This window comes from Pituophis catenifer, unplaced genomic scaffold (genome assembly GCF_029215685.1).
Source record: "Pituophis catenifer annectens isolate HBS135680 unplaced genomic scaffold, rPitCat1.0.hap2 SCAF_1, whole genome shotgun sequence".
NCBI classification, from domain to species: Eukaryota; Metazoa; Chordata; class Lepidosauria; order Squamata; family Colubridae; genus Pituophis; species Pituophis catenifer.
Window position 1 is genome coordinate 342,061,937 of NW_027256881.1, and position 55,497 is coordinate 342,117,433.

General features: G+C 44.1%; 1 protein-coding gene across 1 annotated transcript; it reads left to right on the top strand.

The window, feature by feature from the left end:
* The first annotated feature begins 1,524 nt into the window (after positions 1-1,524).
* Positions 1,525-27,047, top strand: GNA11 (G protein subunit alpha 11). The gene is made up of 7 exons (XM_070944487.1): positions 1,525-2,022; positions 11,957-12,141; positions 13,632-13,786; positions 15,141-15,269; positions 19,369-19,498; positions 24,291-24,444; positions 26,707-27,047. Exons 1-7 carry the CDS (start codon positions 1,887-1,889, stop codon positions 26,895-26,897), a joined length of 1,080 nt encoding a protein of 359 aa, XP_070800588.1. The 5' UTR covers positions 1,525-1,886; the 3' UTR covers positions 26,898-27,047.
* Positions 27,048-55,497: the final 28,450 nt, after the last annotated feature.

Consider the following 55,497-nt stretch of genomic DNA (forward strand, 5'->3'; position numbering starts at 1 on the left):
CCTCCTCTTCTTATTTCTTCCTTAATAAATCCCATTTCTCTATTTCAATACTTCCCCCAAAATACATATATTTAATGTAACTTTCTCCTGCTTGCTTATCAAATTCTTTATCTATATCTCTTTTCTATCCAATCATAAAATTTCTCCCATATCTTAAAATATTCTGTCTCCTCTTTCTGTTTAATCGTTAATCTATTCATCTCTGTGCAGTCCATAATTTTTCTAATTACTTCCCCTTCTAAAGGGATTTTCTCTGCTTTCCATCTTTGTGCAAATATTATTCTTGCTGCAGTTAATTATATGTATAATCAAAATGTATACATTTTGTTTACTAATTTTCTCTGGTAGGATACCCAGGAGGAACAACTCAGGTTTTAAATCGATATGTTGTTGAGTCATTTCTTCTATCCATAATCTTAATTCTGCTCCAATAATCTTTAGCTTTAGTGGTGGTGTAACTTTGAACGGTCACTAAACGAATGGTTGTAAGTGGAGGTCCATGTTTTTTAGCCTGTCGTTTCCAATGTTTTATGAAAACCCAGAAATTGGTTTAAATCAAGGACCCAGCCAGGGACGTGCCCTTGAATGGTACACCCATCAAGTAAATTGGATTCACACAACACCCTCAGGCAGGGCTGGGCAACTGTGGCCCTTTTACAACCTGTGGACTTCAACTCCCAGAATTCCTGAGGCAGGCAAGCTGGCTCAGGAATTCTGGGAGTTGAAGTCCACAGGTCATGAAGGGGCCGTATTTGCCCACCCCTGCCCTCAGGCACAAGTTAGGCCTTGTGAAAAGGTGTCTGGTCAAAGCCTTGTTGGGGGTTCTATTTAAATCTTGAATTATTTCCCCGTTTGCAGTTGCATACGTAATATAAATTTTGGCAAATCGGACCGGGAAAAGTCAAGGAAAAGAGGGAACGTCACTCTGCACGCGCACAGAGGCACCGTTTAAAAATAAAACTAAAACAAAACGTTTGGGCTCCTCTAGCCCTTTCCACTCGATGCCCCCAAGTCCTCCACCGACCCATAATGCCGCGCGCCCCCATATACTCGCCCCGCGCATGCGTACCCCTTACTCTAGCCAAACGCTCAGACCGTATATTTCCCCCGCCATCTCTTATCTAACAACCAACCTTGCTTTAAATAAATAAATAAATAAATAAAAAACCTAAGGGAAAAAAAGGGGCGGGTCTCACATAATAATTAAAAAACCCTCTCTGTCTCCTCACACGCCAGCAAAACCTCCCGGATTTCTTCCCACCCCTCCTCCCCTCTCGGATTGGTCGTCGTGCGGCCATCGGGACCAATCCTTTCCTTGCTCAGCGGCGGCGCCCCGCCGTCCCCGCCTCCCGCCTGAGGGGGCTCGCTCGCCCATTGGCCGAGCCACGTCGCGTCTCTCCGTCCCGCGCGGCCAATCAGACCCGCCCGGTGTTTTCTGTCAGTCACTGTGTGGTGGTTGGAAGGGAGAGGCGGGGTGGGGGTGGGGGGGGGAGAAGGCCGTTACGCACCCACCCACCCGCGCGCGCGCGCCCGCCTTCCTATTGGGCGCGGCCGCCGTCCGTCCCCGCTGGGTGCTCGCAGGAAGGTTCGGTTGACCGCGTGTTGTGAGGCGAGCTGGGAAGTTGGGTTGGCGTGACGGGGCTGGGTCGCCGTCGCTGAGGGGGCGGCGGAGCAACAGCAACAGCCGGAGCCGCCGCCGCTGCGGCCGGGCGGCCGGGAGCGCGAAGCCGCCGCCGCCGCCTGAGCAGGCCCTTCCTTTCCTCATCCGTCGCCTTTCTCTTCTTCTTCCTCCTCCTCCTCCTCCTCGTCCGCCGCCGCCTCTTGTGGCGGCGGCTGCGGCGGCTCCGCCCGTGCCGGTGGCAACAGCAGCGGCGGCAGCAGCAGCCATGACGCTGGAGTCCATGATGGCCTGTTGCCTCAGCGACGAGGTGAAAGAGTCGAAGCGCATCAACGCCGAGATCGAGAAGCAGCTGCGGAGGGACAAGCGCGACGCCCGCCGGGAACTCAAACTGCTCCTGCTCGGTCAGTCCGGCGGGGAAGGGGAGAGGCCGAGCAAGCGGGGAGGAAAGGCGGAGGCGACGCTGCCTCTTCTGGGGTGGGAAGGCCCCATCCCCCTTGCTTGCCCCCCCCCTCCGTCCTCCCCAGGCTCTCCGGAAAGGCCGGCTCCCCCCTCGGCTCTTCGGCCGGGCTTATTTCTGCTGCGCATTTCCCCGCCTCGAGCGACGCCCGGCTGGAGGGTCCTCCTTCCCCGCTTCCCTCCCGAGGGCCTGCGGTGCCCGCTGCTCCTCCGCGGTGGCATCGGGCGGCTCTTTTTGCTTCCCTCGGGGGGAGGGAGGGCGCCCCTCGGGATGGGTCCCTGGAAGGGTCACGTCTGAACATCCCCTGTGCGTGGACACGTGTGTCGGTATAGGCGGCTGGGTGACTTAAATGCGTCTGTAAGGGAGATCGGTGGATGTAATCGTATCTATGGACAGGGTGTGTGTGATATATATATACAGTTATATGTATACATGTATGTGATATGTTCACACAATAATATGTATACATGTATGTGTGATATGTGCACACAATTATATGTATACATGTATGTGTGATATGTGCACACAATAATATGTATACATGTATGTGTGATATGTGCACACAATTATATGTATACATGTATGTGTGATATGTGCACACAATTATATGTATACATGTATGTGTGATATGTGCACACAATTATATGTATACATGTATGTGTGATATGTGCACACAATTATATGTATACATATGTGCATGATATATAGGTGTCTGTGATATATATACACACAATTGTAAGTATTCCTGTGTGTGTGTACATATATACATATATATATATACAAACACAAGTATACATGTTTGCAATCATGTATATACAGGTGTGTCGTGTGTGTATGTATGTATGTGTGTATGTGTGTAAAATGTGTGTGTGTATACATGTGTGCATGTGATATATACATGCCTGATAAGCGCACACAATTATTTGTATACATGTGTTATATTTATGTGCTTGATATGTACACACAACTATTTGTATACATGTGTATGTGACATATACACACAATTATATGTACACTTGTGTATATGATATACAAACAAGTATATATGTTTGGAATCATGTATTTACAGCTCTGTGTGTGTGATTATACAATTATATGTAAATGTGCATGTGATATATGTATGCATGTCTGATAGGTGCACACAATTATTTTTATATGTGTATGAGAATTATGTACACATGTGCATATGATATATACAATTGTATATGTGTGCAATCATGTATAGATGTGCAATCATGCATATGTGTGTGCAAATAAGTATGAGTGGTATACACAATTTTATATATGTAATTATATGTATATTAAATATGCAATTATTTATATATACACAGTTATAGATTAGTGTGAAATATGCAGTATTGTGTATATACACAGACATGCATCTGCCATCGTTTGCATGTATCTCTGAGCACCTTCTTCATTACTCTACTTACTATTTCCTTTCTGGTAGGTGTTTGTCTTCCTCACTTTCTGTGGGTCCTGCTGGTTTCAGGTGGCTTTTCTGCTTTTCTTAATGGTATTTATGAGAGAGATGCTTCTTTTTCTCTAGCCCTGCCTGCCTGCCTTCCTCTTTGCTTCTGTCTAATCCACCCTGCCCACCTCCCTGCTCAGGCTGAGTGTCTCAAGGGTCCTTTTCCACTCTCTGCTTTTTCATCCTCACAAGGGAGAGAGCTAGGACAGGCCTCAGAAGGGGTTCAAGGCTTCTTTGCTGTCCAGGTAGACAGTTCAAGTGCTCCTTTTCTTAAGGGGGACTTTTACATCCCTATTATGTAAGGAGAGGGGATGGTTTCTTTTAGGCAACATCCTTCATCATCTTTGTGGGTCCTTAATATTCACAGCAACCCTCTGAGGTAGAGTCAAAAAAGAGAGAGTTTCATTTCCTCCCCAAAACCTCCCCAGAAATTTCTTGAAATCGAAATCTGTGTAAGGGCCTTTTTCTCTTCTTCCTGCATTTGTCATTCCTTCATCCTCTGAATCCCATGTGATATTAGGGTGGGATTTATTTGGCTTCTATTTCCACCTCTCCCTCATTTCCTGACAGATCAGATCAACATATTCTAAGCATATATCATTGCTGGGCCTGTTCGATCATCGATTGTGTGAGGTTTTACTGAAGCGACTGTAATTGGCAGCGGGAATAATTTTCTAGGATTTGTGTGCATTAAAATCTTGTTGATTTTTATATCCTCATTTGCACCCTTTTTCGGACTTTAACTTTCACTCCCTGTCATCCAATTATTTGTGGGGCTTTGCATCCTATTTCAACCACCCTTATTTCTGTCACTTTCCCAAGTGTTTTCTCTATTCTAATTCTGTGGTGGTCAGCTTTCTTTTTTTTTTTTTAATAACATTATTATCAGTTTGTTTTGTACTTTGCTTTGCCTGGCTGTTGTTGGGTATACATACTTAGTAATATCTCAAAATGCCAAAATATTGAACTTTGTTTAGAAAAGAAGATGGAGAAAAGAGGGGAGGGAGGTTACATTGATTGACATCAAACTCTTACAGGAAACTCTTGTTCTTTGCACTCTGAGCAGGAGTTTTAGAATGTAAGGAACTGCAGTCAGTTTTGTAAAAAAAAATTTTTTTTCCTGGAGTTTATTGTTACCCATTAATTTGAGATTAATATTCCACTATCCTCACACCTCTTAGAAACATTGCATGTTTGAGCATACACTTTTCTGGCCTTGTTCATTCTGTCTCTTCTTTCCAGAGAAGGGATGGTAATAAATTTAACATGCATAATTTGATAAGGCACAGAGAACCGGTTGATAGGCTTATATGCAGGTTGAGGATGGCATTTCTCAAACAGAACCAGGTGATTAAGAAACAGGAAAGAAGTTTTGAAGTAGCCATGGTAATAATTCTTAGATGCGTGGTCTTAAGTAATGGGAATTGGCTAATCCCGGTGGGAGAGGAACCGGGTATCAAGAAGAGCAGGTACAGTCAGAATCTTGATGGAGAAGGCTATAATTTCACTGAGGGACCTTGTATGATGTGCATGTGCTGGGATCTATATTCCCTAGCCTAGCCAATAGCCCTCTTGTTAGGGACTCTTCTTGACTACTGGCCGCCTTCCTTTTATATAAGTGTTGCATTCCCCCTCTCTCTAGTAAAAAAAAAAACCCTTCCTATGGCAGACATAGATTATAAAATATCTGTCCTGCCCATCCTCCTTTAGCCTTGTTTGCAACCCTTTAGATTCCTTCCGTGTTGTTTTTCTATAATTTATATCCTGCTTCCTAGCTAAACGGATCTCACAGCGCCTTTTCTTTGCCTCCCCCTCCCCCTGTTCCAAAGTCACCCCCTTCATAATTGTCTCCATCTGTGTGTGTGGAATGTTTCCCTTTCTCTCAAAAGCATGAAGTCTAAAGCCTCTATCCTCTTCTCCTCTCTACCCTCTCTGGTGACTTTTCCTTTGGTACAGTGTCTGCCAGTGCTGTTTAGATACATTACTTCCTCATACCTAACAACTTTATTTTCAGTCTTCCATGCTTTCAAAGGAATTTGCTCTCCTACTTTCTTTTCAATTGAGCTATTCCTTCTCCTCTATGTCATTTTTGACAGCTTTCATCACTGATGTTTGCAGTGATGTGAGTCCTCCCATACAGCTTTGTGCAGTCTTTCTTTTGCTTCTCTTCTGCCCGCCTGCTTGCCTTGTGTCCCAAATGAAACATACTCAGGTGAGGAAAAATATTTATGAACTTTAAGCCTTAGCAACATTTTTAAAGATTTGGTTTTAAACTTTAGCTTTCAATCCTGAATAAGGCTGAAAATAGGTCTGATGAGGGTTGTGTTCTTGTTTTGGGGGCTTCTATCTTGGAGGCTTGGTTTTTAAGTCTTTTAAGGCCTGCATTGGGCAACAGGTGACTTGCTTAATTGTAAACATCAGACTTTGCATTCTGAGTTCACAGAATGGTGAATTTTCTTTCAGTTGCACTATTAATCCATTTCTTAGTTGAAATAACCTTTTGGAGGAAATAAATCTCTGTCACTTCAGATTTTATGACATTGGTGTTAGTAAAACATTTTTTTTAAAAAAAGTGCAGAACTGATTTGTAAATCTCTGTTGCTCCTAAGAGTCTTGGATTCAGATTTAACTCAGGCTGGTTTCCTGTTTTGAATTCGGGATGCAGTCCATCAGTCCCAGAATTAATTTTCAACTACATTGATGTTCTGTTTATACAGCCCAGAGCTAAAGGGCAAAAACCTATCAGTGGATTCAATATTTTAAACTTTTTCAAAATTTAATGAACATTTTTCCATGGTAATTTCATAAGGTAATCCTTATGAAAAGAGAAATTTTGAAATGTGGATCTTGTTGCACTGTCGGTGCTTATTATAGTTGTGGAACAGGAAATTTCCAGTTATAATACTACATCTTTTTATATTAGTGTTTCTCAACCTTGGTAAATTGAAGGTGCATGGACTTCAGTTCCCATAATTCCCCAGCCAGCTTCGAAGAGTTGAAGTCCATCTGCCTTCAACTTGCCAATATTGAGAAACACTGTTTTATATCATTAACAATTAGTTTTCCCCATAACCTTTGCCTTCTCATGTTTTGGTTCCACACTGTATTTCTTGCCAGACTTTAGCCCTCATCCAAATAATTGTGGTGTTTCTTTTATCTCTAGTAATAACTATTAAAACAAATCTTTTGCAACTAGTTATTGCTGTGTAGCATGATATAATATTAGTATTACTGTGTATTTTAAACATTCATTAAAAAAACCCAATAATGACATTACTTTTGAAATACACTTACTTTGATAAGTAATGATTCTGTGTTTGTACGACAGTTTAAGTTACAGGCATAGTTATTGGTGTGCTGACTTCAATTCTGGGTTTTATGTCAAAGAGCATAAAAAGTGGAATATAAAATAGCAGGTAGTAAATAACTCTTCACCATTGGAAGATACAAAAATTTCAATCTCTCTAGCAAAAAACACATTATTAAAAAAGTGGTCTCATATAATCAAGGCAGTTGGCTTCAAAACAAATTTGCAGAGTGGTATTTTTTTGAATAGTTTATTAGATTATGGAGGAGGGCTAATTGAAAGCAAGTGAGCAAAAGGTTAATTGAATACACTGTTGTCTCCATAATGCAGAGCTTTTATTCTATGATATTTGTTTGTATTTCTTAAAATTACATGGACACATTGATGAATGGTTACTGTTTGGTGTTTCTCTAAAAGAAAGAAATCCTACATCCTTGTACTTTGTTATTATTGCTAGCCAGAATGATCATGGAAATCCCCTCAGATCTTGTCTCATGAGTGTACACAATTTCATGTACTGATATTGTGTTAGATTATTTTGTGTTCTTTGGCATTGTTGTTTTGCCCCTTATGATTGCATTTGTTAGTATCCCTTAAGTGACACGGTATGTATCTTTGCTCAGCTGGGATAGAAAACATGGTGCTGTTTTGTCAGGAAATAATGACCAATTTTTAAAAACAAATTCTTTTTTTAGCTAATAGTGTGCTAGAAATATTCTGATCTGACAATAGGAATGGATATAGGATTAAATCCTTGTAAATAAGTTCACACCAATTACCATCCTTAAGAATTGTTTACTAGTGACTAGTCTGAGATAGTGACATGGCTATTAGATTCTTAGCAAGTGAGCTAAGAGAAGACTTCCAACTATCCAAGCCAAATCCCCAAACTTGGCAACTTTAAGACTTGTGGACTTCAACTTCTAGAATTCCTTAGCCAGCATGGCTGACCGAGGAATTCTGAAAGCTGAAGCCAACAAGTCTTAAATTTTCCCAAGTTTGGAAACACCTGAAATAGAGCACTGTGATTTGTTATTGCTGCTCATCTCTATATGGAATTTCTAAGGTTTAAGCGAGTGAAGCTTTGCTTGTCAGAATGATATTTGTCAAGTTTAATTTTTTTAAAAAAGGTTTTATTTAGGTGACCTTCAGAAATGTATTACCATGCACAGTTCTGAAGATAATGCAAAATCTTTTTTCATTAATTTGCAGTGTTTCTACATAAAATAAAAGATGGTTAGGCAGTGTAGCTCTTGTAACACTTCCAGGGGATGGCTACAAATTACGGTACTTTACAAATGGCTGAAGAGTTGCAGAGTTTTCGTTTTCTTGTCTGAAATCTCACACTTCACGCAAGAACTCCGTAATGTTGTGGAATCTTGGGAACAAAATTGCTACAGTCTTGGCAAGTTTGGGGCAATTTTTAAATTTTTGGACACCTACGAATTGATTGTAGGTAGAAATCATTTCCATTTTTTTTTAAAAAAATCATTTTTGTATATAACACTTGTTACTATTTCTGATTATTTAAAGCATAATTATTTTTAACTATTGAGAATTGTTCAGATATACTACACTTTTGTTTTTGTTTACTGAATATAGGAAGTCAGGTAGTAGCCTCATTATGGTTATGAAGAACATTTAGAACTCCAATTGTTGGTCACTCTATTAAATGTGCCCACATTTTATGCTTATGAGGAAAACTCTCAGCAGTGCCAATCTGTCACTGAGCAGTAGCATCATCTGGAGGAAGTTACGATGTGCACGGATTCCCTCCCAGTCCACTGGAGAATCCTTAAAATGTCATCATTTTAAAACCGTTTTCCCCCTAAGTCGTCCTGACTTGTCAACATTGATGTGTGTGCGTGAGAAGGAAAAGAATAGGCTTTTCTAATTGAGCTGTCCGTTGTTTGCCAAAGCAAAAATCTGTTCGTTCTGTGAGCATTTTTTTTAACACAGCATAAGCTGCTAATTTTTACCACTCACTTTTGCCCTGCCAAAAAAAGTGTGAGTACTCATATAAAGTACTGCTGGTGTGTTTCCTTTAGAAGTGTTATCTTCTATTTGCATAGGAAGAAAATTGGTGAAGTCATGTAAACATATCCTAAAGTTGTTGGCTTTAGTTTCTAGAGAGGAAGCAGGTTGGCAAGAGACAACCTGGTGTGGATCTTGTCCAGTCTTTGGATTGCTGCAATCAGTTGTTGGCTGATGTTTTGGTTGGGTGAGGCAGGAAGAATTACTCTATTACTCACACTGGGATTAGAAGCTAGGTTCCTAGTATTTATACCAGATCTAGATAGTCCACAAACCTCACATTTCCTGCCATTCAGAGGCCAATGCTGGCCACTGTGACTCCTCTGTATACCTGAGGAAAACTCTAAAGATTGTGCAGCCACAGGCCTTGTTTGTTACCATTTATTTGGCCATATTTGTCCTGTCGTAATGTAATTGAAATTTAGTGGCAGGAATTCTAGGTTTCTTGCCAGTTTAAAACTACCCTGGAGAGAACAGCCTTTGTAAAGTTTGGTGCTGGCATCTAGTGGTTATTCAAAATTATTCTATCTTACACAAGAATGCATAATTCTGAGGAGAGATATATAAGGAAGAAGATACTGCCTCCTAAAATTTTAATATGGGATCGTGGCAGTGGTGGGTTGCTCCTGGTTTGGCCCGGTTCGGCCGAGCCGGTAGCAGTGACGCTATTACGTCACCGAACTGGTTCTCTTTCTTCGGGAGCTGGGCCCTCCCGCCCGCCCCCGCGTTATTCCGACCTTATATTTCTTCTTTTTTTGCCCAGCTGAGAGGTGCGGCAGAGCAGATTGTCGCACCTCAGCTGGGCAGATTCGCAACGCGCTTGCGCAAAGCACAAGTTTGGCACGCAGGCGAGCGAAGTGAAGAGGCGATCGCGCACGAAGTGCGCACACAAAGAACCAGTAATAAAGCCGGTTAGAACCCACCCCTGGATCGTGGGCTGTGAAAATATTTTCCAGAGCCACATACATACATACATACATACATACATACATACATACATACATACATACGGATTTATTGGCCATTCAAAGTCTTGCCATTCCAGTAAAGTTTGTGAACGTATTTATTATCCAACCCAGTAGTTTTTCAATCAATCAGAATAGAGCCGGAAGGGACCTTTGAGGTCTTCTAGTCCAACCCTCTGCTCAAGCAGGAAACCCTATACCATTTCAGACAAGTGATTGTCCAGTCTCCTCTTAAAAACCTCCAATGATGAAGCACCCACAACTTTTGAATGAGATGGAATAGAAATATCTTTATACATGAAAGGACACAGCTGCTTTCAAAGGGTTTCATTCAAATAACACAGAAACGTAGAATCTCATATTTTCTCAGTCTGCCTCACTGCTAGACCACTAGAAAAGGGTTATATTTTAAATAGCCTGTGATAATTAACTTGTATTTTCATGGGTTTTTAGCATGGGATTGAAGGTTTGGGAAGCACTGTAAAACTGGAAGAGCTAAAGTTTGGTCAGGAAAGAAAGAGAAAAATCTTGAAAGATAGGCCAGCAATGCAGAGCTTAAATATTGACAAGGAGTGTAAGCTGGATGTTGAAGGGATGTTTTAAATATTCAGAGTACTATTGAGAAGCAACATATAAATATCTAAAATAAAGTAAGAACATACTGGCTTCATTTACTGTACTCAAAGTAGCACTTGAAAAGTACATATATGTATGTTCCTCACACAATTCTCATAATGGTAACCATGGTTTGGAATTTCATCCCAAACCCCTACTGAGAAAGAGAAAAAAAATCACCTTGTCAAAAACATCTTTACTTGTTTGAGTAAAGAATTAGACCTACAGATCAATAGAATGTTGCAATCCCTCTTTTCTCACAACAAACACAATTAAAAGACTGGCCAAGGGAGGCTAATTTTCAGGGCCTTATAGGGAGACATGTCCCCTGACTGCATCTGGGAATAAGGTATGACTAGGAGGGAGCCAAACTATGCCAGTGACAAAGTACCAGGTGATGTTGAATCTTTTGCAAATAGTCAGAAAAGTAAAATATTCCAAAGGAGATGATTTTAGGCAAAAGGCTTAGAAGAGCCTCTTCGTTTTTCTAGATGACTGATATCTGAGGTGTACAACAGCCTTTCTGGACAAACCTTTGAGATGAAATTAAAATTGGGAGTTGCATTGTTAGCCAGTATATCAGCTTCTGCATCCTGGCTTTTCTTTTTGATAGATACTGTAACAATGTTGGATAACACTATTGTAACAATAACAATACTGTACCAGCATTGGATCATGCTAGAAGTTGTAATAAGCATGCCTCTTAAAAGCTTCTAACACGGCATGTTTTAAATGTTCCACTGTATTAAAATTAAAATATGGTTTCCATCTTTATGAAGAGTCAGCCAGGAAGAGTGGATTTTTGACAAGTAATCAGTCAGATGGTTTGGGAGAAAGTTGTTTGAACTGAGCAACTGAGAAAAGGTGATCCCATAATTTGAATAGTTATCATTTATCGTATTATTTATGAGAGCTTGTAATTTACCCAACTTTATAAATGTGACCAGGAACCAAGCAAGATAAATGCCATTCTAGGCTCCAGAATTAGTTTCCGTGTCAATGCTTGATCTCGGGATCCCACTGTGCCTTAGCGCATGTGCAGAATGCTTTTCTCCTATCACAGAAGTAATATAAAATCTGTTCCTGTCTCCATGCTAAGCTTAGGTATGTTGTTCGTCTTTTTCATTCTCACTTTCTTCTTTCAGTGAAGACGGTGCATAACAGAGCAGCTTTTCACTACAGGGTGGGGTGATTTGAAGGGTAACAAAAGTTTTTTAGTCCTTCCATGGAAAGGTCGATTGCAACATAGAATTAACCTTCCTTCTGTTTCAAAAAATGCCAACTTCTATTATAAGCATACCATTTTATTTTACAAGGCTTTTTGTAGGCTGCTTTATCCCCGTGTTGTTTGGCCGGCTCTTAAAACAAATTGTATCATAAAAATTCATGCCAGAAAATAAAGCAAGAGAAAAAGAAAACTTCCATTTAAAGTTGCTGTGTTTTAAAACCTATTTTATCCTATCCTGTCCCACATTTCTTTTTCCAGGCACAGGAGAAAGTGGGAAAAGCACCTTCATTAAACAGATGCGGATAATCCATGGCTCGGGCTACTCTGAAGAGGATAAAAAGGGTTTCACCAAACTGGTGTACCAGAATATCTTCACTGCCATGCAATCAATGATCAGGGCTATGGAAACCTTAAAGATCCTATACAAATATGAGCAAAATAAGGTGAGGCTCATCGCAGCACAGCAGTCTGCATTTCTTTGTTCTTTTTTTTCTCCTCATTTAACTTTTCTATTAGTTCATCAAAGTATAAAATACAAAGAAAAGAGAGCATGACGAAGAAAGAAGAGAGGGAGGGAAAAAGAAGGGATATAGTGTAACAGGAGAAAAAAAGAAAAAGGCACCGACTCCCAACTCTCTTTAGCACAGTAGAAGGTAACAACATTACAACCACAACTTTTTGCTTTTACACAACAATATGTACCTCTGTGATGTATTCCGATAACAACAAGCCTGTCTGGTTTACAAAAACAGAAGTCTGCATTTCTTTGTCCTGTCCACTTTGCAGAGGTGGGCTGCACAGGCTCTATAATTCAGAGACCTCAAAGAGCAGTGCAAACTAGATTTAGGAGTTGGCTTTTGTAAGAATCAAAGTACGGGTAGTCCTCGAGTTACGACCACAATTAAGCCCAAAATGTATGCTGCTAAGTGAAACATTTGTTAAGTGACTTTGCCCCATTTTACAACTTTCCTTGCCACCGCTGTTAAGTGAATCGCTGCATTTGTTAAGTTAGTAACACGATTGTTAAGTGAGTCTGGCTTCCTCGTTGATTTTGTTTGTCAGAAGGTCGCAAAAGGGGACACTGCAACCGTCATAAATATGAACCTGTTGCCAAGCTTCTGAATTTTGATCACATGACCATGGGGATGCTGCAACTGTCATATGTGTGAAAAACGGTCATAAGTCACTTTTTTTCAAGTGCCGTTGTAACTTTGAATGGCCACTAAATGAATGGTTGGAAGTCAAGGACTACTTGTATATCTGTGTCTGGGTAGTGAGGCAGAAACCTGTTTTAATCTCTCTTATCCCATGCCATTTTATTGGATGGTGCATGCCCTGGTCTAAACCAGGACTGTTCAATCTTGGCAACTTTAAGACCTGCTGGCTGGGGAATTCTGGAAGTTGAAGTCCATGGGTCTTACAGTTGCTTAGATTGGACAGCCCTGTTCTAAATGAAAGGGTGTTTTTTATGGGCGGAAATGCTTTGGGAAACAACTGCGGATTGATCACCAGCTGAATTTTGCACTGAATCCTCCTGCTCTGTTGGTGTTAACATGCAGCTCCAGCAGTAGGATAGGAAAAGGAAATGAGTAAATAAAAGTCCCCCAAGGTGCTTTTTCAAGAGGCAACTGGACTTTCTGGTTTTTCTTTGAAGATGTTTCACTTCTCATCCAAGTAGCTTCTTCAGTTCTGAAATACTGAAGTTCTGAGAACAGAATTGAAGAAGCTTCTTGGATGAGAAGCGAAAAGCCTTCGAAGAAAAACCAGAAAGTCCAGTTGACTCTTGAAAAAAAAAAACACCTTTGGGACAACTGTACCCTGGATGACTGAGAATCTCCATAGAGTGACTAAAAGTCAATTCCTGCTGAAAGGGCGTGGATAAGATCCGAGTAAGCCATTAACACCAGATTTGCTCTCTCCTCTCATCCTGAAGGCCAATGCACTACTGATCCGAGAAGTGGATGTAGAGAAGGTTTCATCCTTTGAACAACCCTATGTAAGTGCAATTAAGACATTGTGGAATGACCCAGGAATCCAAGAATGTTATGACCGGCGGCGAGAATACCAGCTCTCTGACTCCGCTAAATAGTAAGCCAACTTACTGTCGCTTTTTTGTATCTTTCCTTCCTGAAAACTTAAAAAGAAAGAAGGACTTTGGGAAGTTCCTCTTGTTGAGTAGCCTGAACTTCCTTCTATGTACAGTATTTTTCGGACTATAAGACGCACCCGAGTATAAGACACACCAAGATTTTGAAGAGGTAAACAAGAAAAGAAAAGTATTCGCCCTCCCCGGCCCCCAGGACCACTCTGCAGGCCTCTCAAACCCTCTGCATGCCCCGTTTTTGCGAAAAACGGGCCTGTTTTTGGCAAAAACAGGATGCACGGGGCGGGGTTTTGGGAGGCCAAAAATGGCTGTGTTCGGTGTATAAGACGCACCAACATTTCCACTCTCTTTTGAGGGGTGGGGGGAGTGCATCTTATACTCTGAAAAGTATGGTAGTTTTAATCCGTTGGTTTGGTTCTTTCCTCTGGAACTACAGAAACCATTCCACCTATGTAACAAGCTCTTACTTATTATTTCGCTATTATGTATTTGACAATGTTGTATCTGCGTTCAATTGTGCCTTCTGCAAACTAGGCATACCTGAATCATTCTGTATAGGGCTTGGTTTCCAGTCTCCTTTGAATCTTGCTAGCTCTCCTCTGAATCTGCTCCAATTTGTCCCTGCTGCTTTTGAATGGTGGTGCTCAGTATGAGAGAAATAGGGCAAAATAGAGTAGATTGTTGCTTCCCGTGTTCTGGGCATAGAATGCACCCCCAGGATAATACTTGCCTTTTGAGCTCCTTGGTCTTAGATTGGAGTAAAGTGGTGAGGAAGAATCGGTGTTGAGGCAACGTCGGTGGGGTGGAAGAAAATATTTGGACTTAAGATTTTGCAGTCTTCATCTGCTTGATATTGATAGTCATCTTGAAGGAGCTACGCAGAACCCATTTGCCCCTCTGGTGACGGTCCTTCCCTCTTGTCCTTACGTTGTGGTCCGAGTAAGGCCATAGTTTTGCTGTTTGTATTGATCAAGGTTTCTTTTGAAATCTGAAAAGCCTCAGGAGCTCATGTTCATTTCTGCATTCGTGTTTTCATGCTGAGTAGCATCCAAGTTAGATTCCTTGGTCCATGCATCAAAAGTTGTGTAGATGGGATCCCCAATTGTGTGCAATTCTTAATATCTCTGGACTGGAGACATTTGGTGAAAATTAAATATGAAATGTACCACCCTCTCTTCTATATTCTTGGATGTGGGATATTGTTGGAAAGCAGCCTTGAAAGTTTGAGCAACAGAGCAGTCCTTCTGTATCTCTTATAATCTTCTCTCTTCAAAGGCATTTAATGTGGCTGCCAAACTTAAGCCTCTTTAATCCTTCCCTCATACATGCTTTTTGCAGCTACCTTACCGATGTGGATCGTATTGCCACCCCAGGGTATCTCCCAACCCAACAAGACGTCCTGCGGGTCAGAGTCCCAACAACTGGGATCATAGAATACCCCTTTGATCTTGAGAACATTATATTCAGGTAACTTTCTTTCATGGACATCTGATATTTAAAGGGTGCTTTATATAAAAGCATAATATGATTACATGTGTCTATGGAGTTTGGGGAAACAAATGCCTTTTCTTACCATGTTTCTCTGTGTCTTGTTGATAAGTGAAGCCTTCCCAAGAGATTGTCACTTTAATGTGGTGGAAGAACTCTCTAGCTTTTGTGACCCTGACCACAATGTCATCAGGAATACCCTTCGTAACATTATCTCATATGGGAGCCAGCTTGGTCTAGTGGTCTCAAGGCATTGGGCCAGAAACCAGGACAGGAAACTTTAAACATGAAAAGGACAAGAAAAGCAATATAATTTTTTTTAAAAAAGGAAAATGTGCAGCCAAGATAAAACTCCTCAAGAATAATTAAGGAAAGGATGTAATACAGGCTTATTAGAAGGAAGATGGAGAAACTATACAGAAACCTTTAGTGGGAAACAGGATTATAAAACTACAGAAACATTTATAGAGAAATTAAATTTGACATCACCGGAAAGTGAGGTATGACAGGCAGTACAGTAAGACAATACAGGCACAGCTGTAATGCCCATTTAAATGTTAGGAGAAGAGTTAAAGAGTTAGAGTAAGAACAAACAAATATGTTGTCAAATACGTTATACAAAAATATGGAACAAAACTTTAGACAATACAGGATGGCTTTTTTGTTTATTGATTATATGATTGCTTAGTTTATGCTAGAATGTAGAAGATATTAAGGCTAATTGTGAATCAGAACAATTGGTTGTAGTACCATTAGGGCAGGATATTCAGCTTTAGGACCTGTGGACTTTAACTCCCAGAATTCCCAGCTAGCTAGCTAGCTGGGAATTCTGGGGGTTGATGTTCACAGGTCTTAAAGTTGCCAAGGTTGGACACCCCTGCTTTAGGGGAAGTAGAAGCTGCTGAATGTTGAGTACTTCAGAACAGGAAGCGAGGCAGAGATTCATGTTATTACTCTCTCTATAAATTACAGTGAGTTATAAGAATGGCAGGATTAGAAAAGTGGGAATCAACAATTATTGTGGCAGGGTTGCTTAAGATACGCAGGTTACACTCGCAGAAAGTAAAGAAGAGCTAGAAAACCTAATTATAAACACAACAATGGGAAGTGACTAATCTGAGTTCATGTTAAATATTAAAAAGATAAAACCAACGTGAATTTGCTGTTGCAGAAATGAAGGAAGATGGGGGGGATGTATTTGTTTTCTTGGGCTCAGGAATAGATAAACATAGTAGAGCTTGCTGGAGACATAAAGAGGAGATCAATCTTAGGAGGGAAAGCAATGACAAACAGAGATAAGATTAGGAAGGATTTCTATGACAACGATCATAACAATAAAACAGCAGTTTTCCCAATGGTAATATATGGCTATTAAACCTGGAGCTTTAAAAAAGAGCGAGAGAAAGAAAAAAAGTCGCTTTTAAATTACGGATTTTGAGATGGTTACGGGGTTTAGTAGTCCTCATATTTTGAATAGCAAGAATTAGTCATTCAGTCATTGTGTCTGTCTGTCTCTTATATTTGTTAACCCCCTCAGTCATAAAAACCCTGGGCAATGGACTACCGAGTAATAACAAACCAAATCTTTGTCACCAATAAAATAATCAGTCAAAGGTAAAAACAAAGACGTACAGAGGAAGTGTCTTATGCCAATCAACTGGAGCTTTAAAAAAAAACTAATTGAAAAAAGGGAGGTTTTCATAATCTTCCTAAAGAGAAACGAAGGTGCCTGAACCTTCTGAACCTCTTTTTGGGAGGTGCCTTCAAATCAGTGGATTCCTGGTGATTGTTAGGACTAGTCCACACTGTTTTGGCAAGGTTTTGGGAAACGGTTTGCCAATAGCTCCTTTCTGATGCAAAGAGAGACCATCTGGGTCAAAGTTACCCAGCTTGATTTTATGCATGGAAGTGGGGAACTAGGACTCATAGATTCCTGGTTTCTAGCTCAGCGTTTTTAACCCACTATACTAAACTGATGCCCTGTGAGCCTCTAGGGCAGGGGTGTCAAACTCAATTTCATTGAGGGCTGCATCAGGATTGTGTTTGACCTCTGTGGGCCAGGGGGCATGGCCAGCTCCACTTCACTCAAGGTGCCGTTTTCGGTCATGATGGCCTCCTGCAGCCCTCTGCCAGCGAAAACGGAGCTTGGGGAAACCACACATGGCCAGCCTGGGTTCTGTTTTCAGCTGCGATGGCCTCCTGCAACCTTCTGCCAGCAAAAACAGAGCTCAGGGGAGGCCATGCCTGGCCCTCCCAAGCTCCATTTTTGCTGGCAGGGCTTGAGTTTGACACCTGTGCTCTAGGGGTAAAGGATTCAACAACATGAGCTCTGTTGCGTTATCCAAGTTCCATGATCCTTGCAAAGGTGAGAGGCTCCTTGCAGTCTTTTCTGACATGCTCAGAGTGAATGAATGGCAATAATTAGGGCAATAATAGCAGTGAAGGCAACAGGCTAGAAACCAGGAGACGGTGATGTCTAGTCCCACCTTAGGCACGAAAACCGGCTGGGCCAATCATCAGGAGACTGCGAGTTCTAGTTCCAGCTTAGGCATGAAAGCTGGCTGGGTAAATTGGGCCAATCACTGGGAGATGGTAAATCCTAGTCCCGGTTTAGGCATGAAAACTGGCTGGGTGACCTTGGGTACAATCACCAGGCAGCTGTGAGTTCTAGTCCTACGTTAGGCAACAAAAGCCAGCTGGGTAACCTTGGTCCAGTTGCGCTCTCTGAACCCGACTCATCTCACAGAGTTATTGGGGTTGGTGGGAAAACAGGAGGAGGAAGGAATATTGTGTATATTCCCCTCTTGAATTATTTTTAAAAACAATAAAGGGATGTATGTAAATAGATAAACAAACCAAAAATTCACATGCTTTAGATTCACGTGTTAGATGAGCAAGGGATAGTTTAGGAAAAAGGGGTGGAAGAGGACGAGGCAGAAACGCCGTTCTGCTCCTGAGGCTGGAAAACTGCAACCCATCAAGGTAGGGAGTAGATTGATTAGAAGAGATGACAGCACAACAAATAGGTCTAAAACCAGAACTGTTCTTACTAGGTATACTACCGGGGAAATACAACAAAAGAATTACATACTTAATGTTATATGTAATAACAGCAGTGAGAATCACATATGCACAAAATTGGAAAAATGAAAGTATACCAATAGATGAAAAGGTAATAAAGAAAATATTAGAATGCGCCAAAATGGACAGGTTAACGATGGAAATTAAGGATAAAGAGGAAACAGAGCATTAGTTAACATGGGACTTATTGTACAAATGGTTAGATAACAGGTGCAGAGATTAGTAACTTAACCAAAGAAGATTGACAGAATAGAAATAGATAGATAGATAGATAGATAGATAGATAGATAGATAGATAGATAGATAGATAGATAGATATAAATATAAGCATATATACTATAATGTTACCATTGGACTGTACTCGACTTTAAAGTGTATAGAGTGACAAGTCTATAGAATGCTATGGTATAACTATGAGAATAACGGTTATAACTAGGACGTACAAGATTATATTTAAAAGAGACTACATTGTATAGGGGCGCGGTGGCTAAGATGCTGAGCTTGTAGATTGAAAGGCCGGCAGTTTAGCAGTTCGAATCCGTAGTGCCGCGTAACGGGGTGACTCCCGTTACTTCTCCCAGCATCTGCCAACCTAGCAGTTCGAAAGCACGTAAAAAATGCAAGTAGAAAAATAGGGACCACCTTTGGCGGGAAGATAACAGCAACTCTTCAGTACAATGATGTTTGGGAAGAGCTTTTGCATAAAAACTGGACAGTGATCAGTTGCCCATTCTTTCACCTAGTTGCAGTGTAATAGCAGAGTAGAAGCCTTCAGGAAAAAGATGGACTGTAGCCGGGAATCTAAAGGAAATAAGCACCACTACACAGAATATCTTTCTCACACCAGCCTTGCTGGTCCCTGACAATTCTGCTGTTGCAAACGTATTGGATATTCTATTATTATTTTTTAAAATTTGATCTTGGGGATTGGGAACATTGACAGATCAATGAGCATTCACTGTTGTTCTCCCCCCACCCCCCCGGTCTGTCTCTTCAGAATGGTGGATGTTGGTGGGCAAAGGTCAGAAAGGAGGAAGTGGATACACTGCTTTGAAAATGTAACTTCCATCATGTTCTTAGTAGCTCTTAGCGAATACGACCAAGTACTGGTGGAATCTGATAACGAGGTAAGCAAAGTGACTAGCGGCCGGCCTTGGCATGCGGGGTTTGCTCTGTCGTTGATGGTGGAGCGGCTGGAAAGCTACCTTGTCAAATACTTTTAAAGAGATGATTTGGGACACACTAGCGACATCAACATTTGTCACCTTTCATCCTGGAGCACGAGAGTGAGCAAAATGACGTTAGAAATCCTCAACTTACAACCATTCATTTAACTGTCACAACACCACCGAAAAAAGTGACTTATGACCATTTTTATGACTGTTAACAGCATCCTCGTGGTCACATGATCAAAATTTGGTCGCTTGGCAACAGGGATGTATTTATGACAGTTGCAGCATCCCACTGGGGTCAGGCGATCTCCTGTTATGACCTTCTGGCAAGCAAAGTCAACGGGGAAGCCAGATTCAATTAACAACCGTTTTACTAACTCGACTGCTGCAATAACTTAACTGCAGCAGTTAAGTTTTAGACAGGAAAAGGAAAGATCTAAAATGCGGGGGGGGGGGGGGGAGAGAACTCGCTTAACAGCTGCCTTGCTTAGCAACAGAGTTTGTGGTCAGTTGTGGTTGTAAATCGAGGACTACATGTAGTTTACTTCACAGGTCCCTGTGAGCTGTTTGCAACCGGGTTGTGGAAATGGCAGGCGAGCATGTGTACACGTGCATCCTCCATTTGTGAGAGTGCATGCACTCACACACGTTCCATTGGTGTGAGGGGTGGGATTGCACGGAAATATTCCCTCCCCCCCCCTCCACCGCCTCCTCCGCAAAGCTGGAAATATTGGGAGACTCTTGGTTTACTCGTTCAGTTGCTGACCCTGCAGCCACTTTCCTCTGAACATTTATTATGTACATTTATCTATATATACAGTCATGGCCGTAAATGTTGGCACCCCTGAAATTTTTCCAGAAAATGAAGTATTTCTCACAGAAAAGTATTGCAGTAACACATGTTTTGCTATACACATGTTTATTCCCTTTGTGTGTTTTGGAACAAAAGCAAATTGGACATAATGTCACACAAAACTCCAAAAATGGGCTGGACAAAATCATTGGCACCCTTTACTTAATATTTGGTTGCGCACCCTTTGGAATAAATAGCTGAAATCAGTCGCTTCCGATAACCGTCAATAAGCTTCTTACACCTCTCACCCGGAATTTTGGACCACTCTTCCTTTGCAAACTGCTCCAGGTCTCTCTTATTGGAAGGGCGCCTCTTCCCAACAACAATTTTAAGATCTCTCCACAGGTGTTCAGTGGGATTGAGATCTGGACTCATTGCTGGCCACTTCAGAACTCTCCAGCGCTTTGTTGCCATCCATTTCTGGATGCTTTTTGACGTATGTTTGGGGTCATTGTCCTGCTGGAAGACCCAAGATCTCCGACGCAAACCCAGCTTTCTGACACTGGGCTCTGCAGTGCGACCCAAAATCCGTTGGTAATCCTCAGATTTCATGATGCCTTGCACACATTCAAGGCACCCAGTGCCAGAGGCAGCAAAGAACCCCAAAACATCAGTGAACCTCCACCATATTTCGCTGTAGGTACTGTGTTCTTTTCTTTGTAGGCCTCATTCCGTTTGCGGTAAACAGTAGAATGATGTGCTTTACCAAAAAGCTCTATCTTGGTCTCATCTGTCCAGAAGACGTTTGCCCAGAAGGATTTTGGTTTACTCGAATACATGTTGGCAAACTGTGGTCTTGCTTTTTTATGTCTCTGTGTCAGCAGAGGGGTCCTCCTGGGTTTCCTGCCATAGCGTTTCATTTCATTTAAATGTCGACGGATAGTTCACGCTGACACTGAAGTTCCCTGAGCCTGCAGGACAGCTTGAATTGCTTTGGAACTTGTTTGGGGCTGCTTATCCACCGTCCGGACTATCCTGCATTGGCACCTTTCATCAATTTTTCTCTTCCATCCACGCCCAGGGAGATTAGCTACAGTGCCATGGGTTGCAAACTTCTTGATAATGTTGCGCATTGTGGACAAAGGCAAATCTAGATCTCTGGAGATGGACTTGTAACCTTGAGATTGGTGATATTTTTGCACAATTTTGGTTCTCACGTCCTCAGACAGTTCTCTTCTCTTTCTGTTGTCCATGCTTAGTGTGGCACACACAGACACACAATGCAAAGACTAAGTGAACTTCTCTCCTTTTTATCTGCTTTCAGGTGTGAGTTTTATACTGCCCACACCTGTTACTTGCCCCAGGTGAGTCTAAAGGAGCATCACATGCTTGAAACAATCTTATTTATCCACAATTTTGAAAGGGTGCCAATGATTTTGTCCAGCCCATTTTTGGAGTTTTGTGTGACATTATGTCCAATTTGCTTTTTTTCCTCCCTTTTTTGCTTTTGTTCCAATACACACAAAGGGAATAAACATGTGTATAGCAAAACATGTGTTACTGCAGTACTTTTCTGTGAGAAATACTTCATTTTCTGGAAAAATTTCAGGGGTGCCAACATTTACGGCCATGACTGTATATAAAAGCGAAATACCACACAGGCATCATCACAAAATCTCCAGAACCGTAAAGTCTACAAACTTGAAATTTGCCACGTATGTTCCTCTTGGCTTCTAGGTGCTTGCTGAAGAAAGGATTTTTCGAAATGACCATCAGATCATTAGTATTTCTGATATTATTATTAACACGCTGTGATGCTAAGGAGTTCTACTCCCCCTCCCCACCTGAAAACAACTCTGTTCCAACTGCCATTGGGCGTGGGCGTGGCCAACGTGTGACTCATCCGGCCTGTGGGCTAGGAGTTTAGACATTTTACTCCCCACCTGAAAGGGAGAGAAGGGGATAAGATAGGAGAGGCTTCTGTGGGGCAAGCCTGAGGGAGAAAAGGGGAGAGGAGAGGCCGATCTGCAACTACTCATTAATTTTCAAGCTATAAATGTCAAGCCCGATCACATAGTTTCTTCGCGGAGCACAGGTATCCAGCTAGTTTATACATATAGGTTTGTCTAAAGTCATCTGCAGGGAGGGAATAATGGTTGGGCAAAGAAGCTTTTTAGAAGACAGCCCTGTCCCCTGAGCAGCTTCCTTCATCCAGCGGAGGTCCCTCAGAATAGCAGCCTTATCTCGGCAACAACAAAAATTTTTGAAGCCCCTGTCTTTCCCAAGTCGTATTTCTTGGCTCAAGATTTTTATTTATTTATGCTTATTTATTTTAAATGGAGGTCTAGAAGGGCTGCCTTAGAGGAAGCACTGAGATGTTCCTTCGGTTCTCTTTTCCGAGAAGGACCCAAAAAATGTGGGTGGGGATCCAAGTTTGCTACTTGGCTTTCAAAGTGATCATTTGTGCCCTGCAGAGTTCTTCCCTGGGTATTGGGCCGTGAGGGCCTGGTGGATATTCAGGGGTGGGCTTCAAAAATTTTAGCAAGGGGTTCTCTGCCCGGTTGCTGGGTGGATGTGTCCTAGTCGGCCTCCTGCACCACAGCGGGGGTGGTGGTGGCTTGCCCTCCCCGGGCTCCGGAGGCTTTGCTCGAGCCTCCAGGAGAGTGAAAACAGCCTCCCCAGGCTCTGGAGGCCCTCTGGAGGCTGGAAATGGGCGTGTTTCCAGCCTTCCCATACTTCTGGTAGGCCCATTTTTTGCCCTCCCCGAGGTTCCGTGCGCGCCCTGTACTTACCTGCATCCAAAATGGGCTGCGTGGGGACTCCGGGGAGGGGAGGGGTGGGTGGGGCCATCCAGGAGTGGGATTTGGGGGTTCTCCGAACTGCACAGAATCTTAGCTAGAGGTTCTCCTGAACCCCTGCGAACCTCCAGCAGCCCACCCACCCCTGGATCTATTCCACCCCTTCCCGAATAAATAGAAAATCAACAAACATTTGCCTTTTTTGTCCCCGAACCTTACAGTCCATTCTCCCCTCACATGAAAGCAGCAAGGAGACCGGTCTGGGTACCCATTTATAATACAGTTCTGGCGAGCAGGCAGACTTGAAGTTGTTCCCCTGCGGTCAATTGTTTGCTTATTTTAACCTTTTTTCAGGATTTCTAGATACTGTTATCTTTCTGAAAGGAGTGTCGTAAAATCAGGAGGAAACAAAAACCTCGACAAGCAGGGGGAAAAAGACAATGCAAGGTGTACAGGTAGTCCTCAACGTACGACCACAATGAAAGCCCAGAGAGATTAAGGCAGCGTTTCTCAAACTCAGCTACTTTAAGATATGTGGACTTCAACTCCCAGGATTCCTCAGCTGCATGGCATGCACATAGCTTAAACGTTTCTGAGGTTGAGAGACACTGAATTAAGGCATGGTTGAAAATGATTGTGGCAAACACTTTTATGAGACAATGGGGGACAGTTGTACAGGTGGTCCTCGACTTATAACAATTCATTTAGTGACCGTTCGAAGTAACGGCACTGTAAAAAGGAACTTATGACCGTTTTTCATACTTATAACGGTTGCAGCATCCCCATAGTCATTTGAGCCCCATAGATCAAAATTCAGAAGCTTGGCAACTGACACACATATATGACGGTTGCATGTCCTGGGGTCATGTAAATCACCTTTTACGACCTTGTGACAAGCAAAGTCAAAGGGGAAGCCAGATTCACAAGAGCTGGGTTACTACCTTAACAACTTCAGTGGTTCACCTAACAACTATGGCAAGAAAGGTCGTAAAATGGGGCAAAATTCACTTAGCAACAGAAGTTTTGGGCTTAGTTGTGGTTATAAGTCAAGGACGATCTGTGCAAGGCTTCTCCAAAATGATGTAATCCTTGTTTACCTGTTTGTTTATTGTTTCATCCCTGGATCTTAAAAAAAAAAATCTGCTTTTCCTTATAGAACCGTATGGAGGAGAGCAAAGCCCTTTTCCGGACCATAATCACCTATCCCTGGTTCCAGAATTCCTCTGTCATCCTCTTTCTCAATAAGAAAGATCTCTTGGAAGACAAGATCATGTACTCTCACCTTGTGGATTACTTTCCAGAGTTTGATGGTAAGAAGTTGACTTTACAGGAATTAAAATAGAGGATCAGCCCTGCTAACTTGTGAGGCCACGTCTAGTAGTAGCACCCCCTTCTGTTTGAGGGCAGCTTCAGCAAAGCATGGGAGGCACCTCCGCTTCAAACTTTTCCATTGGCCTGCTAGTTTGTAGAGGTGGATCCAAGAGGTGGTTGCGGTAGAAATATATTTTTCCTGAGTGTTCCCTCTTTCTTGAGCTCCCTGAGGGAGGTGGCAGAATCCCAGGAAATATGGTTGATATCTATCTATCTATCTATCTATCTATCTATCTATCTATCTATCTATCTATCTATCTATCTATCTATCTATATCTCTATATCTCTATATCTCTATATCTCTATCACTATCACTCTATCACTATCTATCTATCTATCTATCTATCTATCTATCTATCTATCTATCTATCGTCTGTCTGTCTGTCTGTCTGTCTGTCTGTCTGTCTGTCTGTCTGTCTGTCTATTGACTCAGCCTTCCATCCTTCCGACGTCAGTAAAATGAGGACCCAGATTGTTGGGGCAAGAGGCTGACACTGTAAACCATTTAGAGAGGGCTGTAAAGCACTGTGAAGTGCCATATACCGTGTTTCCCCAAAAATAAGACCCTGTCTTATATTTTTTTTTGAACCCTGAAATAAGCACTTGGCCTTATTGCCATGCGCTCAAAAGCCCGATTGGGCTTATTATCAGGGGATGTCTTATTTTGGGGGAAACAGGGTAAGTCTAAGTCAAGGGTTTCAAACTCAATTTCATTGAGTGCTGCATCAGGGCTGTGGTTCACTTCGGGGGGTGGGGGTGGCCAACTGGGTGGGCATGGCCAGTTTGACGCCACTCTCCAAACTGCTGGCATGTTTCCCCTTCGCATTGGGTAGACCAGGCTGAAGCCACGCTGGCCCGATGTTTCCTCTTTGCATTGGGTAGACCGGGCCGAAGAGACACGGGCTGGCCCCTTAACATTTTCCAGGATGGCCTCATGGGCCGGATCTGACCACATCGCGAGTCAGATCCGGCCCCCGGGTCTTCATTTTGACACCCCTAGTCTTAAGTGCTACTGCTTTGGCTATTTTTGAACCTTTTCTCCGAACTCTGGAAGCTAGCATTTAGGATGGACAGGCAGTTGGGCTGGGCAATTTATTTTCTGAAGAGGCCACATGAGAAACTGGGATAGTTGTGGAAGGCCGAACCAATATAGTTATGAAGGTGCTTAGGCACGCATGCAAGCACATAGGTAAATATTAAAAAAAAACGTTGCCTTCAAAATAAAAGCAGTGCAGTTGTCCTTGATTTACAACCGTTTATTTAGTGACCATTCAAAGTTTACAACGGCACTGAAAAAAGTGACATTTTTCACACAACCGTTGGGGCATCCCCATGGTCACATGTTCAAAATTCAGACGCTTGGCTACTGACTCATCTTTATGACGGTTGCAGTGTCCCAGTGTCGTGATTGTCTTTTGTGATTTTCTGACAAGCAAAATCTATGAGGAAGCCAATTCACTGAGCAACCTTGTTACTAACTCAACAGCTGGAGTGATTCACTTAACAGCGGTGGCAAGAAAGGTCGTAAATTGGGGCAAAATGCAACAAATGTATCTCAGCAGCAGAAATTCAGGGGTTCGGTTGTGGTCGTAAGTTGAGGACTACCTGTACTGCCTGCATGGCGTTCGCTTATTTGCATATGATTTCTAATTTCCGATCAACCTGACACAGGCCAGTAAAATGCCCAGGTCTATCCTAGAGGAGAGAATGATATTTGGGAAGAGTAAGAATGAGCTCCATCCTTTTGAAGTTAAGCATTGGAGAATACAGGTAGTCCTCAACTTACGACCACAATTGAGCCCAAAATTTAAGTGAGAAATTTGTTAGGTGAGCTTGCTCAATTTTATGACTTTTCTCGCCACATTTGTTAAGTGACTCACTGCAGTTCCTAACTTAGTGACCCAGTTGTTAAGTGAACCTGATTTCCCCATTGACTTTTCTGGTCAGAAGCTTGCAAAACGGGACACCGCAATCGTCATAAACGTGAGTCAGTCAAGCATCTAAATATAAATCACGTAACCCTTGGGGAGGATGCAACAGTCGTAAGTGTGAAAAATGGGAATAAGTGACTTTTTTTCAGTACCATTGTAACTTTGGCCACTAAATGAACTGTTGTAAGTCGAGGACTACCTGTAGCTTGCTCTTGATCATAGCCTTCTGTTCCTTATTATAATCCTGGTTCTCTCCCGTTCTGTCTCCAGGCCCGCAGAGAGACGCTCAAGCAGCCCGGGAATTTATCCTCAAAATGTTCGTGGATCTCAACCCCGACAGCGATAAAATTATCTACTCTCACTTCACCTGTGCCACAGATACGGAAAATATCCGGTTTGTCTTTGCCGCCGTCAAGGACACCATCCTGCAACTCAACTTGAAGGAATATAACCTAGTCTGACCTTGAACGAATCTGTCCTCTTCTCCCACCCTCCCAATCCGCCCCTCCCTTAATCTCCTCGGGAGACCTTTTGTCGTGAAGAAAAGTAAGACAAACGAATCCCACGAATTTAAACCAACAGGAAAACAATCTTGATTTTTAATGATATAATGATTGCAAATTGTCTGATCTGTGGAGTGGCAATGGTTTTTTTTTCTTTTTTTTTTCTTTTTTCTTTTTTTAAGCACACCGTTACCTTCAGTTTCGTGTCTGCCCCACAGAATAGCTGATTTTTTTTCCCTCTTTTTAAAATAGCTTTTATTTCACAGTTTAAAAACAGTGGAGGGACATGCTTCACTCTTTTTCCCTCTCTGGCACCTTGTTGATTTCCTGCTTTGTTGCCAGCAGTCAAGGCGGTTTCCTCTTAGACTTCGTACGTTGCATTAGTAAATCCTTTTTTTTCCTGTCTGATCTGGCGATAAACGTGTCCCAGAATATCAAGCCAAAATAATGAGCTTTATTCAGCTGTGGGAGTATAAAATGCAGCTAGGACCTTCAGCTTGTGCCATATAATGCCTCTGGTCTGAGTCCTGCCCCCCCTCCTCCCCGTACATCTTGACTGTAAGGATATGTGCTGAAAGGGTTTACCCTAGATGACATCATAAAGAGGAAAACCCAGTTTATTTGGCGACAGCGCAAAACAAGCCGTCTTTTGGTTCCCGCGTTCCTTTCTTGCTTTTTCCCCTCTCGCTTTCGTTTTCTTCCCACCACCAATTGCGAAAGTTCTATTGAGACTGTGATTTTTTTTTTTTAAATTATTGTTCTACACATAGTTTGCTACATGTGCTATACTTTTGTTTCTTGACTACCAACCAAGCAATAGCTATCAAGCCTGAGGGAAGTGCCTGATTGCTTTTTTTTTTTTTTGCTTTTTTTTTTGTTATCTTTTGTTTTTGTTTTCTAATTTAGAGTTTAAGGAAAAAAAAGAAGAAGAAGAAAGTTTAACTTGCTTCTCACCCAACGTGAGAAAATCCCTAATCTGAAATCTGCACCAGATTTTGGGCCAGAAGGAAGATTTGAGGTTTTGACTCATTCTCTTGGCTCTTTTGTGCATGTGCGTGTGTGTATGTGTGTGTGTGTGTTTTGCAAATGAACCCTTTCGGGTCGGGGAAAAAATCCTGACCCAGTGTTTGGGCGGGGTTGGGGTTGAGATGGTGTCTGCATTCTGAGTCAAATTGAAGCAACCTTTTTTTGCCTTGTTGGTCCTAAAAAGTATTGGAAAGGTCTGTTAGCTCTTGGCATGATTGCAGCCAAATCAGAGGGGGCCTTCGCATGACATTGCCAAGGCTGGTATGATTGGCAGCTGCTGCCATCCATCCTCCCATCTCTTGACTCCGTTCTCTCGGAAGCCAACATACTCTGCGGGTGCCAGTTGAGCGCGCATGAAAGAAGCCCAGCAAAAGGGACCTGTGGAATAGAGGTGGTTACAGGTGTAGCTTTGAAGTGGGCCAGGTGAGAGGGGTCCCTTTCCGGAGGCTGAGTGCCAAATGTGTGCCCTGCTCAAAGCCAGTGCCAAACCCCAAACTTTTGCCAGTCTTTTTTTGGAAGGCAGATTGCCACAGGACCCAATTAGGGATTCTAGAGAAATTAGATGGTCTCCCCACTTCCTCCGGAGATCCCGTGTAGCAGCAACACAATTTAAGTGTCTCGCAACTGCCAACCCTCACATTTACAGATGCCGCAAGAAACAGCCTTTTTTACAAACAGGACAACGGGCCGATCCCTGTAATGCGGGGGCAGAAAAGGATGGGAGCGTCCAAAGTGCTTTTTTTCTCTCTCTCTCTCCGTTTTGTCACGTTGCAACGGGCAACACTAGTGGACTTCCTCGCATGAGATGTTAATGAAGGGTTTGGGGGAACGTGGTTTGCTTCGACACAACAACACTAATTTCACATGGACATTTGCAGCATTCCAGTGGGATGGGAGGGGGCGGGAGAGGGTGCTGCCTTTGGCTTTCTGGGACCGCCCCTTTTTTTGTGGAACACTACAGAAAGAAGCCGGGGGGCGTGGGGAGAGCTGCATTTTTTTGGGGTGGGTGGGTGGGGAGTCCCTCCCGCTTACCGTCGCCTTGTATCGACAACACACCGTGAATGAGAAGCTGTTAAAATTGGGAGAAAGTAACCTACAGTTACTGCAGAGTAACTACACAAAAGGGCTTGTTGGGTTGATGGGGGGCGGTGGGGGTGTGTGTGAAAAAATGGAGCTATTTTCCAACGTCACCAACATTCCTGACTTTTTGTTAATTGTTTTGATCTAAATGTCTTGGGGGTTGTGTTTTGGGGAAAGGGGGGGGGAGCGAATGGATTCCCCCTCGATAGGCAGAGGAACATGTTGAATATGTCTTCTCGCCCAAAGACCCAGACTTTTCTTTCTACAAGGGGAACTCTGTTCTTGCAAAGGTGCCATGACTTTAACTCTCGAAGCCCCTCGCCAGAAGTGTTTTCTTGGATGGCGTGAGCCCCTGCCTCTGCGGCGGGCTTTCACTGCGGCCCTTGGACCTGGACCTCGGATTGGGAGCACCTGGCCCATCTCTCTCTCTCTCGCATCGCCTTTCCAGGAAACGGGCCTCCATCCCAGACCGCCGTGCCTGCCAAGCGGGCCCTTCGTCCCCCACGCTTGGGGGGGGCTGCATGGAGACGCGTGAGGGGGGGGCGGTGTCTCTTTTCTCGCGAAGCCGCACTACGTGGACCAGCCGTCGGGACGGACATCCCACCCGGGGGTTTCTGCTCAGGAGCGTGCCAACTTTCCTCGTCCATTGAAGCGTTCCTTCCTTCCCCTTCCGTTGGGCTGATGGGAACTGGCCGAGGTTCCAAATGATCCCGAAAGAAAGACGCCGGGTCCTTGAAATCGGGCCTGCGCGTGGCAGAGGCAGCCAAAGTTAAGACGGGGGAGAGCAGTCTGACCATGTTCTGTTCACAGTGCACTTTATATGAAAAAAAAAAGAAAAAAGAAAAGAAAAAAAAGTAGAATCCTACTGAAGACGCACTAACCTGCTCGCACACTTCGTCGGACTGCAGGCGGGAAGAGGATTGCCAAAACACACCATTCCATTTCCTTCGGGGGCGGGGGGAGACTTTGCGACGGTGGGCCCACCCGACCGGCAGCTGCCCCCCCCTTCAACGGTCTCCCCTTGGGATCGAATTCTCCACCTGCTTTTTGCCTTTTATCGTGTGTTCCTCCTTCCCTCCAAACACATTTTTATGGCTACTTTGGAGGGGGTGGGCAGGGGGGGTGTGTGCTGGCCGTAGGATCGCGCTTGACCGGAAAGGAAGGCCAAGTTCACCCATCTGAGGTTTCAAGTCTGTAATTCAGTACTCCGTGTGTGCGTGTGCGTACGTTGTATACTTTTTTTTTTTTTTTAATTTTGAAGAAGAAAAAAAAGCATTACATGGTTTTTGTGCCAATGCCCATTCTTTTCTTTAGTACCAGAGACTCTTTTACAAGTACCAGTGTGGTGAAAAATTATTTGGTTATACTAGTATATTATAATAAGAGAACCTGATTTAAAAAAAAAAAAAGAATAACATTTAAACATCCTATTTAAAAAGAAAACAAACTACTATATATATAGTATACTACTATATATATATATATATATATATATATAAATGCTGTTTTTAAAAACTTTTTTTTGTCATTTTGAACTTGCATGTGGTGTTAACACGTGGGGGCGGGGTGGGCAAAGGAGGGGATTTGGAATTTCGTGGCCCGGGATTGGTATTTTTTTTCCCCCGTGTTCCTGTCTCACTCTTCCGACGGCGAGGAGGCGGCAGAGACTGGGTTTTCTCGGAACACTTGAATTCGTTCATCTGCTGGGTGCTGACCCTCCTTATTTTAGAAGTACCTGATGGAAAATTGATTTTTTCATAGCTTTCTCCTGAATAAATTGTTTGAAATTGGAATAAAATTCATTCCTTACAAAAACCATCCTCTGTCGTCCTTGTTCTCCTGTGTGCTTTTTTCCCCCCTCTTTTTTTAAAAAATCGAGCGATTATAAGCAGGCCCTTAACTTACAAAGTTCGCTTAGTGACATTTCAAAGTTACAACAGTGCTGGACCGTTACAACTTGTGACCGTTTTTCATACTTGCGACGGTTGCAGCATCCCCAATGGCCACATGAACAAAAATCAGACGCTTGGAAACTGAGTCACATTTAGGACAGTTGCGGTGCCCCTGGTCAAGTGATCCGCTTTTGCGACCGTCTTGACAAGCAAAATCAATGGGGAAGCCCGATACGCTTAACAACTCTCACTAAACAGCTGTGGCAAAACCGTCATGAAATGAGGCAAAACTCGCTTAACAACTGTCTCTCACTTAGCAACAAATTTTGGGCTCCATTGTCGCAAGTCGAGGACTACCTGTAAACTGGATGTAAATTAAATTGGAAAATAGCTTATTTACCCCAATATAGAGTTGCTCCGGGTAACAAAGCGACTGGCGTACAGATTTAATAAATAAATTTGTATGGTTGAGATAATTGACTGGAGGAAAAGCATTATCTTTTATTTGAGAATGGGAGGAAGGCCGTTCCCTGGCTATTCAAACACAGAATATTCCTCATATTAGTTTAAGGAAAATAGGCTTAAACCAGTGACGGCTAACCTTTTCCGGACCGTGTGCCCAAAGCACGTGCGTGAATGTGCTTGCATGCGGCCGAACCCCCAAAATGCAATGCGCACATGGCCCTGCGTCCCACCTGCCACTCATACATGTGCGGCCCCCCATGCCTGCACCTTGCCCCCATGCATGCGTGTGCGGCCCCCCGCATGCACCCCACTCCCCATGCATGTGTGCATGGGGGCCCCACACAGGCCCCACCTATGCACAGCAGAGACCCGAAAGGAGGCATGTGTGCATGTGTGGCGGAGCTGAACTGGGGTGACTTCTTGCGTGCTCACAGGGGGCGTTGTGTGCCACCTTTAGCACGCGTGCAGTGGTGGGATTCAAGTAATTTAACAACCGGTTCTCTACCCTAATGATTTCCAACAACCAGTTTGCCAAACTGCTCAGAAAGTTAACAACCGGTTCTCCCGAAGTGGTGCGAACTGGCTGAATCCCACCACTGCATCACGGGCTTAAACTATAAAGCAAGATTAATCCACTACAGGTTGTCCTCGACTTGACAGTTCATTTAGTGACCGTTCAAAGTTACAACGGCACTGGAAAAAAGACTAGTGACAGTTTTTCACATTCATGTTTATGACGGTTCATGTTTATGACGGTTGCAGTGTCCCGGGGTCCTGTGATCCCCTTTTGCGACCACCTTACAAGCAAAGTCAACGGGGAAGCTAGATTCATTTAACCATGTTAGTAACTCAAATCACTACAGCGACTCACTTAACAGCTGTGGCACAAAAGGTCGTAAAATGGAAGAAAATTCAGGTCACAAACGTTTCGCCCAGCAACCAAAAATTGGGGCTCAATTGTAGCCGTTGAGGACTACTCCTATTCTGTGCAACCGGCACGGTTAAAAATGAGCCTACGACCAGTTATATCAGAACCAGTTTTGGTTTGGGTGTAGATCCATCGGGCTTCAACTCACATTGGCTCTCCGGTCTCTCTAGGCCTTACGGAAACATTGATTTGGACAGGAAATCGGAATTAAATTCCTCATCAAATAAGCCACCATTCTGAGCAAGATGAAGGCAGGAAGCTAGATGGGAAACTTCTTCAGAGGTTGTAGAAAAAATGCTTTTAAGAGCCTCTGACGATCCAAGCTGAGTTGTCTGATCGTCAGAGGCTTTTAAAAGAAAAAAAAAGCCTCTGCTGATCAGGCAACTCAGCTGGGATCGTCAGAGCCTTTTGAAAGCATTTTTTTACAACCTCTTCCCCGAAAAGGTTGTAGAAAAAATGGTTTTAAAAGTAAAAAAAAAAAGGCCACCCCCACCCAGTCACATTACCACCCCCACCCCCACTAAGCCACGCCCACAGAACCGGTAGTAACAAATTTTAGATTCCACCACTGGGACAACCCCTAATCTGAAACGGTGTGGGGCCTCCTGTCCCAGCAGGGGGTTGGACTAGAAGACCTCCATGGTCCCTTCCAACTCTTATTATTCTATAAAACAATTCTTATTCATACAATCCTCATTCGTTCCATCTCTGGGCGTTTCTACACATCTCTTTTTTTTTTCTATTCAATCCACGTTCATTAAGTCTCACCTGGATTTCTCCGTTTACACAACCACACACACGCACAATGACACACACTGCTATCCTATTCCAACCGCTTTCGCCATGTTTTTATATTTCTCTGGACAGGTTAAATGCTCGCTTCTGAAGTGGCCAGAAGCACACAATCTTATACACCAATATCTTCGCTTCTCTTGGCAGAAATGTTGGTTCCTTACAACACACCCCGTTCTGTTGTTAATCTCCGTAGCAGCCTTTGTATGTCTTACGTTCTCTTGATCTCCCTGCCTTTAGTAAACATTCCACCGAGGTGCACGTGTTCCTTTCTACGTTCTCATTTCCCCTCATCTCTATATGCCAGTTGCATTTCCTCCTTTTTCCCTTGAGCCTCAATACATTCATTTTCGAGAATTCTTCGTTGCATGATACAATTTTATTATTGGTTCGATTTATATGCCGCCCTTCTCCGGAGACTCAGGGCGGCTTACAATGCGTTAAGCAATAGCCTTCATACTTTTGTATATACCTGCTTAGTAGGGCTTTCGGCCACCCCCGAAGCGGTGTTCTTTTTTATACAAAGTCAGCTTATTGCCCCCACAATCCGGGTCCTCATTTTACCTACCTCAGAAGGCTGGAAGGCTGAGTCAACCTTGAGCCAGGTGAGATTTGAACTTGCAGTAATTGCAGGCAGCTGGTGCTATTTAACAGCACTTTAGTCTGCTGCGCCCCCCAAGGCTCAATCTGATTAACATTTGCTGCAAATCAATCAAGTCGTCCCCGCCCCCGCAAACAATATGGTGCAGTGGTGAAATCCAATTTTTTTTTTACTACCGGTTCTGTGGACGTGGCTTGGTGAGCGTGGCAGGGGAAGGATACTGCAAAATCTCCATTCCCACTCCACTGCAGGGAAAGGATACTGAAAAATCCACATTCCCACCCCACTCCTGGGGAAAGGATATTGCAAAATTTCCATTCCCACCCCATTCTGGGGCCAGCCAGAGGCGGTATTTGCCAGTTCTCCGAACTACTCAAAATTTCCGCTCCCGGTTCTCCGAACTGCTCAAAATTTCTGCTACCGGTTCTCCAGAACCTGCTGGATTTCACTCCTGATATGGTGTCCTTTGAATATTTCAGGTAGTCCTCAACTTACAACAGTTCACTTAGTGATCGGTCAAAGTAATTTATAACCGTTTTTCATACTTACAACCGTTGCAGTATCTCCAGGGGTGAAATGCTACCGGTTCGGGACGGTTCGCCCGAACCGGTAGGAAAAAAAATGCTTTAAAAAAGTAAAAAGAAAGGTTCCGATGATTGCGGGCAAGCTGATTGTCACAGCTGATCGTTGGAACTTTTTAAAAACTCTTTTTGGTTAAAAATGCTTTAAAAAGTAAAAAAAGAAGAAGATGTTGGCCACGCCCACCCGGTCACATGAACCCCACTAAGCCATGCCCACTAAGTCACGTCCATAGAACCGGTAGGGAAAATTTTTGAATTTCACTACTGAGCATCTCCATGGTCACGGGATCAAAATTCAAATGCTTCACAACTGACTCGTATTTATGACGGGTTGCATTGTCCTGGGGGTCACGTCAGGCCTTCTGACAAGTAAAGTCAGTGGGGAAGCCAGATTCACTTAACAACCGTGTCCCTAACTTAACGACTGGAGTGATGAACAAGTATGGCCAGAAAGTTCGTAAAATGGGACAAAACTCATTTTACAAATGTCTCACTTAGCAAGAGAAATTCTGGCCTCAATTGTGGTCGTAAGTCGAGGATTACTTGTAAATGAGAAGACCTGGCTCAACAGATAAAAGAACTGGAGGCTGCATTCAAAGGGAGAAACTGGTCTTAATACCCCTGTCTTTAATAAGAATAAATAACTTTATTTTCACTTTGAATGCACACTAGTCGGCATACATTAAAATGAAATTTCGTTGCATACAGCTCTGAAAGGGTCACCACCTCCCATATATACTACATAAACATGACAAAATAAATAAATACAAAATTATGCGTATACCCACCTATATTATATGACAGAGAAAAACACACAGTGTAATTCGGACGTATACATGTACATGGCGAGAAAAACGAATCTTGCGAGTTTACCAGACGGATGGCCTCGTCTAGGGGTTACCAACTTTTTGGACCTCAGGGACCACTAAATTCATAATTTTAAATCCCATGGACCACTAATATGATCTGCCTAATGACCGGCTGGGTGGGCGTAGCTAGGTGATCATGTGACTGGGTGGGCGTGGCCAACTCAATGTCACTCACGTCGAGAGGCGCCGTGCTAGCCTCTATTCACCCCTCCCCTCCTCACCTGGGCTCCTTAGGGCCCCAACAGGAAGCAGGAGTTGGAGCTAAGCAGCCACCATGAGAAGGAGTTGGCAAACAGCTGGCTCAGTTCAAATTGAATCTGACCGAGAAGGAGGCTTAGCAGAAGAACCTCACTGAGGACTAGGAGCATAGGCTTTCCAAGCAGAGGGAAGACCTGCGGGAGTGCAAGGCCAGGTATCGGCACCTGGAGGCTCAATGGGCTGAGATGGTCAGCCAATTCCAGGCCATGAGGCAGTCCCACTGGAACGAGGCCCTCCGGCTCTTCGCCACCAGTGGCCCTTCCCTCCAGCCTTCGCCCAAAGCCCCACACCAGGAGGCTGAAGCAGACCCCAAGTCGGAATTTCTGCCCCACTCCGACCCACACAAAAAGACCACAAAGGGGGAGACTCTCTGCAGCAATACAAATGTTCATTGCACGTATCTGTCCCAGGGGCCGTAGTTTGAGGACCCCTGATTTAGTGCAATATAAAAAATGCAAATAATTTTTCTGCGGACCACCAAAACTTTCTCACGGACCACCAGTGGTCCGCGGACCACCAGTTGGTGACTGCTGGCCTAGGGAACAAAACTGTTACAGGATCTGGTAGTCCTCGAACCTTTATCTAATCAAGGAGAGAACCAGCTTGGAACTAAGGAGAAATTTCTGGGCAGTTAGAAAAATTAATTGGTGGAACGACTTGCCTCCAGAAGTTGTGTGTGATCCAACACTGGAAGCTTTTAAGAAGAGATTGGACAAACACTTGTCTGAAATGGTACAGGCTCTCCTGCTTGAGAAGGGGGTTGGACTAGAAGACCTCCAAGGTCCCTTCCAACTCTGTTATTTTGTTATTCCTTATGCCAGTTTTGGGGAGAACAGTATTTACATCTTTGGATCCTCGCTATCAGTGGTGAAATCCAAATTTTTTTACTACCAGTTCTGTGGGTGTGACTTGGTGGGCATGGTGTGGCTTGGTGGGCGTGTCAGGGGAAAAATACTGCAAAATCTTCATTCCCACCCCACTCCAGGGGAAGGATACTGCAAAATCCCCATTCCCTCCCCAATCCTGGGGGAAGGATACTGCAAAATCTCCATTCCCACCCCACTCTGGGGCCAGCCAGAGGTGGCATTTACCGGTTCTCCGAACTACTCAAAATTTCCCTACCGGTTCTCCAGAACCGGTCAGAACCAGCTGGATTTCACCCCTAATGTTGCCAGGTGTCCATGGACAGTCCGCTTTTTTCACATTATGTTCACTATTTTTTTTCACAAAATAGTGGACATTTTTTTTATTCAAAAGCTTTATGATGAAATTAAAATGTAATTTAATATTTTACATATTATTATAATATAGTTGATGTTTTGAATTTTAAGTAAAGTTTTGAAGTGATTATTTTAATACGTGTTAAAATGTTTGTAAGAAAATATATAATTTAATTGTAAATTTTTTTTTTTTACTACTTAACACCCCCCCCCCCCCGCTTGTCTGCTATTTTTTGGAAGCAGACCTGGTAACCCTATTCACCCCTGCTATCTATGAAGTCTAGGATAGGATCTGCAGCTCATCTCAGCCCAGGATTAACCAGTTTTAACTTCAATCCTGAACATCCAATTTGAAAGATTTGAACTGGCCATCAAGGGCCCTAATATATACTGTTCTAAAAAGCGATAACAGAATAATAGAGTGGGAAGGGACCTTGGAGGTCTTCTAGTCCAACCCAGTGGTGAAATCTAAAATTTGTTACTACCGGTTCTGTGGGTGTGGCTTGTTGGGGGGGTAATGTGACTGGGTGGGCGTGGCCATTTTTTTTTTTTTACTTTTAAAACCATTTTTTCTACAACTTCTTCGGCGAAGAGGTTGTAAAAAGATGCTTGCAAAAGGCTCTGACGATCCCAGCCGAGTAGCCTGATCGGCAGAGGCTTTTTTAAAAAAGACGCTGCCGATCAGGCACCTCGGCTGGGATCGTCAGAGGCGTTTAAAAGAAAAAAAGGGTTTTTTTTTCTTTTAAAAGCCTTTGACGATCCCAGCTGAGCCGTGCGATCATCAGAGGCTTTTTTTTTTTTTTTTTACTTTTAAAAGCATTTTTTCGGCCAAAGAGGTTGTAGAAAAAATTCTTTTAAAAGTAAAAAAAAAAAAAAAAAAAAAAAGCCTCTGATGATTGTGCGGCTCAGCTGGGCATGGGGGGGGGCAGGGATTTTTGCTACCGGTTCTCCGAACCACCCGCCTCTATCGCTATCGGATCGGGCGATCCGATCCGAATCGGGAGCATTTCACCCCTGGTCCGACCCCCTGCTTAAGCAGGAGACCCTACGCCATTTCAGACAAATGGCTATCCAATCACTTCTTGAAAACCTCTAGTACTGAAGCGCCCACAACCTCTGAAGGCGAGCTGTTTCATTGGTCGATCATTCTCACGGTAAGGAAATTTCGCCTTAGTTCTAGGTAGTTTCTATCCTTGATTTCACTCTGGTATGTGGGTTTTGAATTGGCCACCAGGTGTCACTAAAGAACTGTACAGTAAATGTAAAACTTGCAAAAAAAAAAAAAAGTGTGTATGTGTGTGTGAGGGGGAAATCTGTGGTGCCTTTTGATATAAACATCAGCTCTAGATTGGGTGGAATGCAATAAATGACGTCTGAGGAATTTATTGATTAGATGTTTTTTTTCCCCATCTTTATTATTTTTTATAAATAACTTAGTGGCAAATGTGCCTAATATACTCTTTCCTCTTCCTATTTTCTCCACAATAACCATCTTGTGAGGTAGGTTGGGCTGAGACAGAGGGACTGGCCCAAGGTCACCCACCTCTCTTTCCTGCCTAAGGTGGGACTAGAACTCACCGTCTCCTGGTGAATTGGCCCAGTCACCCACCTCTCTTTCCTGCCTAAGGTGGGACTAGAACTCACCGTCTCCTGGTGAATTGGCCCAAAGTCACCCATTTCTCTTTCCTGCCTAAGGTGGGACTAGAACTCACTGTCTCCTGGTGAATTGGCCCAAAGTCCCCCACCTCTTTTTCCTGCCTAAGGTGGGACTAGAACTCACCATCTCCTGGTGAATTGGCCCAAAGTCACCCATTTCTCTTTCCTGCCTAAGGTGGGACTAGAACTCACTGTCTCCTGGTGAATTGGCCCAAAGTCCCCCACCTCTCTTTCCTGCCTAAGGTGGGACTAGAACTCACCGTCTCCTGGTGAATTGGCCCAAAGTCCCCCACCTCTTTTTCCTGCCTAAGGTGGGACTAGAACTCACCGTCTTCTGGTGAATTGGCCGAAAGTCACCCACCTCTCTTTCCTGCCTAAGGTGGGACTAGAACTCAACGTCTCCTGGTGAATTGGCCTCCTGGTGATTAACCCAAAGTTACCCAGCTGGCTTTATTGCCTAAGGCAGGACTAGAACTTGCTATCTCCTGGTGATTGGTCCAAGATCATCCAGCCGCCTTTTGTTCCTAAGGCAGGACTAGAACTCACTGTCTCCTGGTTTCAAATTGTGTGCCCTAGACCAGGGCACATCCACTAGACCAGGACTGTCAAACTGGCGGCCCACGGGCCGGATGTGTCACACGGAGGCCACACCCACTCCAGCTCCGCAAAGGCAAAAAATGTCACGATGTATCACGATACGTCACGTGACACAATCGAGTTTGACACCCGTGCACTAGACCAAACAGTGAAAACAAAACTTACGATACGAAACTGGAATGATGGCTCCACCTCTGTTGTCCTCCCTGCTTCCTTTCATGGCTTGCATGAAGAAAGAGGGATCATCCAGGGTTAAAAAAAAGTCAAGATATAGCCATGATGGCAGGAGGTATGATCTGGGGATGGCTGCAACCAAGGCAATGGTTAGTTAAAAGAAACCGGAGATTGAGGCAGAGCTGGGACAATGCCTTCAGCACCATCCAACATCTGTTGTGACCTAGGCTTCCTGAGTTATTAAAACAAACGAGTAGTCCCAAAAACCTCTTTTATTGCAACAGCTGTGAATTACGTTCATTCACAGCTGAATGTTGCAAAAAGTCCTTCGGGAGAATCACCAACCTTTATCTCCCTTGACACGCTGCCAAAGACCTACTTGGCAAAGCCACCCAGAGTCCAGAATCAAACAGAGATGCCGACTGGGAACAGAATTAACAACGTTGCTTTCCTGCAAAGGGTCCACGTGCCTTTGCTCTTTTTTTAAGCCTTATGGGAGGGGCCAATCATCTCCAGGCCTTACTCCTGAGTCGTCCCTTTAGTTTTAACTGTGTCTTCTGGCAGCTCTGCGCATGCGCGCACTAGGAACAGGCTCCTCCAGTTTCTCTGCCTCTCTGAGATCCGACTCTGGAGGCTCTGGAGTCCATGCATCACTCCCAGATGGCCCTGGCCCTATCTCTGCCTCCGATGCAGAGCCCTCATCCGGGCCTTCCCCAGCCTCCAGGATTGGCCCATGTTCCTCCCCAGCCTCCTCACTCTCCGACTCCACTGCCAGCTCCACAGGCTGCTGGCGGACCACAACAATCCACATCCGTCTATCCCAGTACCTTAGGAAGGACTTGATAGGTGGAGAAAAAAGATCAAATCTAGTGTAAACATCTGGCTGATTGTGCGACCAATAATAACATCATCCATACTTCTGCCTGTATCGCAATCAGTGGTTGGAGGTCAAGAAAATTCATGTTTTGGCTTAGCTTTATAATAAATATATTTTTATACTTCTCCAGCTTTTGGGAACCAGCTTTTGTCTTAGAGAGGATTTTATAAGAGTGCTATTTGTGTATACGCACACATGACATATACACCTGTTCTGTCCCCGTCTCACACATGCACACAAACAGACAGCCAGGGGTTAAATAAACTGGCAGACAACAAATTCTTTCGATAAGAGGCTTGGCAGCAACCCAGTAGCTGCTTGCCAAGAACTTTACTCATAAACAAGATACACACAGTTCAAGAATTGTCCAGTCCGTAATTAAATCCAAGGCAGATAACGTTGTTTCAAAGATACAATGTGACTCGATAGTAGTTAGTTTTGTCCGTCACAGAGTCTGAATGGCCACCTCACCCCCTTTTATACCCTGTGGGGTGTGGTCCAGTGACTCAGCTTAATCTCTGGCACGCCTCTTCTTCTGTTGCGCGCGCTTATCTCTGCGACGCTGCTGAGGATCCAGCCAAGACTCATCTCCCTCATTACTGTCCACCTGTGGCTGCGTGAACGTTTGGCGGACACCGAAGGCATTGCCAGAGAGGAGGGTCCTGGAGAGGGAGGCCTTGCCAACTCCTCTCCTTCACTCTCGGAGTCCTCTCCTGCCGATGACACAGGCTCAGGTAACGGAGCCACAACAACACCGAGGCATGACACTTTTGGAAACGTGGATTTAAATTCTTCATTTAAAAAGACAAACAGGCATAAATGAAAGCATCTGGCTTGGTCTTGCTTTCAGCGCGAATGTGATTGAGCTGTTTTATAAGCTAAGCCAGGCTTAGTGACTTTGATCAGCATCAGGTGTGATCTACGGTTTAAGGCACCCAACCAGGGGTGAAATGTAAAATTTGTTACTACCGGTTCTGTGGGGGTGGCTTGGTGGGGGGTGGGGTAATGTGACTGGGTGGGCGTGGCCAACTTTTTTTTTTTTTTTTACTTTTCAAAGCATTTTTTCTAATGCTTTGAAAAGCCTCTGCCGATCAGGCAACTCAGCTGGGATCGTCAGAGACTTTTCAAAGCATTTTTTTTACCACCTCTTCAGCCAAGAGGTTGCAGAAAAAAAATGCTTTGAAAAGCCTCTGACGATCCCAGCTGAGCCGCAGGATCATCGGAAGCTTTTTTTTTTCTCTTTTAAAAGCATTTTTTCGTCGGAAGAGGTTGTAGAAAATAATGCTTTTAAAAGTTAAAAAAAAAAAAAAGCCTCTGATGATTGTGTGGCTCAGCTGGGCATGGGGGGGTGGGGGGGTGGGTGCAGGGATTTTTGCTACCGGTTCTCCGAACCACCCGCCGCCATCGCTACCGGATCGGTTGATCCGGTCCAAACCGGGAGCATTTTATCCCTGCACCCAACTATGTTTTTTTTAAAAAAAAAATAAAAATCCTAGCTTTTCAATTCAGCCATCTGATGGCTGGATCCAAAGCCGTGTTTTGCATGCCTTCTTTTGAGGGCTGCAAATGAAATCATATATCTTGAAAAGGCAGGGAGGTACAATCTTGTCACAACGTTGTCCGGGCGTTTTGATCAGTTTGCAACCTGAAGTGTAGAAATTATGAACGCTGTAAATCCTCCGCAACTATACACTGTAGATGACAAATATAATCACAGCCTCTCCCTTGGCGGCGGTAATGAAATAATTGTAGCCACAGAGAAATTTCTCGGAATTGTGCTCTAAAAAAATTGGAGTGGGTGTAGGTTGATAACTGGAACACAGGAACTGGATATGTCAACTCTAGCCTAATGAAAAGAAGGACTAGGGGTGACATGAGACGGAACAGAGCAATGTTCCAATATTTGACATGCTCCCACAAAGACGAGGGAGTCAAAACTATTTTCCAAAGCACCAAAAAGGCAAGATGAGAAACAATGGTTGGAAACCATTTTACAATGTAAAAAAGATGTGGAGACTCTAGAAAGAGTGCAGAGAAGAGCAACCAAGATGATGAGGGGACTGGAGGCTAAAACATATGAAGAACGGTTGCAGGAACTGGGTATGTTTAGTTTAATGAAGAGAAGGACTAGGGGAGACATGATAGCAGTCTTCCAATATCTCAGGGGTTGCCACAAAGAAGAGGGAGTCAAGCTATTCTCCAAAGCACCTGAAGGCAGGACAAGAAGCAACGGGTGGAAACTAATCAAGGAGAGAAGCAACTTAGAACTAAGGAGAAATTTCCTGACAGAGAGAACAATGAATCAGTGGAACAACTTGCCTTCAGAAGTTGTGAATGCTCCAACAGTGGAAGTTTTTAATAAGATGTTGGACAACCATTTGTCTGAAGTGGTGTAAGGTTTCCTGCCTAAGCAGGGGGTTGGACTAGAAGACCTCCAAGGTCCCTTCTGACTCTGTTATTCTATTGTTCTATTAGATTGTCTAATCAAAGAGAGAAGCAATCTGGAATTAAGGAGAAATTTCCTGACAGTGAGAACAACTAATAAGTGGAACGACTTGCCTCTGGAAGTTGTGGGTGCTGCATCATTGGAGGCTTTCAAAAAGAGAATGGAGAAACATCTGTCGAGCAGGGGGTTGGGCTAGAAGACCTCTGGGGTCCCTTCCAACTTTATTATTATTCTGTGTTCTATGTTCAATTACGACCACAATTAAGACTAGAATTTCAAGTGGTAAGCAAGGAGGACTCTAAGTGAGTTGTGTCTCATTTTACGACCTTTTCCACCGCAGTTGTTAAGAAAATCACTGCAAGTTGTTAAGTAAATCTTGCGGTCGTTCAGCGAATTCAGCGTCCCCCTTTGACTTTGCTTGTTGTGGGGGCCAGCTGGGAAGGTTGCAAATGGCGATCTCGTAACCCGGGGATCCTGCAACAGTCAAAAATACATGCTTGATTGCTAAGCAGTTGAATTTTGAACACACGACCATGGGAATGCTGCAACGGTTGTTAAGTGTGAATATTGGCCACGAGTTACTTCGTTCGGCGTTGTTGTGACTTTGAATGGCCACAAAAGAAATGGATGTAAGCCAAGGATTACTTGTTGTTATTTGTAACTTCAGTTATGCATAGCTGCCCTGTTTCACTGAAAATAAGACCCAACCGGAAAATAAGTCCTAGCATGATTTTTCAGGATGCTCGTAATATAAGCTTTATCCCCAAAATAAGCCCTAGTCAAGACTGTCAGCCAGATGGATGCATTTAGTACCGTATTTCCCCTAAAATAAAATCTAACCAGAAAATAAGCCCTAATGCGTCTTTTGGAGCAAAAATTAATATAAGACCCGGTCTTATTTTCGGGGAAACACGGTAGCTGGGAATTCTGGGAGTTGAAGTCTACACACCTTAAAGTTGGCTGGGGATATCTAGGAGTTGAGGTCTGCCATCTTAAAGTTTCCAAGGTTGAGAAATACTACTCTATATGCCAGCTGCGGAATTCTGGGAGTTGAAGTCCACAAAATGCTGGCTGGGGAATTCTGGGAGTTGAAATTCACGTACCTTAAATTTAGCTGGGGATTTCTAGGAGTTGAAGTCCACCCACTTTAAAGAGGCTAAGGTTGAGAAACACTGGTCTAGAGGCTGGCTTGGGAATTCTGGGAGTTTTTTTTTTTTTAATTTGATTTATATGCCGTCCTTCTCCAGAGACTCAGGGCGGCTTACAGTGCGTTAAGCAATAGCCTTCATACTTTTGTATATTTATACAGTCAGCTTATTGCCCCCACAATCCGGGTCCTCATTTTACCTACCTTAGAAAGGATGGAAGGCTGAGTCAACCTTGAGCCTAGTGAGATTCGATCTTACTTTAATTGCAGACAGCTGGTGTTAAATTACAGTGCTTCTGTCTGTTGAGCTATCCAGGCTCTTGAAGTTGAAGTTTGCAAAATGCTGGCTGGAGAATTCTGGGAGTTGAAGCCCCCAAGTTGTCCAGATGCCAAGGTTGAGAAACACTGATTTGGAGGACAGCCAGAGCTAAATCTAACCAATACATAAAAAGATTTTTAAAAAGGGAGCGATAAGTAAAGCAAATTGTACTATAGTCACAGAACGTATTTGATGATGATGATGATGATGATGAAGTTAGCCAGTCAGTCGTGTCCGACTCGTGGCGATTCTATGGGCCAGGTCTTTCCACATCTTTTGATCTTGGATTACTTTAAATACAGGTAGTCCTCAACGTACGACAGACGCAATTGAGCCCAAAATTTATGTTGCTAAGTGAGGCATTTGGGAAGTGAGTTTTGCCCCATTTTACAACTTTTCTTGCCACAGTTCTTAAGTGAATCATTGCAGTGGTTCAGTTAGCAACTCGGTTGTTAAATGAATCTGGCTTCCCGCTTGACTTTGCTTGTCAGTAGGTCACAAAAGGGGATCATGTGTGGTCCGGGACACTGCAACCGTCATAAATATGAACCAGTTACCAAGGATCTGAAGTTTGATCCCATGACATGGGGAATGCTGCGACGGTTCTAAGTGTGAAAAACGACCATAACTCATAAGTCATCTTTTTCAGTGCCATTGTAAGAATGAATGGTCACTAAATGAACTGTTGGAAGCCGGGGATTACCTGTATATTTACATTATTGAAAGCAAATTATATATTGAAGTCATTTTTCTCTCTCCCAGGAAGATGTGATCCCTGCAATTCCATTGTACAGTTATATATATATATTTAGAGGGGCAGAGGAAAAACAGGACTGCAGGACCTGGACATATATAGGCAAAAAATTACGAGTCGTCTCCAGTTTACAAGCCGAGGTTACAAGCGGTGATTGGCTCAGTAAATGCTCTTAAGAGGAATTGCAGGGCCGGGAAGGAATGTTTGAAGTACATTGTCAGCCTCGAGGTTTGTAGGAAAAAAACGTTAAAAGTAGGGAAGGAGAGAGGAGGCGTTCGGGATTAAAATTTGGGGTCGTCAGAGGAAGCTAAGAAAAGCAGAGAATAATAATAATAATAATAATAATAATAATAATAATAATAATAATAATAATAATGATCAGTGGGTGCAGCAAAATTTCACAAACTGACTACCTACAACGCCATGACCGTGTTGCTAAAATCATTCACTGGAAATTGTGCCAGAAGTTTGGATTTGAGTACAGCAAAAACCACTGGGAACATCAGGTTGAGAAAGTTTTAGAGAATGAGAAACTCAAGATCTTGTGGGACTTTAGGATTCAGACTGACAGGCACTTGATCCACAACACACCTGACATAACAATAGTTGAAAAGAAAAAAGTATGGTTCATTGACATTGCAATACCTGGTGATGCACGAATTGAAGATAAGCAGCAAGAAAAAATCACAAAGTACCGGGATTTGCAAATTGAAGTCGAGCGACTGTGGAAAAAGAAATCGTGTGTTGTCCCGATTGTAATTGGAGCCCTCGGAGCAATACCCAAAGGGCTACCCCGCTATTTAGAAATCCTAAATTTGCCGGACTTGAACATTTTGACTCTACAAAAAACCACCTTACTTGGAACAGCTTACATCCTCCGACGATACCTTAACAGTTCCTAGGTCCTTGGTTAGGACTCGAACTGCTGAGCTATTAACCAGCCTCAAAGGCTGTGAATCTCACTAAAGATTAACTAATAATAATAATAATAATAATAATAATAATAATAATAATAATAATAATAATTTTATTTCTATACTGCCCTTCTCCTGAAGGACTCAGGGCGGTGTACAGCCAATTTAAAAACACAGGACACAACAATAATTAAAAATTAAAATAATTAAATAGATCTGGCTGATTTAAAACCCCAAAAATTAAAATACCCCAATTTAAAATTATTATGTTGATAGCCCGGCCTGGCGGAACATCAGGGTCTTCAGTGCACAGCGAAACACCCGGAGGTCGGAGATCTTACGTATTTCCGGGGACAGTTCATTCCACAGGGCTGGGGCTCCCACAGAGAAGGCCCTCCCCCTGGGTGTCGCCAGCCGACATAACTTGGCTGATGGCACCCTGAGGAGACCCTCTCTGTGGGAGCGGGCTGGTCGGTGGGAGGCTATTGGTGGCAGAAGACGGTCTCGCCTTTGCTCATGGTGTAGAACAGTGATGGCGAAACTTTTCGGCGCCGAGTGAGGAAAAGGGAGTGCGCTTGCACGCGGGTGGCACCAAGTGCCAAAAAGGGAGCACTTAGCGCCAGTATTGGGTTTCTAATCCCGGCGCTACCAGTTCGCTATCGCACGCACAGAGCATTTTTGATGACGTCTGGATGGGTGGGTGGAACTTCCCGCAGCCGCTACCAGTTTGCCTGAACTGGGGTGAACCAGTAGCAACCCACCACTGCTTCGCGCGCTCGTCAGGGTCGCAACCAGGGGGCATGCACGAATCGGATAAGGTACACACCGGCCAGCAAGTCTTCCGGTTACTGCCGTGTATGCGCACGCACCAATCAGCTGGTCGGCACGAATGCTCACACCGGAAAACGGAAGACCAGGTCTTCCGGTTTTCGGCACTGCCTCACGTACAAAGGCCAGCTGATCATCGCATGCGCGCCAGAAGCCCGGAAGAAGAACGGGTGATACCACGCATGCCAGGCGATGTGGCTCTGTGTGCCACTTCGGGCATGCGTGCCATAGCTTTGCCATCAAGGATATAGAACAGGGGTGAATCCAGCAGGTTCTGACAGGTTCTGGAGAACCGGTAGCGGAAATTTTGAGTAGTTTGGAGAACTGGCAAATGCCACCTCTGGCTGGCCTCAGAGTGGAGATCTTGCAATATCCTTCGTCCAGGAGTGGGGAGGGAATGGGGATTTTGCAGTATCCTTCCCCTGGAGTGGAGTGGGAATGGAGATTTTGCAATATCCTTCCCCCTTGAGTGGGGTGGGAATGGAGATTTTGCAGTATCCTTTCCCCTGGAGTGGGGTGGGAATGGAGATTTTGCAGTATCCTTCCCCCTGGAGTGGGGTGGGAATGGAGATCTTGCAATATCCTTCCCCTGCCACGCCCACCAAGCCACGCCCACAGAACTGGTAGGGAAAAAAAATTGGATTTCACCCCTGGTCAAAAGCCCCTCTCCGCAGCTGAAGAGATAGCCAGCATCTTCTCGAAGAAGCCTTCGGGTGAATGCAAATTTGGAAAGATATTTCTTCTTGATGCCAACAAGAAGCCGGGCTGGAAGTTACGCGTTTAATCCCCACGTGGGCCGCTGGTCTCCTTCTCTAGGACTGTTTATAAAGAGAATGTTTAGAGAACTTGGCATTCTTGATGGACAACAGCGAAGCGGAGCACGGAGCACGGAAGACCACCAAGGAAACCAGGATCTGCAATTTATCACAAACGCCTAGGTTCCCGAAAGCCAGCCCCAGCTCTGGCCTCCCACATCTTTATCTGAGGGAAGGCAGGAATCCTTTGAATTACGCTGCGTTCCAATATTTGAGGGGGCTGCCCCAAAGAAGAGGGGGTCAACCTATTTTTCCAAAGCACCTGAAGGCAGGACAAGAAGCAACGGGTGGAAACTAACCAAGGAGAGAAGCAACCTAGAACTAAAGGAGAAATTTCCTGACGGTGAGAACAATTAACCAGTGGAACTGCTTGCCACCAGAAGTTGTGAATGCTCCATCACTGGAGGTTTTTGAGAAGAGATTGGACAACTATTTGTCTGAAATGGGATAAGGTCTCCTGCTCGAGCAGGGGGTTGGACTAGAAGACCTCCAAGGTCTCTTCGAACTCTATTATTCTATGTTCTATACCTGGTGAAATTCAAATTTTTTTACTACCGGTTCTGTGGGCGTGGCTTGGTGGGCATGGTGTGGCTTGGTGGGTGTGACAGGGGAAGGATACTGCAAAATCTCCATTCCCACCCCACTCCAGGGGGAAAGATATTGCAAAATCTCCATTCCCACCCCACTCCAGAGGAAGGATACTGCAAAATCTCCATTCCCACCCCACTCAAGGGGGAAGGATATTGCAAAATCTCCATTCCCACCCCACTAGAGGGGGAAGGATATTGCAATATCTCCATTCCCACCCCACTCCAGAAGAAGGATACTGCAAAATCTCCATTCCCACCCCACTCCAGAAGAAGGATATTGCAAAATCTCCATTCCCACCCCACTCCAGGGGGAAGGATATTGCAAAATCTCCATTCCCACCCCACTCCAGGGGGAAGGATATTGCAAAATCTCCATTCCCACCCCACTCAAGGGGGAAGGATATTGCAAAATCTCCATTCCCACCCCACTCTGGGGCCAGCCAGAGGTGGTATTTGCCGGTTCTCTGAACTACTCAAAATTTCTGCTACCACTTCTCCAGAACCTGTTAGAACCTGCTGGATTTCACCCCTGCTTTTGACTCCTTTTCTTTCCTGGCTGTGGAGGATGGTCGACTGTCATTTTTGTTCTCTACGGTGGAATTCCTTGCGTGGTGGCTAAAGAGTTTTAGCTTCTTTCAGATCTAAGTTGCCTGGAAAACAGCAGCAATCTAGGGGTAAAATCCAGCACGTTCTGACAGGTTCTAGAGAACCGGTAGTGGAAATTTTGAGTAGTTTGAAGAATCGGCAAATACCACTTCTGGCTGGCCCCAGATTTTTTTATTTTTTTTTAAATTTGATTTATATGCCGCCCTTCTCCAGAGACTCAGGGCGGCTTACAATGCGCTAAGCAATAGCCTTCATCCTTTTTGTATATTTATACAAAGTCAGCTTATTGCCCCCACAAACTGGGTCCTCAATTTACCTACCTTAGAAAGGATGGAAGGCTGAGTCAACCTTGAGCGTTGGCGAGATTCGAACCTGCAGTAATTGCAGGCATCTGGTCTTAATAACCAGCTTAATAACAGGGTGCCTTAGACCACTGTACTACCAAGGCTCTATTGGGGTGGGAATGGAGATTTTGCAATATCCTTCCCCCAGGAGTGGGGTGGGAATGGAGATTTTGCAATATCCTTCCCCCAGGAGTGGGGTGAAAATGGAGATTTTGCAGTATCCTTCCCCCAGGAGTGGGGTGGGAATGGAGATTTTGCAGTATCTTTCCCCCAGGAGTGGGGTGGGAATGGAGATTTTGCAGTATCCTTCCGCCAGGAGTGGGGTGGGAATGGAGATTTTGCAGTATCCTTCCCCTGCCACACCCACCGAGCCACACCATGCCCACCAAGCCACGCCCACAGAACCGGTAGTAAAAAATTTTGAATTTCACCACTGCAGCAATCCAAAATACTTCTCCATAGCTGTTGAAAAAACGGACAGGGTGAATTTGAATGTCAGCTTGAACTTGGCTTGTTTAAAGCTAGAGGCCCCTGGCTTTTCCCAGATGTAGACACGATGGCACAAAGATTGGGTATCAGCCTGATCCTTGCAAGACGTAAGGGATCTTCTGAATATTGCACTTTGAAGATAGGTCTTCATCGGGTTTGCGCTCAAGGTATTTCAAGGGTACCTGTTTCTGTACATCAGGGTTTCTCGGCTTTGGCAAACTTTAAGAAAGGTGGATTTCCCGATTCCTGGAGGAAGGATATTGCAAAATCTCCATTCCCACCCCACTCTGGGGCCAGCCAGAGGTGGTCTTTGCCAGTTCTCCGAACTGCTCAAAATTTCCGCTGCCGGTTCTCCAGAACCTGTCAGAACCTGCTGGATTTCACCCCTGCTTCTCTCCCTTTGTGATGGATCTCCATTTCAAGGGGATTTTCTGAATTTTTCTGACCTCTCCGGGTGCCCCCTCCTTCAATCCCGCCTTAATAAATCTCAGTCCTAGTTCAACTATAATGATGGCAGCCCTCCACTCCAAACTTCCCTCCTTTGTGCCTTTTATTCTTTTTCACCGGCAGGCATCTGTTGCCGGAATCTCAAACCTCCTGGAGAATCCTGGGGAAATTCAGGTGTTCGTGTCACCTTTATTTATTTATTTGCAGGAACTGGCGGAGAGAATGATCTTCCCAGACTTTTTGACAATGTGTTAATGCTACTGGGATATTTTTAACTCCCTGCTTTCCTTTTTTTCCTCTTCGTCTTTCTGCCTTCCGTCCTTCTCCACCACTCCTTCTCCTCTTTCTTCTCCCTTTCTTCTTCCTTCTTCCCTCTTCGATCCTTCTTCTCCTCAACTCCTCCTCCTTTCCATCCTTTGTCTCCTCCTCCTCTTCCTTCTCTCTTCCATCCTTTTTCTCTTCAACTCCATCTCCTCATTTTCCTTTCCATCCTTCCCTTCCTCTTTCTCCCTTCCTCCTTCTCCTCCACAATTCCTTCCATCCTTCTCCTCCTCCTCCTTTCCTTCTCTCTTCTTGTCCTCCTCCTTCTCTCTTCCATCCTTTTTCTCAACTCCTTCTCCTTTTCCTTTTCATCCTTCTCCCTTCCATCCTTCTCCACCACTCCTTCTCCTCCTTCTCCTCTTCCTTCTTTCTTCCCTCTTCCATCCTTCTTCTCCTCAACTCCTCGCTTCCATCCTTTTCCTCCTCCCTTTCTCTCTTCTATCCTTTTCCTCCTCAACTCCTTCTCCTTTTCCTTTCCATCCTTCCCTTCCTCCTTCTCCCTTCCTCTTTCTCCTCCACAATTCCTTTCATCCTTCTCCTCCTCCTCCTCTCTTCTTGTCCTCCTCCTCCCTTTCATCCTCCTCCACGATTCCTCCTCCTTCTCCCTTCCATCCTTCTTCTGCACAATTCCTTCTCCTTCTCCCTTTCATTCTCTCTTCCACCTTTCTCCCTTCCATTCTTCTTCTGCACAATTCCTTCTCCCTTCCATCCTTCTCCACAATTCCTCCTCCTCTTCCCTTCCATCCTTTTCCTGAACAATTCCTTCTCCTTCTCCCTTTCATCATTCTCTCTTCCACCTTTCTCCCTTCCATTCTTCTTCTGCACAATTCCTTCTCCCTTCCATCCTTCTCCACAATTCCTCCTCCTCCTCCCTTCCATCCTTTTCCTAAACAATTCCTTCTCCTTCTCCCTTTCATCATTCTCTCTTCCACCCTTCTCCTCCTCCTTCTCCCTTCCATCCCCCTCCTCCTCCCTTCCATCCTTCTCCATCACTCCTTCTCCTCTTCCTTCTCTCTTCCTTCTTCCCTCTTCCATCCTTCTTCTCCTCAACTCCTCGCTTCCATCTTTTTCCTCCTCCCTTTCTCTCTTCTATCCTTTTTCTCCTCAACTCCTTCTCCTTTTCCTTTCCATCCTTCCCTTCCTCCTTCTCCCTTCCTCTTTCTCCTCCACAATTCCTTCTCCCTCCCATCCTTCTCCACAATTCCTCCTCCTCCTCCCTTCCATCCTTTTCCTGAACAATTCCTTCTCCTTCTCCCTTTCATCCTTCTCCATGATTCCTCCTCCTTCTCCCTTCCATCCCCCTCCTCCTCCCTTCCATCCTTCTTCTCCACAATTCCTCCTCCTCCTCCCTACCTCCCTTTTCCTGCACAATTCCTTCTCCTTCTCCCTTTCATCATTCTCTCTTCCCCCTTCTTCTCCTCCTCCCTTCCATCCTTCTTCTCCACAATTCCTCCTCCTCCTCCCTTCCATCCTTTTCCTGCACAATTCCTTCTCCTTCTCCCTTTCATCATTCTCTCTTCCGCCCTTCTCCTCCTCCTCCCTTCCATCCTTCTTCTCCACAATTCCTTCTTCTCTCTTCCACCCTTCTCCCTTCCATCCTTCTACTCCACTTCTCCTTCTCCTTCCCCTTTCATCCTTCCCCTTCTCCACTTCCTCCCTCCCTTCCATCCTTCTCCACTTCTCCTTCTTCTCCTTCTCCTTCCCCTTTCATCCTTCCCCTTCTCCCCCTCCTCCCTCCCTCCCATCCTTCTCCTTTTTTTCCTTCCCTCTTTCGATTGGACAGACAGATTTTACGCAACCGCATCCGGAAAGTTTTGCAATTTGCCTTTCCTGCGATCTTGCAGCCTTGTCAGCCTTAGGATCTGGACTGTTGAGTGAACCTCCACAAGTTTGGGATTCCCACCGGGCAGCGGCGTCCAAAGGCCACCCCGCAAGGTAGTCCGCCCTCCCCGGGGGATGCTGCAGGTCGGGAAGAGCCCCCAATGCAGCCGGGCACAAGCCCGGAGAAGCGGCGGGCGGCGGGTGGGAGAAATGCGCAACTGAGCGCTGGAGGGTCCCCGAAAGCGAAAGGAGGAAGCAGGCGGGTTGGCTCAAGGTTTGGTTCTAAGTGGTGTTTTGTGTGAACTTCTCCTTGCTTCATAAACTGGTGTGTGTGTGTTTGTGTGTGTGTGATTGTAAATCTCCGCTGATTGGATGATCAAGCAGGATGGGGCCCCCTCCTCCTCCTCCTCCATTCTCTTCCTCCCTTCATTCTCCTCCTCCTCCTCCTTTCCCCTTCCTTCTCCTCTGTTAATAACCCCTTTGCCCTCCCGCCTCCTGCTTTTCCTCTCCTCCTCCCTTCATTCTCCTCCTCCTCCTTTAATTCCCCTCCTTCTCCTCTTTTAATTCCTTTCCCCTTCCCCTTCCTCCTCTTCCTCTCCTTCTCCCTTCATTTTTCTTCTCATTTAATCCTCTCCTCCTCTTCCTCCTCCATTCTCTTCCTCCCTCCATTCTCCTCCTCCTCCTCCTCCTTTCCCCTTCCTCCTCCTCTGTTAATAACCCCTTTGCCCTCCCACCTCCTGCTTTTCCTCTCCTCTTCCCTTCCTTCTCCTCTTTTAATCCCTTTCTCCTTCCTCTACTTTCTCTGCTTCTACCTTCATTCTCCTTTTCCGTTAATCCTCTCCTCCTCCTTCTTTTATCACTTTTCTTCTCTTCTTCCTCTCCTCCCTCACCTCTCTTAATTCTTCTCCTTCTCCTTTAATCTTCGTCCTTCCCATCCTCCTCTTCCCCTCCTTCTCCTTTTTTAATTCCTTTCCCCCTTCCTCCTCTTCCTCTCTTTCTCCCTTCATTTTTCTTCTCATTTAATCCTCTCCTCCTCCTCCTCGTCCATTCTCTTCCTCCCTTCATTCTCCTCCTCCTCTTTTCCCCTTCCTTCTCCTCTGTTAATAACCCTTGCCCTCCCACCTCCCACTTTTCCTCTCCTCCTCTCTTCATTCTCCTCCTCCTCCTTTAATTCTCCTCCTCCTCTTCCCTTCCTTCTCCTCTTCTAATTCCTTTCTCTTTCCTCCACTTTCTCTGCTTCTACCTTCATTCTCCTTTTCCTTTAATCCTCTCCTCCTCCTTCTTTTATCACTTTTCTTCTCTTCTTCCTCTCCTCCCTCCTCCTCTCTTAATTCTTCTCCTTCTCCTTTAATCTTCCTCCTTCCCCTCCTCCTCTTCCCCTCCTTCTCCTCTTTTAATCCTTTTCCCCCTTCCTCTTCTTCCTTCATTTTTCTTCTCATTTAATCCTCTTCTCCTCCTTTTATCACCCTTTTCTTCTCTTCCTCCTCTTCCTCTCCTTCCTCCTCCTCCTCTCTTAATTCTTCTCCTTTAATCTTCCTCCTTTCCCTCCTGCTCTTCCCTTCCTTCTCCTCTTTTTAATCCCTTTCCCCCTTCCACCTCTTCCTCTCCTCCATTCTCCTTCTCCTTTAATCCTCCTCCTGGCCCAAAGTTAAGCCCTGGCTGATTTTTTTGCGGGCTCAGAAATTAAGCGGGGATAAACCTGCATAATCCTGGGATGGGAGACCACCAGGAAATCCCAGGAAGGTTGATTAAACTAGGAAACAGAAAAAAAAACCCACATCATAAAAAGAACCACAAACCACTTTGGTGTTGCTGGATGGACCTGCCCACTTACACCATTGAGTCCAATAAAGAAGATTTTGCTTTGATGTGGAACGTAAAGAGGGGGCACCAGTTTTCATGGCGGGCATCTAGACCGACGGAAGCAACTTCAGGAAGAGAAGATAACTGAGATGATGTTCATGCCACAAATTCTTCTGAGATAGAAAATGTATTTATTTTGGAGTTCTGGGTGCAGATGACTTTGTTCCAAGATAACTCCCGATTAACTGGATGGAAAATTTGAAATCTATTTTAGCAATTTAAGAAGAGTTTGCACAAAATAGGGCCAATCTTTTTTTTGAAGAAATTGCTCACCTGGGCAATGGTCTTCCCTCCCTTGTCTAAAATCAAAGCAAAACAGCTTTACCCACCTGAAAAGGATGCCTGCAGGATTGTGGGTGGTCCATCACTGAAGGTTTCCAAAAATAGATTGGAGAACCCTTTGAATAGGATGGTATGAGGTTTTCTGCCTTGAGCTGTGGGTTGGACTAGAGGATCTCCGAGGTCCCTGCCAGCCCTATGATTTTATGTTTTTAAATTGCTCGTTTAGCTGATGACCTTATTTTACTCTCCTCGTCTGAGACATTAAGCAAGCTTTAAGACAGAAAAAGGAAATGAAACTTGGGGGGGTGGAATGAACTGTCAATTTTCATTCTGATTGTGTCACTTCTCTCTTTCAGCTGATAAACAGAAAAGGGAAAGAGGGAGGAAAAACTGGGTTCTCACAAAACCCCTGGATTATCAGGGTGAGCCTTGCTTAATCCCAAAAGCAGAGGAGAAGAAACTGGGATGGAGAATTAGAATGGAATGGAATATGAAATATGGAATATGGAATATGGAATATGGAATACGGAATACGGAATATGAAATATAGAACAGAATAGAATATGGAATAGATTAGATTAAATTAGAATAGAATAGAATAGAATAGAGAATAGAAAAGAATAGAAAAGAATAGAAAAGAATAGAAAAGAAAATAGAAAATAGAAAATAGAAAATAGAGAATAGAATAGAACAGAACAGAACAGAACAGAACAGAATAGAATATGGAATGGAATGGAATGTGGAATGTGGAATGTGGAATGTGGAAAATAGAATAGAATATAGAATATAGAATGTAGAATATAGAATATAGAATATAGAATATAGAATATAGAATATAGAATGGAATATGGAATATGGAATATGGAATATGGAATAGAATAGAATATGGAATATGGAATGTAGAATAGAATGGAATATGGAATAAAATAGAATAGGATAGAATAGAATATAATATGGAATATGGAATATGGAATATGGAATATGGAATATGGAATATAGAATAGAATAGAATAGAATAGAATAGAATAGAATAGAATAGAATAGAATAGAATAGAATAGAACAGAACAGAATAGAACAGAATCAGAGTTGGAAGGGACCTTGGAGGTCTTCTAGTCCAACCCCTTGCGTAGGCAGGAAACCCTACACCACTTCAGACAAATGGTTGTCCCAACATCTTCTTAAAAACCTCCAGTGATGAAGCACCCATGATTTCTGAAGGCAAGCCATACCACCGGTTAATCGTCCTCACTGTTAGGGAGTTTCTCTTTAATTCCAGGTTTCTTCTCTGCTTGATTAGTTTCCATCTGTTGTTTCTTGTCCTGCCCTCTGGTGCTTTGGAGAATAACCTGATCCCCTCTTTGTTGGGGCAGCTCCTCAAATACTGGAATTCTGCTGTCATGTCACCCCTAATTCATCTTTTCTCTAGACTGGCCAAACGCAAATCCTGCCACCGTTATTCATTTGTTTTAGTCTCCGTGCTTTTAATCACCTTACTTGCTCTTCTCCGCACTTTTTCCAAAGAAGTTTCAACATCTTTATTTTTTGTAGTGTGGTG

What these genes read in the sequence shown, in the direction of transcription:
- GNA11 (XM_070944487.1), top strand. Translation starts at nt 1,887, where the DNA reads ATGACGCTGGAGTCCATGATGGCCTGTTGCCTCAGCGACGAGGTGAAA. An exon ending in CTCTCTGACTCCGCTAAATA is followed by an intron (nt 13,787 to 15,140) that starts GTAAGCCAACTT and finishes TGCTTTTTGCAG; the next exon opens with CTACCTTACCGATGTGGATC. An exon ending in TTACTTTCCAGAGTTTGATG is followed by an intron (nt 24,445 to 26,706) that starts GTAAGAAGTTGA and finishes TTCTGTCTCCAG; the next exon opens with GCCCGCAGAGAGACGCTCAA.